Source organism: Phaseolus vulgaris, chromosome 2 (genome assembly GCF_051622355.1).
Source record: "Phaseolus vulgaris cultivar YP4 chromosome 2, ASM5162235v1, whole genome shotgun sequence".
NCBI lineage: Eukaryota > Viridiplantae > Streptophyta > Magnoliopsida > Fabales > Fabaceae > Phaseolus > Phaseolus vulgaris.
The window spans coordinates 38,241,553-38,313,641 of record NC_143499.1 but is presented as its reverse complement, the minus strand read 5'-3'; the positions used below and the strand labels follow the sequence as shown (position 1 = coordinate 38,313,641).

Here is a 72,089-nt window from a genome sequence, read left to right as displayed (position 1 = left end):
CCTAAATTGTTTAAGTTTTAGGACTGGTTGATTTGCTAATGTCAGAGGCGGAATTAATTATTGATTAATGATGTCCATTTGAGAGACTGAATTGATTAGCAGTTATCAATAGTCAGGGATTATATTATTGTTTAACTTTTTGCCAGCCAGTCTTTAAGAAAATGCAGTCAAAATACTCAAATTAAATTGATTCATCTCATTGTTCTCATTGCTTCCAGGATGCTGAAGAAGGCTTTGGTAAGGGAGTAAGTACAGAAAAAGCAATTGATACCCTTGTAAAGTCTTACAGGCTGTCTCAAGTACGAAAACAAGTTAAAAGGGAAATGCAAAAAATAGTTGAATGTGTAAGTTTCATGTTGCATCTACCTACCAAGATTACAAAATAAAAAAGAATATTTTCACAAACCCAAAGACTTACTATACACACGAAATACTTACTTCTGCATGACTTCAGGATTCTTGTGAAAAAAGGAAGAGGATTCATGCTGCATTTCCTACTCAATGCTTTGTTCTTATCAGAAGATCTTCATTGCAGTTCTTTCGTGACATAAGCAATTACTGGCTACGTTTAATTGTCTTTATTGTAATAGCTATAAGCATTGGATCTATCTTCTATAACATAGGCACAGACAATGGATCTATTCAGGTAAGAAGATAATAAGATCAATGCTTAGCTTTAACAAACAAACTTAACAAAGTAATACAATATCCTCATGCTTTTTTCAGGGGAGAGGTTCGCTGCTCATATTTTTTGTTTCAGTTCTGACTTTCATGACCCTTGTTGGTGGATTTTCTCCACTCTTGGAGGAAATGAAGGTAAACTTTCTGTCATTTCTAGAGTAAACAACTTGTTTAAGAAACTAAAGAAGTTATAATTTTGGTTCTTAGACATATGTAAATGTAAGTACTAACACTTTGTCCTTAAACTAGAAATATTGCTCTTTCAAAGACTGAATTTTTTCAATTTCAGAGAATAACTAAAATGGCAATTTAGTGTAATTTGTAATGAAAATGTTTGGTTGTATGATGTCAGGTATTTGAACGAGAGAGATTAAATGGGCACTATGGTATCACAGCATTTCTCATAGGCCACACATTCTCTGCTGTTCCTTACATGGTAATGATCTCTCTTATTCCTGGAGGAATAGCTTATCACCTTTGTGGGTTGCACAAAGGATTAGATCGTTTCTTCTACTTCACTTGTTTGCTATTTGGCATAGTGATGTGGGTTGAGAGCCTTATGTTGGTGATTGGGAGCATCTCCCCGAACTATGTAATAGGCATGTTCCTTGCTGGTGGAGTTGAAGGACTCATGATCGTAACAGGTGGATTCTATAGACTGCCAAATGATCTTCCCAAGCCATTATGGAAGTACCCTTTCTACTATGTTTCCTTCCTCAAGTATGCACTCCAAGGATCCTTCAAGAATGACTTTGATGGACTAACATTTTCAGTAAACCCTGATGGAGGAGGCACTGCAAGCATGAGTGGTAGAGAAGTTCTAGCTCACACATGGCACGTGGAAATGAATCACTCTAAGTGGGTTGATCTTGCAATCATGTTTGGAATGATTGTTCTCTATCGAGTTCTGTTCTTGGTCATCACCAAGTTCAAGGAGAAGTTCAAGCCTTTTCTTGCATCCATTACTCTTCGACCATGAGTTTTCACTACAATCACTTATAGACACTAGATACAATCATGCTCAATATACCTTACTAACTTTGCTACTCTTTCTTTTATATGACTTTTATATGTCTGTCTTTTAAATTTAGGAAAACAATGTTTTCACAATTTGTATACGATGTGTTTAAAAACAAATATATATAATAAAAAATAAAATTTCAATTAAATAATATAAAAATATAAAAATAATAATATTAGAAATTATAATGTGGTTGTGTAAAAAATTGGATTGTAAACCTACCATGAAACTTAAATTTACTGTCTTAGTTTAACTAGATAAATGCATGCTTGTAATTTCAACTTATTAAATATGTTTAATTATTCTCAAATAATTAATTCTAATTTATTCAATTACTTTTATACAAAGATAATCATCCATTTTATTTTACAGTAACAGCTGAGGTTACTGAGTTATAGGTATATTTGTTAATTTTTTTTATGGCTCATACCAAAAGATAATCTGTAAAAATGTGTCTCTAAGTATTGTAATTCTCTTTCCTCTTTATTAATATATTAAAACAAAGATGAAAGAAAAAAAAAAGTAAAATAGTTTTTTATTCTCTTTAGTGCATATCCGTAAGATAATTATGATATTTAAAATATTGTAATTTTAAAATATAATAATATAAATGGTAAAGTTGTTCGTCCTATTTGACCTCATATATATATATATATTTTAATAATATTTTTTTAATGTGATGTCAGATTATTGTTGTTACTTGAGGTATCAGCCTAAGTGAGATGTCAAGTTGTATAGTGATATCTAACATGAAAGCTTTTAATATATATATATATATATATATATAATAATAATATAAATATGAAATATATACACAAAATGAGTAAATACAATTGTATTATTTAAATAAGTTATAACTTAATATTATTTTCATATTAATAATAAAATATTCAGGTTTCATTAAAAAAATATATATACCACTTTTAATTTAAGGTAATTTTCTAGATCCTTACATTTATTAATTTTTCAAAATACATTTTACATTTGATTTACAAAATTTAATTATGATCTTTGCAAAAATATATTTTTTATTTTTTAATTATAATATTTGTATGGATAAATAATATATCCAATCGATGAGGATCGATTTTTTTAAAATTAACCCTTTAATATGACTTTTTTTAGTATTTTTAAGTATTTTTGAGGTATTTTTGGCCTTTAGTGTTCATATGTCTAAAAATTTAATTTTTTTTAAGTGTTTCCTTGTATCAATTAGAGATTTATCAAACCATAATGCATTCCACATTAAATCTAAATTTTTATAATTTAATTTAAAATTACGAATATTGTTTAAAATTTATTTTTTATTATTTATAATTTTCTATACAAATATATAAATATATGTTTCAATCTTTTTATATATATATATATATATATATATCTTTATTTTAGTCGAACTCATTAATAATTTCAAGGCAAATGTATTTTTGTAAATGATTAAATAAAACAATTTTTTTTCAATAAAGTCACATCAATTATATCCTTCTAGAGTCTTTCTACTCAAATTCATTAACTTTCAATTCACTTTTCCTACATCTAAACAATATAATTTTTCACTCACTTTTCCCTCATTCAAACAAAACATTAAGTAGGACAAAGATTAGAAGATTTATTATGTTACTTTTAATTATAATCCACATAGGAAACACTTTTTATGTCATTTAAACTACCAATTGACATAGTACATGTTTATTATCTCACCTATAATAATAACCAACATAGTAAATCTTATCTTATTTACTATATTGTCACTACGAAATTTTTGACAAGTGGATTAGACTCATTACATTAAATTGTCATTAATTTTAATTTTTGTACTATTTTATAAATTGAACCATTTACCAAATTAAAATCATTGAGTCAAAACGCACCATCAGTCGCCAGTCGCAATTGAGAGAATTTCCTTTCTATCCACGACCAATTTTGCATAAAAAACACAAAATTATTTCAATTCTTATGTTGTTCTTGTATTTGTAGATGATCAATTATTTCAATTATTTCAATGTGCGTCTCCTAATTTGTTTCAGATCTGATACAATTGCACCTTCAATCATCTAAAGGAAAAAATGTGCATTGTTTTGGGTCTTTCTAATGACACAACATTAAAGAAAACATCAACTCATAGATCAAGTTCTAATTAATATATTTTAAGTTTCTATTTCTTTTTAATACAATCATTGAATTATACATTAAGTTTAGAGGATCTACAAGAAATTATGATGCTTATAAACCCACCTACTACAACCTCTTCCACAATTTTAACTTCATCACTTTCATCAAAGCAATACTTCACTTCAGATGACTTATCCAACGAGCCACCATAATGAAAAGTTAAAATGGTTACAAACTAACCTGCAAATGTTGAAACCACAGAAAAATGACAATCCAACACAACTGGTCTTTCGATCAACTATTTCACAGGACAATGAATGTAATACAATACATAAAATGTAAACATATCGTGAAAATCAAATTATTAACATATGGTTCAAGTTCAAGTTGTTATCACTTAGTAAAAATCAAAATTAACACTAATGCCAAACTGCTAAAAAAAATCAAACTTCTTACAATATGAAGAATCATGGGTCTATATTAAACCTTTTGTTCAAACTAAAAATTTACTTAGGATATCCCTTGAATAAGTTATCTATAATTTACTAACACAACATATAATATCTATCCTTGATTCAATGTCTATCCATTTTATTTCAATTATATTTATATTCTTTCAATTTAATGTACTTTTTCCATGTACCTTTAACTCTCAAATAACGAAAATTTAATTATTCTTAATTAAATATTAAAATACTTCTTTATTAAATATAATTTCATATATTTAATTATTTTTTTCTCAAATATACTTACATAAATTTATTATTATAAATATATAAAACAAATTCTATGTAAAATAACTATTTCATACCAGTTTATAATTTTCTTATTTTACAAATCTAAAATTCAATTTGCATCTCTATTATTAATCAGTTTTTACTTTTATCACTAAATTTTATAACATAAAATTATTTTCTTAATAATGATTTCAAATTAATTATCACCCTTTTATTTTTAATATTTTTTTCATCAATTTCCCTTTGTTATATTATTTATTTTTTTATTCAAAAAAATTATAATTTAAATTATATTTAAAGTTTCTATTAATATTTGACTATCCACAAATTTATAATTTAAGTTATATTTGAACTTTCTATTAATTATGTTTTTTTCTTCTTTCTAAAAAAATTTTGAGAAAAAAAATGAGAAGACAGATTTCAGTTCCAATCAGTTAGGTTTCAGTTTATTTTAAAGCTAGAAATCAAGTTCCAAGAGTCTGAATGCGCTTCTGTTACTTCCATCAATAAAATGTTACACCATAAATGGGGAATTAAATACGAGCATGGACTTATATTAACTTCAGCTACAGAATTATAGATGGGTATGCACATTCAAATAATAAATATATGTTTTAAAAAATTAAAAATAATATTATTTATTAAAATCTACACATGTATTATAATTTATATATCAAAATATTATTCTAAAAATTAAAAATTAATTAAACTAATGTAACTTGAATTTTAAAACAATATTTATTTTTTATTTTTAAAGTTAAAATTACAATTTTTATTATTTTTCTTCTTTCTAAGACGTACTAAAATTATATGTCAATCCTGTGGAAGTTTATTAGATTGAAGTACCCATATCACAATTCTATATTCGATATTTTTAGAAAAAAAATAGTTTAACACTATATTTTTTTCTTAAATCTATTTAACAACTACATATAATAATAAAATATTAAATTAAGTTATTTTGAAGAGTCTCTCCCGTATTTTTAACATAAGAGTTTTAACCTAAGAAAAGATCGCATTAATGAAGAATGGGAGTTAGTTGTCAGATCTTTGCTCCTTAACATAAGAGAAGACCGCATTAATAATGAATACGAATTAGTTGTCAGATCTGTTCGTTTTATATCATTTAATTATAATTATTTTTTATATATATTTATTTTTAAATCTATCACATCAAAAATTATTCAAAAAAGTTTGTAAAATGTTGTGAAAGTATCATTTGTCTTAAATTCAAGTGCTGTACCACATTAACTATTGCCTAATCCTTTGAAATAGTTAATAAATCCTAATAGAAATGAACATTAAATTTTATAATTAAAAAATATTATTTTAACTGAATTTCAATTGCTTGCTTCTCTATAAATAATCAGCTCCAGATGAGGATGTAATAAAAATTTGTAGAGTGCAGATGGAAGAAGAGAAGGAAATAACTTTGACATGGGAGAATTTGGAGGCTAGTGTTACAGGTGGAAAGAGTAGAAAAATAATTCTGAATGGTCTTACAGGTTATGCCCAACCAGGGAAGCTTTTGGCTATTATCGGTCCTTCAGGCTGTGGCAAATCAACACTTCTTGATGCTTTAGCAGGTAACATATTCTTTGCATGTTATGTTAATTTCCTCAAACCTTTGTAAATTCTATTGTTTCTGTATATAACAGTTGTTGTGGTCATATGATTCAAACAACGATGCAGGAAGACTGGGATCGAACATGAAGCAAACGGGAAAGATTCTAATCAATGGCCACAAACAAGAACTGGCGTACGGAACATCAGTAAGAGCGACTCATCCTGGAAATAACTAGCAACTTTATGGTAGTAGGAAAACAAACAATAATAATGGTGAAAACCGAGTTTTATTAACTTCTTCTCTTACATAATGTGAAATCAGGGCTATGTGACACAAGATGATGCGATGCTGTCATGTTTAACAGCTGGGGAAACTTTGTACTACTCAGCTCAGCTGCAATTTCCAAACACCATGTCTGCAGCTGAGAAGAAGGAACGAGCAGATGCTACGCTCAGAGAAATGGGTCTGCAAGATGCCATCAACACAAGGGTTGGAGGGTGGAGTTGTAAGGGTCTGAGTGGGGGACAGAAGCGGAGACTTAGCATATCTGTTGAGATTCTAACACATCCAAGACTCCTCTTCCTTGATGAACCAACTAGTGGACTTGATAGTGCAGCTTCCTATTATGTTATGAGTGGGATTGCAGGTCTCAATCTAAAGGATGGAATTCAAAGAACTATTGTTGCCTCCATCCACCAGCCAAGCAGTGAGGTTTTCCAACTTTTTCATGATCTTTGTCTTCTGTCTTCAGGAGAGACAGTATATTTTGGATCTGCCTCTGATGCAAATCAGGTTAGAAACTAAAATCCCTTACAGAGACGTATTCACTTGAGGTTTATAGTAACACTTTTCCTTCTATGCAGTTTTTTGCTTCAAATGGTTTTCCCTGCCCACCCCTCTACAATCCTTCCGATCATTACCTAAGGATCATAAACAAAGATTTCAATCAGGTATATGTGTGGCCAAACCTTGAGTCTGTCCCCTAGTTTTTATTTGGATACTTCAGGCACTTAGATATTTATTTATTAAGTGCAGATGAAAGTTTGACTTTCTTGATTTGTTTTCAGTATATTGACGAAGGTATTACCACTGAAGAAGCAACTAATATCCTTGTCAGTTCATATAAATCGTCTGAATATAGAAATCACGTTCAGAATGAAATAGCACAAAGAAGTGAAAAAGTAAGTCACGTTCCTTTCATTTTGAATATATATAGAGAGGATAGATAGAGAATCACATCTAAACATATAACTAAATGAAATATGACAATTTTATTGAAGTTATCAATTATTAATTCATATTATATACGTCAAATATTATTTTGGAAACTCCATAATTAGTGATGTGACTTAGCATTTAGTTAATTTTGCATGCATGCGTCTAGGATTCCGGTGCAGTTGGAAGGAAGAAGATCCACGGTGCATTCCTTACTCAGTGTCTGGTTCTTCTGAAAAGATCTTCGAAGCAAATCTATCGTGATATAAGCAATTACTGGTTACGTCTAATTGTCTTTATCGCAGTATCTGTAAGCATGGGCTCTATCTTCTATCACATTGGCCCAAGTATGAGATCAATTCAGGTAAAACTATAGAGACCAAAATCTTGTTTTCTAACATTATTTATCTAACCCTAAGGTGATTACTTGTTTTTATGAATCAATTTATTTAAGTTTAATATCAACTTCAAAAGAATTTTTAAAGTGATAAAAGATACCATAACATGTAAAACTTTAACTAATAATATCCTTATGCATGGTTCAGGAAAGAGGATCGCTTCTTTGTTTTTTCGTTTCAGTTCTGAGTTTCATGACACTTGTCGGTGGATTCTCTCCATTAATTGAGGAAATGAAGGTTAGTTGATCCATAATTTTGAAATTTTCCTGATCTTGACTTTGTATCCAACACTTTTTCATAGCAAAGATTGTTTCCTTTTACTGTGTCAGGTGTTTAACCGAGAGAGATTGAATGGACATTATGGTATAACAGCTTTTGTGGTAGGGAGCACATTTTCTGCTGTTCCTTACACACTGATGATATCTTTGATTCCTGGAGCTATTGTTACTTATCTTTCTGGACTACACAAAGGAGTAGAAAACTTTCTGTACTTTGCCTCTGTCCTATTTGCTATTGTGATGTGGGTTGAGAGCCTTATGATGGTTGTTGGGAGCATTTTTCCAAATTTTGTGATGGGTGTGATCACTGCTGGTGGGGTTGAAGGACTCATGATTTTGACAAGTGGATTCTATAGACTTCCAAATGATCTTCCCAAACCATTATGGAAATACCCTTTTTACCATGTTTCCTTCCTCACCTATGCTCTCCAAGGATTGTTAAAGAATGAATTTGAAGGCTTGATATTTTCTTCGGATGAGGGTGGAGGTGCCAAAAGTGTTAGTGGTAGAGATATACTGGTTGAGACATGGCATGTGCAAATGGGTCACTCAAAGGGGGTTGATCTTGCTATCATGTTTGGTATGATTGTCCTCTATAGAGTTCTATTCTTGATCATCACTAAATGCAAGGAGAAGTTGAAACATGTTCATGTTGGCACTAATGCTCCTCAAGCAAAAGTTTTCTCAAGAACTCACATCACTGAACGAGATAACCAATTGATATGAAAGTAGTACTAACACATCCTAAATGTTAAGTATAATAATATTGATAGAAATTGTTGTACAAGAGAAATTGTTGTACAAGTATAATAATATTGATAGAGACGGGAAAATGTGAAATCATAAATGTCAATTTAGTATTTGAAAATGATCGGTGTTGAAATATTACATGCATTGTCTGTTAGAATTGTTAAAGCTCTTTTCTTTTAAGAAAAAAAAAAACTTAATGAAATGAAAAACATTAAGGTTGTGTTTGGATTGGGGAGAGGATTTGAGGGAGTGGATTTGTAGTAATTTGAGAGGAAAGTGTAAAGAAAGTGAGGTTGTTTGGATTAGGGTATATTATAGTGGATTTGTGAGGAAAATTTATTGAAGTTTGTGAGTGATATGATGGTTGTAAGAGAATTTTTATTTTTTTAAATGTTTAAAATGTAAGTTTACAAATTTACCATTTTTTTAAAAATATTTAAATAATAAAATATGAGATATTTTTTGTGTTAATTTTAATTAATTAAAATTTTATAAATACATATAAAAATATTTTCATAAAATCAAATCAAATTAAAATTAAAATTAATTTTTATTATTGTTAATATTATTATTTAATAAATTTATTTTAATTATTATTAAGTATTAATTTATATTTATATTTATTATTATTATTTTATTTACTATTATTATTATAATTTTTTATTTTTTATATATTATTTCCATTTTAAATTTTAAAAATTAAGGGTAATTTGGACATTTTCAATGGTGTGATGTATTTTTTTGAATGTTTCGTTGCCTTTCTTCGCTTGACAGAAAAGATGGCTTTTATCTCTCTCCTACAAATCAGCGCCCTTAAATCTGTGCAATTGAATAGAAACAAACAAAATAAATCCGTCTATTTCAATGTTCACTCGGATGCAAACACAGCATTACTATTATTATTTACAATTTTATTATTTTTTTATATATTATTTCTATTTTAAATTTTAAAAATTAAGGGTAATTTGGACTTTTTTAATGGTGTGATGTATTTTTTTTTAATGTTTAGTTACCTTTCTTTGCTTGACAGAGAAGATGGCTTTTATCTCTCTCCCGCAAATCAACACCCTTAAATTTGTGCAATTGAATAGAAGCAAACAAAATAAATTCGTCCATTTCAATCCGAGTGAACACTGTTCACTCGGATGCAAACACAATATAAGAGTTAATTTAGTAATTTTCTTTTAGGATATTCTTTGCGCTTTGAAAATCTTTGAATCTGAAAAATCGACGTCCATCCTATAACTATGATGATCAATGTCAACAAAAGTTACAATTTCCATTTCAAAAATATTTTATTACAAGAAAATCATTAAATAAAAACTAAGTTTAAAAACTAAAAATAATTACTTATTATATTCACTAAATTAGATACAATATTAGAGAATAAAATTCTTTATATCTAAATTAATTTTTGATAAATTATTTTTAAATTAGTATCTAATTAACTACCTAAGTTTTAGCTACCAAAGTTTTAGAGACCAAATTTAAATAATTGGTAACTAAAATTTAGATAATTAATTAGATATCAATTTAGAAACTATTTAATAATAATAGAAAATAATTTATGTACCAATAATTATTTTAGTCTCTACAATAATATCTAATCTAGTTAACATAAGCACTAATATTTTTTGTCTCTATTGGTTTCTATGTAATGATTTTCTAGTTGTGATAATTCTTTATTGATTTTTGTTTTCATCGAGATGAAATCGGTTGAATCCCAAGATGGTCACTTGATCCTATCCCTACAAACTTTGTGAATTGACTCCAAGGGAATGAGAGGGTTTCACCTGCAAAAAATTCCCGAACGCTCAAATTAATAAAAGTATAAAATTTAGTGTGTATAGTGAGATAATGTAAAATATTAGTTGAGTGAGTTGAGTTTACTCCTTGTGAGTGGCAATCTCTTTATAACCCTATGTAGGCCTAAACCATTGATATTAGTATTTTCATCGCTTTTATAAGGTATATTTAGTTTTAATGATTGTACCATGTCACAAAATCCGAAGATAATATAACAAAATTAGAGTATAGTCTAATATAATTAGAATATTATGTAATATAATTTGAGTACTCAGTAATATAATAAAGAATCATTGTATGATAAAATAACGTTGGTATAAAATTAGGATAATGTATCCTAAAATCAAATAATATTATATTATATTATATTAATTGTGCGTTAATAAAATTGATTATAGATAATTACATAAAATTTATTAATACGATTATCATATATCTTATTAACTTATTGGAGATTCCGGTTTAAGAAATAATTACAATTATATCCAGAATTCCATCTTTACTTACTTCATCACAGGTCTTATCATAATTTGGACTGATCCATTTTTTTTTATCAGCAATAAAAAATCAATAAATGGGAACCACTTCAGGGGTGTTCCAACCCTTTTACAAGCTCACATAAAATTTAACTCCTATCTCGACACCCAAAACTGCCGAACAAATGACCAACCAAACCAAGCGCTAACTAGCTTTACCGAATCAGCCGTATACAGGCCAAAGGATCCAGAACCCAACAGGGGTAGGAAAAATAAACTTCGCGGTACTTTGCAGCAATCCAAGACCACACCTTTACTTGCACCGAGGCAAAAACTTCTAACACATTTGTCACTCCTCCATTAAAGATGACCGAGTTCCTATGCTTCCAAATTTCACTTACAATTCCAACCCAAATTGCCCCCCAAACATCATTAACAACAGATGCCTGACTCAACCTGAATTGGATAAAATTTTGCATAGGATCCAAATGGATTACGAACGACACTCCAAGCCACTCAAAGTAAAGACTCCAAACCCTCCAAGCAAAGTCACAAACGGCGAACAAGTGACTCGACGACTCGTCGACCTTCCCACACAAGCAGCATACAGGGTTTTCAACCACCACCCCACGCCTTACCAAATTAACCCTAGTTGCAATCCTATTTTCCAATACCCTCCAGGCCAGGAGTACAGCAGAAGGCAAGGCTTTACACCTCCACAACCTACAGTAAATCGGAGAGGACTTTCCGTCACTAACCCTCCTTACCTTACTATAAGTTGAGTTAACAGTAAAACTTTGAGACCCCTCAGCCTTTCCAGACCCAGCTATCCACCCCTCCCACATCCATCTTCACCCCCTTGCAACAACTGACTCAACTGCTCCTCCAAGAACTTCTCCCAGTCAAAGAGGGATCTACGCCAGCATAGATGCCAAATCCAAACACCATTAGACCAGTTCCCGAACTCGGTCACCTTAGCAGCTTTAGCCGTGCTAAGCGGATATAATCTCGGAAACATTCCCTTCAGAGCACCACAATTCAACCAGTTGTCCTCCCATAATGAAATATTTCCTCCATCACCAACTTTCCACTCAACCCCATCTTCAAAACTTCTGCCCCAGCCCTCTGAAGCCTAAACCTCCTTCAAGTCTCTCCACCAAAGGGAACCCCTGCAGGGTTTACCTTCTGCTCTCAAATTCCTTCATCCACCATATTTAGAGTCAATAATCTCTTTCCACAAACCTCCATTGGCCGAACCCCACCTCCAAATCCACTTGCCTAGCAGGGCCAGGTTAAATGTCCTTAAGTCAATGATTCCAAGACCCCCGTAGTCCCGAGGCTCACAAACCTTATTCCAAGAGGTCCAAGCAATCTTCCTTCTGTCAGAACCCCACCCCCAAAGGAAATTCCTTTGGATCCGAACTAACTTGTCAGCCACCCCAGATGGCAGTTTAAACAGGGACATAAAGAATAACGGAACTGAGGAGAGGACCGAATTAATCAAACAGATCCTCCCAGCCATCGACAAACACCTACCTTTCCACCTTGACAGCTTTCCCTGAACTCTCTCTATCACCACGTTCCAAAAAACACTACGCTTATGGCACCCTCCTACCGGTAACCCTAAATAGACAAAAGGAGTTACCATCACCTTATAGTTAAGAGTAGCTGCAAAACGCTGAAGCGAACATTGATCCAACCCCATCCTGCCAATACTGTTTTTTTAAAAATTCACCTTAAGCCCAGAAGCGAGCTCAAAGCAAAGCAAAATAGCCTTAATATTAAAAACACTTTTGGTATTCGCTTCGCAAAGGAATAAAGTATCGTCAGCATATTGTAACATACTAACCTTCACCTTATCTCTTCCAACCTCCAGACTGTCAATCAAATTCTTCTCTTCAGCCATCCTAGACACCCCAGCCAGCCCTTCTGCAACTATAAGGAAGAAGAACGGAGCAAGCGGGTTATCTTAACGAAGTCCACTCCGAGGAGTAAATTCCCCAATTGGGCTGCCATTCACTAATACAGAGACTGAAGCAGATTCTAAACAACACTTTATTCATCGAATCCATTGAGCGCAAAAACCCAACCTTCCCAACATATAATATAGGAACTCCCAGCTAACCGAGTCATATGCTTTTTCATAGTCAACTTTAAAGAACACACAACTCTTCTTTTTCCTTCTATATTCTTCCAGCACCTCATTTGCTACTAGCACACTGTCCAACAAATCCCTACCTTCAAGAAAAGCAGACTGTCTAACATCAATCACTTTGCTAATCACCTTTTTCAAGTGTAGAGACAACACTTTTGAGATAATTTTATACAAACATCCAACCAAAGAAATAGGCCTAAACTCATCAAGTTGCAAAGGATTTTCAACTTTTGGAACAAGACAAAGGAAATAAGCGTTTGAACCTCTAGGTCAATGGCTCTTTGTCGCAAAATCCTTCACCGCTGACATCACATCCATCCTTAAAATTTCCCAACAAAACTTTATGAAACCAAAATTAAAACCAACAGGGCCAGGGCTCTTAGAACTTTCACAATTCCAAACCGCAGTCCTAATCTCTTCTTCAGAGAACTCCCCTACCAACAACTCGTTGTCTGCTTCCGATATAGAATTGAACCTTACGTTATATAACCTAACCTGACGAACATCGTTCCTGTCGAATCTATCCTTGAAGAAGTCACGGACCTTGTCCATAATTACCCCCTTATCCTCACACCACCTACCTTCAACAAACAACCCGTGCAATTCATTCCTCGACCTTCTCCATTTCACAGATGAGTGAAAAAAATTTGTGTTAAGATCCCCCTGTTTCAACCATTTATGTCTTGCTTTTTGAAATGCAACCGCCTCTTGTTTAAACATGGTTTTGTTCAGATCAGCCAAGAGTGACCTTCTCTCCTCCCTTTCTGACTCTTCTAAACCATTATCATCATCTCGTGCGTCTAACTCATTAATTCTCCTTTGTAACTCCTCACTAGCAAGGTTCACATCTCCAAACACTTCTTTGTTCCAGATTTTCAACTCTGCTTTAAGCTTTTTCAACTTTTCTTTGAAGACGTAAATTCCACTATCCATATATGTTCGATGTGGACCTAGGCTGTAAAATCTCATAAAATGGAAAATATGAAAAAAAAAAGAAAAATTGTTTATAACATAATCAAATCTGTGACATAATTAAATATATTTTTTAATATATAATGTGAGCGTACACAAAAATTTATAATACAATTATTATTATTTAATCTTGTAACTATGAGCTAATAAATGAATTACTTCTCATATGTTTTTGAAAGATCGTATTTCACTTTTGAAGTGTCCTCATCTACTATTTTATTTGCGGGGTAACCCTTCCCTATAGACAAATATTCCTTGAACAGACACCATAAGATTTTCTCGACCATTGATTGATGTAACATCCAAAAAAGTTTCTATGACCTTTTATGAACACAATCAATCCACTTGTTTCCCTCAACAATTTAAAATAAATAGTTGGGCATTTCATCTCTGTGCCAAATTATTCAACAAATAGTTTTCACTCATCAAACTTGGGGACAAAGATTTAATGATTTTTCCTATGCACCAAACTCATCCAATGAAATAGATTTCACTCAAGGAAATTATGCAAAAAAAAAAGAAAACACCTAAAATTTAAGAATTTTTTTCTTACCAAATTCATTTCCATTTAGGGAATTTACATCCTCTCAACGAATTCAAACCCTCTTCTGGTAACTTCAATCTTATAAAATATATAATTCCCTTTTCAGTTACAGTGGTTTGGGATTAAGGGGTGCAATGTTCATGTAGACGGATATCAGACTATATCCCGTGTTTGTTTCAACGAATGTGTGAGGGAGAAGTGGTGCGAAAAAGGAAAGATTATTAAAATTTCAGACTATATAGTGAATGATTAAAAGGTTAAAACTATTAGGATTGAATAAAATATTAAAAACTATGCATAATATAAAGGAAGTGCAAAATAAAATAAAAATTTATTGAATTGTTTGTTATGATTGTCTTGAACGTACTCACTGTATCGCGACTTACAATGTCAGTTGGGTCTGAGTTATCTATTTGAGTATTGTGAGTGTTGAAAGGAGTGTAAAATGTTACACAATCTGAAGCATGACAGGTTGATCAATACAAAATCATATGAAAACAAAGGAGATACATAAAAACAGCTCGTAAACTAGTAAGAGTTTATTTTTATATTAAAAAAAAATAATAAATAACTTCATATCACCTGCAACCCGCGACCACCACAACCATCGCACAAATAGAGAGAGGACTGACAGAGTGTCTTGGGAAGGCAAGGACGGAGAGAGATCAAAATTGAGAGAAGCAAAGACAGAACAAAGAGAGAACTGACATAGTCTCTTGGGGAGGCAAGGACGGAAAGAGAGATCAGAAATTGGAATTGAGAGAAACAAAGACAGAACAGAGAGAGGATTGACAGAGTTCACCCAAATATAACAAAACCAGTTGTAGTGTCTTGATATGGATAAAGAAAAAAATTGAGTTCACCACCCATTCCAGTCTTACTTGCCAAGTTGCATTAGAGTGATTTTTTGTGTCTCTCATTAGTAAAAATAAAGTTCAATGAGAGAAGAAAAAACCACATAAACTCCTAAACACTTACATTTTTATCCTTAATATATAATAAAAAATAAGTAAAATCATTCAAACTTTTTAAATTTTATTTCAAATAAACTGTACATAAAAAAAAGTTTAATATATTTATAATAAAAATAGATAAATAAATATTAAATATATTTCTAATAAAATAAAAATGCCTATAAATATATTTATAATAAAAAAGCCTATATTCATTAATAAAAATAGTATAAACATAATTAATTATATTATAAATTTATATATATAATCCATTACATTTCATATATAATCGATTATGTATATAAATTTTATATCATCATTATTTTATATATATATATATATATATATTTTGACCTAATGTATATAATATTATTTTATAACATAATAATAAAATAAATAATAATAATAATATAAATTATTATTAATACTAATAATATATATATTAAAATAATAATAATATTTAAAATTAATTTATAAAATAATAAAAATTATAAAGAATAATATGAATTAAAATAAAATTTTAAAATAATGATAATAAATGTAAATAAAATAATTTTAATAAATAATAATATTATTGTTAATTATTTTAATTGAATTTAATATTGAATATTAATAATGTTATTAATAATAAATATAAATATAATTATTTATATAAAAATTAATTTATATGTTAATAAATAATATTAATTATATAAAATATTCAATTAATTTTTTTATATATTAAATAAATTTGTAAAAAAAATTCAATCACAATCATCATATTATTTATAATTTTTTTATAAAAAAAAATTATGTTCTAAAATATAAGAGACTTGTATTTTTTATATAAAATTTTAGTTAAATTAAATTTTACAAAATATTTTATATTTTATTATTTAAATATTTTAAAGATAAAGATATATTTGTAAACTTACATTTTACACATCTAAAACAAAAATTTTACACCTATCACATTACTCACAAATATCAATAAACTTTTTTTACACATCTAATCTAACATATTCTAATTTAAACGTCTTTAATTTTCTTCTCAAATGTTCACACTTTCATTCTCTCACACCTTCAATTTTTCACTCTCCAATCTACACAAAGCTCCAAACTACACAAAGCATTAGTGAATTGCCTAACTATGGAATGCAATGTTGAAAAAACTTTATTCTATTTTCTTAATAGTTTGTCTAGTAAATTTTCCTCTATACGTCAATTATCAATAATGCATAACAAATTTATTTAGAAAAAGACTAAAAAACCAAAGAAGATAGTTGAGAGGTTTCCCTATAACTTAAAACCTATTTTTTTTATTCAAATAAATAAATAAAATAAAATATTTTAACCCTTACATAAAATTAGTGTCAAATAAAAAATCACACAAGACTTAAAAGAGACTAAGTAATAATCATTTATTCATAAAATTTGTCATCGAAATAGTCGTTATCTAAGTGTTAATCAACAAACAGATTTAGTCAGTGAAAATGGAAGTAACAAAATGTTGGATCATTCTATTGAATACAATAAATATGATTATTTTCCATTTTTCAGCAACTGATTTTCACTAGATGAAATGGTAAATTAAAATTTCAGCCACCGATTTTAATGGATATTTGGCTAACCAGTATGTTTCGGTCGCTGATGGGTTTTCGATTAGCCACCGAGTTTAATGGATTTTTGGCGAACCAGTATGTTTCGGTCGCTGATGGGTTTTCGATTTTCCCCAAAATGAGATATTTTCACTTTGCCTCTTCCAAATCCTTTAACCTAAATTAGGTCTGAAGAAGTTATACCGCCGGAACCTGTCCCAATTTGAGCCCTGGTCTTTGTGATATAGGAAGCGGCTTTCAATGGGGAAGTGAATATCAGCGTTCATATCTGTTTCCGCGGAGAGGGAGATTTCGAGCTTTAGAAGTTAAAACTCGGTAAGCTTTGATTTCTTGTTGCATTTTCTTTTCAACAAACCAAAAAATCTTTCTGCAACACTGTATTCGTTCATAAATATATCTCTTCTCATAAATGAATGTTTCTCAAGCTCATACTTGTTCTAGACTGCAAATCTGAAACTGGAGTAATCTTTTCTTCAGCGCATCACTCAAAATTCCCTTAATACTGGATAAATTGGTTTACTGCATTGACTTAACTATATGGATAAATCATCGATTATTTTTCTTGTAGTATTTTCCCCCCGTTTAATTTACCTTTAGGAAATTATTTTACACTTCTATTGGTTTATTGTTCTTACTAAGAATTTGATAAAGCTTCTTCTGATTTCACATATATTCAAATCACTTAGGTCGGAGTTCTTTACCATCTTCCCTACAATTTGTGTTATTTTAATGTTTCTATCTAATATATTACTTTCTAGTTCTGTTTTTTTATTTCTAATTTTCAAGCCTTATTGAAGTAACAAAATTCTGTGAATCAAATGAGAAGAGAAACAAAAATTAAAATCCAACCACTTCATCTTCAATCCTCTCTCTAAATTGAAACTCTGATTATGCTCCAAACCATGTAATTGTGTGATCCATGATTCCTTCCATCTCTTTTTTTTAAAAAATTGTTAGCTTTATTTTGGTACTTACCTAATGTAACTGTTATATTTGGTGGAATGCTTTTCTACATAATTTAAAAGATATGGAACCTTATTATATGGAATTTCTTGTAGTAAGTTTGCATTAATGGAAATTCCCAAAGGTAGAGAATGGATGTATCAAAGATTGGATGCTAATAAACATTTGACAGAAGAATTTAGAGAAGGATTGTATGAGTTTTTACAATATGTTATTGGTCAAGAAAAGTTTCAAGAACAAGGTGAAGTATTAAGATGTCCTTGTGTTAAATGTAATTGTAAAGTTTTTAAGTACGTGGATCAAGTTGTGTGGGATCTCTATCAAAAGGGATTCATGCCTAATTATTACTTGTGGACAAATCATGGTGAAGATCAACCTGTTCAATCAACCTTGGACCAATATTGGAGTTCTATAGAATTTCAAAACAAAAGTGTCATTGCCAAGGCAAATCGAGTTATTGATAAGGGAGAATCAGTCTACTGTGTAGGTTCCATATCTACTGCATCTCACTGTGAGAAAATGGTAATATTTTTATGTTTTTATATATTTAATTTAAATACAATATATTAGACTTAGATATTCTATTATATATTTCCATTAAATTTATGTAGAGTAAGGAGTTTGAACGACAACCAACTACTTGGAAAGTTGTAGAGAGAACAAAGAAATTAAGAACTGAACAATGGGTTAATGATAAGACTTCTGAGCTTGCGGTATGTTTAAACTTGAAGTTATACTTTACTATTTATTATATGTTTTCTTTACAATAGTTAATTTGACTTCATTTTTAGGAGAAATATAAGAAATGTCAAGAAGTTGAACAACATCTAATGCTTGAAGGATCATCTTCGCAAAACTCTCCTGTTACTTCCATTGATGACAACGAAACATACTTTAATGTTGTTGAATGTGGAAATAAAAAAAGAAATGTATATGACCTTAATGTATTGAGCAAAAGGTGTAATACTTCCACAAGTGTTCACTCTACTCCAAGTCAAGCTACAATAGTTCATCAAATAGAAGAAATGCGTGAGGCTATTCAAAAGTTAAATGACAACCTTATGGAAAAGAATGCTAAGGAGCGGATACTGGAAGAAAAGATGGAGCAATTAATGAAAGATCAACAAAAACATAGTGAACGCATTCGCCAACAAGGTGAAAACATCCGCCAACAAGGTGAGAAGATGAAACTCATCTTACAATAGATTCAAATGAATATTTTGATAACAGGTCTTTCAGATCCTACTGTGCTAGTGGACAACATAAAAGATACAACATTACAGATGATAGGACATAAGAAGATAAGTTCAATGTTGTATTTTGTAATAGATTTGAGTGTTTTCATTTATTTACAATACTTTGACTTACGTAATATAGTTTACATTTACTTTTTATACTACTTTTCCATAGAACTGATGTAATATATCCCTTATTACACTAGTTATTACATCGGTTCCATTGATTCTTGTCTGTAATCAATGTAATATGTCCCTTATTTCATCGGTTATAATACTAATGTAAAATGTAATGGACTTTCTACACTGTTGGCATCTATATTGGTGATGAAATCAATGTAATAAATTTTCTAAAATAAGTGTAAACTGTATTGTTTGCACTAGTGATTAATGATATATGGACTGGATCCAGATCTTAAGATGATATTTTTGTTGATATGCCTTCATTGGAGAGTGTTCATGAATCAGAAGATTTGCTACAAGAAAATGACCCTTTGCCTATTGCTGACAAATGAGTTCCTTCTAAAATTGACTCTAATGTTGACATTACAAAATTGTTTTGAATCACTTTCAGGTTTGGAAAATGTAGTGGCAGTGATCAATTACACTAGTTGTTGCTACTAGTCCCAAAACATAGGTGTCTTTTGATTTTGTTGTTCTTGTTGTGTCTGATGCAAATGTTGTTCCTCTTCTATTGTGTTTGATGTAGATGTTGCTCTGAAGCTTAATGTTGTCCCCTCTTCAGTTGTTGTTTTGTTCTTGAAAGAATGTAAATTTGTTGCTAAGTATTTGAAGGGTGAGGGTGATACGAGACTATTTCTTAGTGAGAATGAATATGATGTTGTTCAAACTACTAGGAGGCTTGGACGTCCTAGGAAAAGTTATAAGATGTCTGCTAAGAAGAAATGAGAGTCCTTTCTTTCTTTGGGGTTCTTTCTTAAAGGATGAGAATAAATGCCTTGAATTTTTTATTGGGGTTAATTAACTAAGTATTGTTTTTCTTAGGTTGTTTTTTATGGGTTTTTGCTTAGTCTCCTATATTTGTTTGTATTTCCTTTCCTTTTTATTTTTTTAATAATACTATTTTGCATGTGACGACAGATGATTGTTGAAATCTAAGGTGTTATCCTAGTAGAGATGTCAAGTTTCATATTGATATCTAATGTGATAGCTTTTTTTTAAGAAAAAAAATGACTATATATCTGTTTTGTTTTGCTTATTAACCACTAATCAAGTATATTTCACATTATATTGCATGATTTGTTTAAAGTTTGTCATCTCACAACCAAATTCCTCCATCACTTAATATCACTTATTCATTATTATAAATGACTAATCAATTTTATCATCTCTTAATCCACAAACATTCAAACTAATACTTAATTTAACAAGTATTTAGGCTCAACATTGGATAATCATATTAAATATTAATCCCTCTATCATTACACACTCATATCGCCTCAAATGACATTGTCTCACATTAACCAATTATAAAAGTTTTTATTTTCTATCTTTTCTTTTTCTCTCAAATTATGTCATGTGCTTTAAAAGATGCACAAACATAGCATAGAGAATAGGCCGTAAAATCCACTAATTATATATGTTCTACTTAATTTCAATTGAACACTTCATCATCATAGTTCACTAATCAACTTGTTCACGTTCTCATCATATTCTTACTCAATTCTAATCAAACAATCATACTTACATTCATAAATAGTACAATAATTCATTATCATTAAGTAATACCACTTCATATAGTTTTTACTCAAAAATCAAAAGTTTATAACCAATTCATCGAAAATCATCCCATGAAATTTCAATGACTAATGACTCCTAATACAATTTAATATTAATAAAAATAATAATTCTATCATCTTATGATTAATTAAAAATAAATAATTCAAGATATTCATATGCCAATTCGCTCGCACAACTGCAAATCGTTTATGAAAATTTCCAAATGATAAAATGTCCATCTTTAATGAAAAAATATTAAACAAATCAATTATTCATAAATAATTTAAGACAATTCAACAACGTTGATACCGTAAATATGTCTATGTCAATATATTAAAAATAACATGTGATTTTCTAAATGTCATAAGAAGTCTATAAAAAATGGTTTTTTTCATTCTAAATTTTAATTAATCCTACCCTATTAAATTTCAAGAAAAAAATACTAATAAAATTCAATCATACACCATAATTACATACCATTTAGAAAGATTAATACTTTAATTTGGAATCTTGTCATGAAATATTAAAAATCATAATTAATTTTAAAAAGACATTTTCTCACTATTTTTTGTTTTCCTCTTGCTCTTGAAACAATGTTTTTAAAACAATGTACTTGTACCGGTATGGACGAGGTCGACCCTTGGCCTCCTTGTCCGAGACCTGGTCAACCTGACCGAAATCAAAAGAAAGCCGGCCGAGACCTGAGAGGCTTGACCGAGATGACGAGGCCAACCACCTACATGGTCGAAACCTTAGAAAGCCTAGTCAAGATGGCCAAGACCATGAGAACTTGGCCGAGGGCCGACACACATCAGGTTAGCTTGGCCGAGGGTCGACCCCTGACACCGTTAACGCTCAAACCAAGATCAGTAAAGCTAATCCATCATTAAGAATTAGGTAATGCAACCCTAAGCGGTATCCACCTCGATAAACGGATCCAACAAAGTAGGCCCATTAGAATAATATAAATAGCACGTATCCCAAGGAGTAAGGTATGTCATTTATTACTGTTCACCTACCTGAGAGCTGACCACCCGCTTTACTGACTTGAGCGTCGGAGTGTCTTTGCAGGTACCCCCACCATCCGGTGTTCACCCGAGACCGAGTGACGAAGGAGGAGCAGGAGGACGAGAAGAGTCCCAGCTCATCACCCAGTCACCTGACCGACCAAAGGAAGGAGAAGAAGACTTCAATAGTTCTCTAGGTCCCATCTCCCTAGCAAGAACAATACTTTTTTTCGCAAAAAATAATAATGCAACTCCAACAAACACCTAGAAGTTAAGATAATTTTTTTTATTATGGATTAAAATCTAATATAGATTTAATATTGGATCTAAACCTAGTGTAGACTCGATCTTGCCAAACTCAACCTAATTGTTGGGCACACACTCACGAGGAGTTGATATGATGCAATTTGAATCTAATGTTTATAAAGATATTTATTACTTCATCTACTACTAAGTTGCAGTATTCAAGATCATTTATACTTCGTTATGATCTTAGGTATCATTCATTACTTATCATGGTACTTTTGGTGTATTTAATTTATACCTTTTGTCTTATTTTATTAAAAAATATTTTTTATACTTAATAGACTTTTTCAATATTTTATTATGATAGAAAGATGGAAAGTAAAAAATAAAAATAAAAGAAGTTATATAAATAGAAATTAATGAAAAAGTTAAATACATTTATTTATTATTTTCTAATTATTAGTTTATTATAATAAAGTATATAAATATTAATAATATAATTGATTATATTTTAGTACCATGATTGATTATATATAATTTTTTCATTCAAATTTCTAAGTGTTTGTGCGACAAGTATAACATATACGTATTTTTTTATAGTTTTTAATATTCTTAGGCCTTGTTGTTTTTACTCTTGTACTTTCTATAGTTGAAAGTAAATATACTCTAAAAGTAAGTAGTTTATTAAACATTTTTCATTCACCTAAAACTATTATTTTAATTTCAATGTCATTTATATATTTTTGTTATCTTTCTTAATTATATAAGTATTCATATTAGGTAAAAGGTGTTTTCTCTTTATGCCTTTTATAAGAATGACTTTAAGAATTTTAAAAAATGATTTTTTTTTTCATTAAGATTTATGTAAAGTAGAGAATTTTTATTTCAGTATAATTATCAAAGGCAGTCTCTCTATTTTTTTTTCCCAGAAAATAGTATTTTTATTTTTCACTTTTGAGAAGATATTATAATATATTATTGTATGAAGAAGCTTGCGCCGTGCATATATGTTACTGTAGGAAGAAGCTTGTTTGCTCTTCCCACCTACCTTACCCGAATCAAAAGTAGAATAAACATTTTTAGATTTTGTTTTTAATTTTTTTTTCAGAATATAATTTTTTATATTCTGAAATTATTATTTTTTAATTCATTTTTTATTTCATAATTCTATTAAAAAAAATTATTTTCAAAACATAAAAATCTATTCTAGATTTATTTTTCTGGGAAGTAAGGTGCAGGAAGAATTTGCCTACATTAAATATAGTTTTTCATCTTAAAAATAAAATCAATCGACGTAGTTGAAATCCACATAGTTAAAAAAAAATCATTTCATGTACATGCATAAAAATTAGAATGTCGTTTCTGAGAAAATAAGGTAAAAAAAATGCAGGAAACATCATTGATCATATATATAAAGAATCTGAGAGTTTTTAAGATAGAACAAAATGAAACTCTTAAACCGTCACCAGAAATTGCTACAATCACCAAGATCTACTACACGGTTACTTTAGACGATCAGTAGAAACTTGTAGACGGTCTCCACAAACCACTAAACTATGTTTACGAATGACTAAACACCACTAAACAATTGTAGATCACTAAACGTTCTCCATATATTACTAGACGGTCTTCACAAACACATTACTCTCACAACATCAACACATTGAAAGCACCTCTGTTTTTGCGCCTTCTGGTTTGTTCACACATTATATTTTTTACCGTTTTTCAATAGAACCACTCTATTTTTACCAAAACTTTTCACTTAGAGATCAGAAAAGATGGAGTTTTTTTGTAGTTTGAAGTTTAAATTTTTCATCCTGCTAGTTTATTTTTTTATAAAAAAATGGATGTTTAAAAAGTTCGACAATATGTGGAAATTTGTGTTTTACAACCAATTTGTTGGGAACCAGTTGAAATGTACAGGTGCAGTATAATCTACTTAAAAGAAAAAAAATATTTGGCTAACTAGAAAATTCACCTGAAATAATTGTTTTGTTTAGTTTGGATTAAGAGGAAATAAAGAAAAAATAATGAAAAACGGAATTATTTGAATTAAAAAAATTAAAGGAAAATAAGTGAAAATTTAGAAATTATTTTATTAATACAATAAAAAAATTAATCCATATATTTATAAAATAATTAAATTATCTTGTGTTAAAAACGAAATTGGATTGAATATTTAAAAATGTTTTAACATCTACTATTTGTGTTGGGTCAAATTGTTTCTCTTTATTATTTAGAAATATTCATTTATTAAATAATCGTCAATTATTTTATATGTATATATAATAATATAGAAAATAATTTAAAAGAATGTAATTTAAATTTGAAATAAAATTACAACTAACTAAAATGAAAAAAAAAAAATCATCATGAAATGTCAGTAGAAGTAAAAATTATAGCATAGAAGAAAACATTAGAATGTCAGTGGAAGTAAAAGTTATAGCACAGAAGAAGAAATTAAAATAAGTTGTTTTCTTAGTACAGAATCTAAGTTAATTAATTTTATATTTAATTCGTTATGATATAATTGTATTACATGAAATATTAAATTTAAATTGATGTAACTACTGGTTAATTAACTATATAAAAGTAATTTAACATAAATAGAAAATAGTTTATGCACATTATAATTTAACATGTGAAGAGCAAGAAAGAAATGCAATAATGGGGAAAATAAATAAATAGAAGCAATACACTCATCTAAGTAATAGAATAACTAATCGAAAAATTCGAGAAAAACTATTTCAAAACATAAAGAAAAATGATCATTAACCTATTCTTTCCAATAACAATAATGAAAGTATTGATCCAACAGCCATAACGATGTCAAAGCAGACTCATTGTGCACCATAGAAAGCCAAAAAGTACAGAATTCGTTTGAAGTTAAATTGTAATTCAAGGCTACTCTTGTCTTTTGACTTTAACTACGGGATGTATATAGTAATTATGGGATTTCGGCAAGTAAAAACCCTAATATTATGTGTTATTTTAGATAAGACTGTTTCTTCCTGCACCTCCGTATCTTCTTCTGGCACCTCCATACACAACATGAAAATACATTTTTATCCTTCTTATGCCACCCCATAGAATAACTTCCGGATTATGTAATTCGAAAATGCATTTGAAAAAAGACTTCCAGATTACATAATCCGGAAGTTAAAAAAGACTTCTAGATTTGGTAATCCGGAAAATAATCATGCATCTGAAAAAAGACTTCTGGATTATATAATCCGGAAGCTAATTACAAATTTGAAAAATGACTTCCGGATTATATAATCCGGAATATTACAGAGGGACATTTTTGGAAATTCGAAAATCTATGGAGGTGAGAGAAGAAGGTATGGAGGTGCAGGAAGAAGCAGCCTTTAGATAAATGAAATTAGCCCAGTGTAATTTGGGTCAAATTCAGCCAAGAATTGAAATGGCTGCTTCTTCCTGCACCTCCATACCTTCTTCTCTCACCTCCAAATTTTCATATTTCCAAAAATGTCCCTCTGTAATATTCTGGATTACATAATTCGGAAGTTATTTTTCAAATTTGTAATTAGCTTCCGGATTATATAATCCGAAAGTCTTTTTTAACTTCCAGATTATGTAATCCGGAAGTCTTTTTTCAAATGCATTTCTGGATTACATAATCCGAAAGTTATTCTATGGGGGTGGCACAAGAAGGATAAAAATGTATTTTCATGTTGTGTATGGAGGTGCCAGAAGAAGATATGGAGGTGCAGGAAGAAACAGTCAATTGAAATAGGCTCAATTTTTGTTTGAAGATTGGATATTGGAAATCAATTGTCAGGTCTCAAATTCTTCATGCACCTCAATAGATTCTTCTCGCACTCCTATATTTTCAAAAAAGCCAAAATTATCCTTCTGAGTTTTACATTTTGGAATACAAATTTTGTGTTTTTGAATTTTATATTTCGAAATGAAAAATTTTAATTTTAAATTGTACAATCTCTGAAATACTATTTCAAATATAAATTTTGTTTTTCGAATTCTATAATTGGAATACAAATTTGTATTTCAAATTATACAATTTAAAATATAATGTATTCTACATTGTAGAATTTAAAATACATTATTTTGAATTAATACAAATTTTGCATTTTAGGTTCAAAATTTTAGAATATAATTTTATATTATGAATTATACAATATAGAATACAGAATACATGTATTCTTGATTTAAAATTTTGGAATTCATACTACAATTTTTTTAGACTATGAATGTAATGGGACTGTTATGGTAGTGACGCTGGACATGGGAGGTGCTAAGTTGATGTTGGAGACGGGGCTACTGTAGCAGTGGCATTGGAGGTGGGGAGCTACTATAACGGTGGAAGTTGAGGGTAGAGTGCTCAATAAAAAAAGATGACAAAAAAAAAGAGAGTAAAATTGTAATTTAATTATCCTATGAAAGTGAAAAAGAAAGCATAAGTTGCAAGAAGAAATTGACTTGTTGTTGAATAGTTATATATATATATATATATATATATATATATATATATATATATATTTTAAATCACAACAAGAAGTAAGTTAAGTATTATTTTCTGCATCAACTTCATAAATAATTTTACCATAGTTTTATTTTAAAACTATTCCTTACGTTTATTTATTTAGAACTCATAGAGTAAAATCAAAAGAAGTTCATAATTGAGAAACCTGATTTGATTTGTCTCAATTTCATTGGTTCCAACTAGACTTTGAACTCGAATCAACTTGGCTCAACCTAAGTCTGGGTCAACTTAGTTCGATCACTCAGGCTGACTCAACTCGATCTAGGTTTGGACTTACTTGAATTGACCTGACTCTTGCACCAATTCCCGCTAGTACATAATATGTGTAATAGAATATGTAATAATTGTTAATAATAATCTTAAAGATACACATTAGTAATATTGGTAAACAATCACTACAAGAAAGTCATGAAATAGAAACCAATTTCTAGAAACTAAAATAATTAGTTGCAATAGTAATTAAATTAGAGACCATTTTAGAAACTAAAAAGAAATTTTGTTTCTAAATTAGTTTCTATTATTTTCTATCTAAATTGGTATCTAATTAGCAACCAAGATTTTAGAGACCAAATTTAGAAACTAAATAATTGGTATCTAAAACCTTAGTTGCTAATTAGATACCAATTTAGAAACTATTTAACAATAATAAAAAATAATAGAAACTAATTTAAAAATCAATTTTTTTTTTAGTTTCTAAATTGGTCTCTATTTTAGTTTCTATTGTAACTAATTATTTTGGTCTCTAAAATTTGGTTTTTATTTCATGATTTTCTTGTAGTGAATAATTATAAATAATAAAAATTTCAAATAATTATTAAAAATTTATAAATAAAATATTTATCCACGGAGTAAAGTTGGTTGGTAAGTACGGTTTCCATTATCAAGAACACTCTTCGTAGGTAAATTACCGAAGTGAATAATATAGATTTATCTAAAGATTTTGGTCGTTGTAGTTTATATATGATGGTTTACTTTTTCACATACAAAAAGTTACATGTACTTCTATAATTAAATTAGTTATCTTTATTCAAAAGTGAAATCTTTTGCACTTTCTGTAGTCAGAATCTGGTAATATCATCAAAGATACCACGGACTAGATAATTTCGAAACAAGATTATTCTTTTACCTCCGAAACGTGATGTAAAACTCTAATCATAAAATCAAGGTGTATGAATTTAAAGGGTTGCATGTACCCATACAACTAGATGTAGGTGATGAAAGCCAAATCCAAAACATATTTAAAAATGATAACTAATTATAATTACGACATGTTACACCACACACACATGTTTATCTAATTAGTTCATTAGAATCAAAAGTTGTGGGAATAGTAATAACGGTAGAAGGATGAAGAGTAGAATTTAAAAGTAAGCATTGTGTCAACGTGAAGGAGTGGCGTTGGGGTTTGCCATGATTTGTGATGATCTCTTGGAAGATAGTGATAAAACAAAGGTCTTCAACTTCTCTTGAATCTTGATGATAACCAAAAATAAAAGTCGATATAGAACAATCATCCCCAACAAGATTGCAAGATCAACCCACTTTGAGTAACTCATGTCAACTTGCCATATATTTCTCAAAACCTCTTCACCAGTGGTGTAAGTGTGTGAGGCTCCTCCATGGTTGGTAGCAAATCTCAGTCCTTCATACTCGTTCTTGAACATTCCTTGGTTGGCAAAGGTATGAAAAGCAATGTAGTGCAAAGGGTATTTCCAAACTGGTTTGGGAATATCGTTTGGCAATTTAAAGAAGCCACTGAGTAAAAGCATGATTCCTTGAATTCCAGCACCAGTTATGATTCCCATTAGATAGTTGGGAACAATGCTTGCAACTATCATCATAAGGCTCTCCACTAACATCAGACTAGAAAATAAAACACAAATGAAATACACTATGTGCTCGCATCCATTCTGAAGACCCGGAAGGAAGTAAGCTATAACTCCAGGAATTAATGTAACCAATACCAAGAACGGGATAGATGATAACGTGTTCCCAATCACAAATGCACTCACACCATAATGTCCGTTTTCTCTTTCTCGCTGAAATACCTGCAACCAAGTAATAGTAAATAGTAAATGTTAAATTCTTTTTAGACTACTCATACAATTCTTAACCCCAACTAAGATTTTTTACCTTCATGACTTCCACGAAGGAAGGGAATCCACCAATGGTCATGAAAGTGAGGAATCCATTGATGAATGCAATAAGCGAACCTCGATCCTGAAATAATCAAAAGTAGCTGCACGATTAGAGGACGATAGAAAAATTCAAAGCCACTGTGATTTAGTTTTTGTATGTGAGTTATAGCACATTCTGTACCTTAATAGAGTCATAACTTGTGCCCAAATTATAGAAAACAGTTGCTAAACTTATAGCCAATACAACATATATGGCCATGCGTAACCAATAATAGCCGAGATCACGATACATGTTAATGGACGATCTTTGGGTAAGAGAAAAGCACTGATTAAGGAAGCCAGCATGCCTTCTCTTCACATCCAATGAACTTGTAACCTGAAACCAATTATTGTTCGTGTTAACTTAGGTATTTGCAATATGAGCATCTACTAGAGTAGAAGCATTGAGGTGGTTACCTTCTTAGACAGTAGGGCTACTTCACTTTGAACTTCTTGATTCCTTTCAGAGTTTTTGTATGAGCTCACAAGGATGTCAATTACTTCTTCTGTGGGTAAGTTTCTAGATCCAGATATACCCACTTCAATGTCCTAATGAAATCGAAACACCCATTTTAATTGGATTTTTGTTGACTACACTTGTTGTTTATCTTGCACTAAAGAAGAATTGAATCATGGAAACATGGTCATTTTAGTTACCTGATCGAAATCCTTGTTTATAGTTTTCAGTAAATGATCAGACGGATTCATGAGAGAAGGACTAGGAAAGCCATATGAAGCAAAGAACTACATTGAAATAAAAGCATGATGAGAAAGAAAGAAAGAGAACAGTAATTTGAGAATAATGGAGTATAAAAAACGGTAGTTTTTTTTATTACCTCAGTTGCAGCAGAAGCAGGTCCAAAGTAAACTGTTTTACCCGAAGACAAAAGACAAAGGTTATTGAAGAGTTGAAAAACTTCACTACTGGGTTGATGGATTGAAGCAATAACAGTCCTCTTAATGTGGTCATTTTGAGCAAGGGAAGCGATTCTTTTCATAACATAATAGGAAGCTGCACTATCAAGTCCACTAGTTGGTTCATCAAGAAAGAGAAGTTTAGGGCGTGTTAGGATCTCAATGCAGATGCTAACTCTCCTTTTCTGACCCCCACTGATCCCTTTACAACCCCATCCTCCAATTCTTGTGTTAATGGCATCTTGAAGACCCATTTCTCTTATTGTAAAGTCTGCTCTCTCTTTCTTCTCTTGTTTTGACATGGTGTCAGGTAACTGGAGTTGAGCAGAATAGTGCACTGCTTCTCCAACCGTTAAGGTTGTCAACAAGGTATCATCTTGTGTCACATATGCCTGTGTTCACAACATGGATTCAAAGAATGTTTAATTCATCATGTGTATCTTGAAATTAAGTAGTTATTAGTGATCTTGATGATGAAAGTAAGATTTTGTACATACTGAGGTTCCATAAGTCAATATTTGTTTGTGTCCATTGATCAGAATCTCCCCGGTTTGCCTCATCTTTGAACCTAATCTCCCTGAAATAAGAATTTATACCATCATTTAATTTGTTCAAACCTCTATAGTGACAAAGAAGAGTAGGAAAAGTGTTTTATATTCCTTTAATTCTCCCTCTGATCTCCCAATTAATATTGGTTTAATTTTGTAAACAGGAGAATTAAAACTATTTTTTTTATCATGTATGATTTTGAAATAATAAAAAATAATAATAATATATCTAGTCATTATATACTGATTGTAACTATAAATAATAATCTTAGTTATTACATAATACACACATTTTGTATGTAAATTTTTGTATATTAATTATTATTATTATCATCATTATTATTATCACTAATATTGTACTAATATTATTAATGTAGTCTATTTTGGAAAAAGGGATGGCCGAAGACCCTTGATTATTTTCCTCCACAGAACCATTTGTTGGAATATAGAAATTTCTAGTACTTGTATTTTAGTCCTTACTAGTCTATTTTCAAATCTAACGTTTGAAAAGTGCATAATACTTCACACACACACACACACACACATATATATATATATATATATATATATATATATATATATATTATAAAGTATGGAATTCCACCAGTTAAAACTTAATAAATTTATTTCTTTTATGTATGTATTATTAAATATTTTTTCTTCAATAGTTAAAATTCTTTAATTTTCTCTTTAAAGTGAAAAAAACACGTTAAAGGAGGCAAAATAGTATATAATTATGATTTTACTCTTAAGTTTTAAGCGACTATCAATATTTTTACGTTAAGGTTTAAGAGAATCATAACATGGAGCTATGTTTTAAAAATAGAAAAAGTAGTAATTGGTGACTATCCAGACATTGAATTTGTTTTTAATTCAATAAACGTGGTGAGTAAAAAAAAGTTTTACTTTAGAGCATTTAACAAAAGAATTATTCTTGGTATAAATTTTAAAGTAGTTATATTAATATAAGTTAATAAACTTGTCATATAAAAAGGTTGTTATTGGTATATTACTTATGTATTTGGTAAAAGAATCTAGGACATATAGAAAACTTCCAAAAAACTTTAGACAAAGTATTTAGTAAAATATATAAGGGATGAAAAGTGATGGAGATTAATTAGAAGTTTACCTGCTAAAGTATCAAGCAGAGTAGATTTACCACAGCCAGAGGGACCCATTATTGCCAAGAGTTGCCCTGGTTTAGCATAACCAGTGAGACCCTCAAGAATTGATTTGCTTCCATTGTTTCTGTTGGAAGCAGTCACCCACACATCCTTCCATGTCAAGCAGACACCCTCACTTCCACCATTCATCTTTGTTGCTTCCACTTCTAGAGTGGAGGCTTCAATGTTCATCACACGTCTAGCAGCAGGTGAAACAGATTCATCACCAATGCTATCCATTTTAAAATGTCACAGCTGCAATGGAGGGTCTGTGAACTCATATATAGACATAATAAAGATGCATGGATTTACTGTGTGCTAATTTAACACATGTTTCATATTTAAATACGAGTTTCACATTTAAACACTGCTTCATATTGATATTTTTCCTCCAAGATTTTGGAGATTAGGTCAAATAATAAATGAGGGGGAAGAGAGGCTATTTTTGAACCACAAAATATACTTCTACGGTGGAGCCCTTTGATATGATGTCGCACCGAACATATGATGTATCTTGTTGATTTTTCATGATTGATAGACACCTGGACACAAATGTGAACCAAAAAGTCTAGTACATGGTTTTTTTTGTGGCCTTCGAGCGTTTATAATATATATATATATATATATATATATATATATATATATATATAGCTTACTTAAATGAGTCTTTTTTTTGTTGGTTGAATTAATATTTCACTTTATATTAAGGAACTTCTATTATTTTTAACAATAAACACTCATTTCTTTTATATCTTTTATTTATTTATTTTATCGACGAAGAATATAATAAATATAGGATATACACGTAATAAGAGGGTCTGACCTCTATAGAAATAATTTTTTTAAACTTCCTGCCACACACAAAAAGCTAAAACTAACCCTCTACAACATTTACATCAGCTGCATAACTAGATGAATGTTGCATAATTGACTGCAAAAAAAGCACTAGCAAAAACAGAACATAATGAACCTGCAGCTTTAAAAATCTGCATAGGCTCTGGTCAGACTAGCCCTACACCTGCATCAACCTTGACCCCCTTTTCTTGGCTTACATAACCATTATCGTATACCATTGCTTATGAACCACCTAGTACCTCAATACTATGCATCAATTGTACTACAATTATGCAACATCATTATGAAGCTCTGAAGTTTCCACATCATGTGTCGGCATTTTCTGAATCAAAAGCCCTTGCTGCCATGCTTACTCCCTGGCTTGTTCCGCAAGCAATTCCAGAAGCTTAGTTGGTAAAGGGTTTGGTTTCCTTTATGTTCCACAAGTGTCTTTCCATGCACTCACAATCTTGCATAAAACCAAGGAATAGACTGCTCCCTACTGTTTTGAAACACTTTGGATGTGGCATGGTAACATGCCTCAGAACCAGCAAAACCCTCACCATTTACAGCAGATAAAACTGCTAAAAACCAGAAAAAATCTCCATAAAACCTAGTGATCCTGCAATATCATCACAACTGCCCTGATTTAATCAAACTTGGATTCCAGAGTATGGCAAAGCCAAAACCAGATTTGGGTTCCATGGACCAAACCAAAACCAACAGATTGGGTTCTAGATCTGATAGGTCTGAATCACAGGATAAAAACCCCCCACCCGCATCCTTTCCAAACTACTACGAGGATCCTGAAAATGAAACCTTCTTGATCACAAGCTATAATGCATAACTCCAGTTTCGGCAGAGTTATGTTCTGATCATCTTCCTTTGTACGATTCTTCACAGATTTCTGTTCTGCATGGTTAGTCTGATCAAATACAATATGAACAGATTCTTCTACAGTCATAAGTCTCTTATTATCCACACTATATGCATGAATAACCAAGAAAGATTCCCTCGTCTGCTTTTTCATCAAACTTGTCAAGGTTTTCTTTTCCATTGTTCAAAATGTAACACTTGCCGCCAAACACTTTCAAGTGACCAATGTTGGGTTTTCTTCCATTAAACAATTCATAAGTAGTTTTCTTCAAAATAGGTCTAATTAGAACCATATTCATCACATAGCAAGTTGTGCTAATTAGACATCTTTTCTGGCTTGTCACCCAAAACCACGTTCAAATCTTTTTGAACTAGGAAATCCTCAATTTGCATTTTTCAGCAACAACGGAAATCTGTACCATCGAATTTTTCAATTCGAAACCTCTCATCTTTTGCCATCTCAAACGACTAGTCGAGATACTCGGTATAACTAATTTTAGATCTTGGCAATCTTTTTTTTTTGTTTAAATCAAGAACACAAATATTGCACCACCCAAAATCACTCACCAACAGACCTAGTCACATTCCCCACTGCACTGGCGCTCAGCCGCACTGGACCGCAGCTGCCAGGACACGCGACGCGCACCGCCGCTATTCGTGCTTCGCACCGCACTGGCGCGCTCCGCACCACCACCGTTGCTGGTCACCACCGTCGCATTGCACTCTGTGCCGTCTCAGACCAGTACACCTACCGAACGCACACATAACCCTAGCTTCGGGACGCTGTTGTCGTCCCTACGAGACCCTAGCTTTTGGATGTTGTTGCCGCCCCTGCAAAACCCTAGATTTGGGACGCCGCTGCCGCTCCTGCGAAACCCTAGCTTTGGGACGTCGCTGGAGCCGCAATTTTCACGTCTCGTTGATTAAACGAACCAAGCTCTGATGTCACTTGATGGAAAAAAAACGCACGCGGAAGCAACACACATAATCACGAATCAATTGCAGAAAATAAACAACACAAGATTTAACGTTTGGTTCGGTGGCCAACTATTACATTTTCATTTATGTCATGTTGCACACCACCATGGTGTTTAGTTAGCCCAACCCAATTGGTCCTGACTTCATGGATTTCGTTTTCCATAATTATTCAAAGAAGCAACTTGAACTTTCATGTGATTTGATCCACTTGTAGTGGTAGACACTTCATTCATATTAATATTAGATCATCTACTACGACTAAAATACAAGATTAGCATAAATAGTAGTTAAGGCCAAAATAAACTCAATTAGATGAATCTTAATTAAAATTGTGGATTTATTCATTATTGTAGTCCGAAAATCTATTAGTAAAGCTTTAAAGTGTGAACATACCCGTCTATCACTCTTTTCGTTTCCATGCCCTTATTTCTCTACCATGATATTGGGAATCAAGCAGAGTTTAGATGTTTCACATGTTGTATTTTTTTTATTTAAATAATGTGTGGACAAGGTGATTGTATTTATTCCATTTTATAACCATGTAAGTGTGTAGTTGGATTTAATTTTGTTTGTGTGGCTGTTATTATTAGCCAAATTTAAGTAGGTTTACATGTTAGAAAGGTTGATCTGACACGTTCCCACCTTCTGGCACTCGTTATTGGCATTAAATAACATGTCCTCTTCCACACCCATTGCATAGATTTGGCCACTGATCAACATATTATGATTTAACAAGGCACTATCACCCAATGGTATCCTAATCTTGAGTCTCGCATATTCAATATTTTCCCAGGCAAGCGTTGCTTCATCAACACCTATAAGTGTCGCAATGTGATCGACAACCTTGTTGAAGCAAACTTTATTCCATACAGATAGAGGCACCCGAGTGCATCTTACCCATACTTGATGATGTTTTGCCATCTCCTGCTCTGACCATGGCACAATAGATTAAAAGAAAATTCTCAAACCATCCTCTATTAAGTTCAACCACTTCCTCCACACAATGATCACATATTATCTCCTTTTGATTATACTCTTTCCCCCTTTGAAGAACTCTTTCCATGCGTCTCACATAGTTACTTTCCAACCACGGTAGAACTTCCTTCTTAGCTTGTATAGTTGATATTTTTTAAGATATTAAGAGGTGAACTTTAAGCCTAACTCAACTTTACAAAACCAGTTTATAAGGTGAGGTTTGCACCTCACTTATATACAATAAAAAAAATTATCTTTACTCGATGTAGGGTCTACCGCGCCTGCCTCACGTCGAGATCCTCCAACTCGTGTGTGAGATTATATATTTACGAGTGATCTGATAGGGTCTGATAAGTCCAACAAACTCTTGCTAGGATAGACACTAAATGAATCTGATACCAAATTAGGTAGTGAACTTTAAGTCTAACTCAACCTTATAAAATGAACTTATAAGATGAGGTTTGTATTCACTTATGTACTATAAAAAAATCTTTGTCTCTAATCGATGGTCGATGTTGGATCTCCAATACAAGAGTTCAACGTGGAAGAAGATAATGTCACCCTCTTTGATGCTTCAGCATATGTGTGTTTCTTCCTTTCTTCTTTTTTTTCCTTCGAGACGAAATGCATATTTTGTTTTGAATTTGCCGATATCAAACTTTCCTTAGTTTTTTGTTGTTTATAACTGTGGGTAACCCAATTCTGAGATCTTTGGCAATTTTGATTTTCGTACCTTCTATACCTTGGAATATTGACATGCAACTTCAGATTCTCAATTCTAATGTTGTCAAGCTACTTCTCTATTCTTGTAGCATTTCAAATGTCGTAAATCCTTACAAACCCGAACCTCTTACTCCATTTGTTAAGTTTTCAGCTATGCACACACAGACACTAACACGAATACTGGTATCAAATGGACACAAACACTTTGTCAAAAATGTAGGATACAGGAACACGAATCTATATATTATATAATTATAAATTATATAAATTGATAATAAAGATTTATGTGCACAAGTATGTTAAAGTTATTTTTGTGTGATAAAAAGATGCTTCTAAAGGATTTATTTCTTATTTTCATAATTATAATAAAAAATTATACAATAAGTTTGAGTTTTTGGAAAATTAATGTATTTGTTCATTTTAAAATTATGTTGGAATCGTGTTAGAATGGTCAGAAATCCAAAAAATATTTTTGAATTAGACATTTCACCAATACATATCATACGAGTGTTATACGTATGTGTCAATATCTAATCATTTACCTGTCCCCACCTTAGAAAGATTTTTTTGCATATGAAACTCACCATAAATTAGAGAAGGTACTACAGGTCCTACCACCATATGATGCCATACATGATCCGGTTTTAAACCGTGAAGATCGACAATTAATGGACACGAGTACCATATATGTGTCATTATTGTGATATGTGTGGCTTGAGTTCAACCACGCAGAGAAAGCAGAAGCAGTTGCACAACAAACGTTGCTTTGTTTGTTTCCCAAACATTCAGTTGTCAACGAAAACTAGTTTCTATTGACTATTATATATCACAGATTTCATTTAAACGAAGACTCAATAAAAGCTGCTCTACTCTCTCTCGACCTCAAAAAATATGTGAAGAAAATACATTTTAAGAGTTTACATTTTTTAATTTTAAATTCACTAATACGTATTGATTTTAAATTTATATGTATATAGTTTTATTTTATAAAAAATATTAGAGTATTCCAAACATTCTCCTTTAATATAATTTTTATTAATAAATTAAAAAAACATTCTTGCAATTCAACCGACTCTAAAGTTTTCATTAAGTAAATCTTACATTTTTTATTTATTTATTTTTTATCAGCAATGAATGAATGAATAAAAGGGGGCACTTAAGGGGTGTCCCAATCCTTATACAAAACTCAATTGCACAATTACAACCAAAGGAATAAAAACATAGAGAAGGTTTCTATTGCTCAACCAAAGCCATGAGCTTTGTTCCTAACAAAAAACATAACAAACATACACGAAGAGATAACATCCTGCTCTTAATCTACATGATTTTCCAGTGGAGCTTTTCTCCAATTCAATCTTCATAGGAGATGCACCTCCCTATGAAGCATCATAGCATCCCAGCTGTAATATAACCCTGCCTCACAATTTCCTCACGTCAACCAGCACTCCACCATTATCAAATCAAGGCTCCTCAACAACTTTAGAACCCTTAAAGAGACCTCTTCATACCCCAACAACCCCAATCAGCAAAACCAGAACCAACTTCTCTTCTTTCAAGTCCTACGCTGCTAGCCTTTTACTCTTTGTGGTCAAACCAATTTCAACATGCAGCCTGAACTGACTTTTAAGGTGACCCAACCATTTCAACCCACAACCTGCTCCTGTTCCTCAAATGAATCAGTTCCCAAAAACTTGAGTTCATCTAGCATGTAGCATATCACACAGCCCTTCCATCCCCACTATATGAGCATTCTTCCTCGCAGTGTAGCAAGTTCTCTTGACTGACAGACAAAATTATCCCACAGAGGTAATATAGGCCCGTACTACAAAGGCAGTAAACTACGTGGTTAAAAGACCGAAACCCCTTCTCCAGTCCATCAGCACACCTCAGATACTACAGCCACCGTACTCCAGCAGCTCCTTACTACCTTGTACCTTAGGGGGCTTAGCTCTAATTCTACCTGCTCTCTACTCTTGCGAATCCACCATCAGCACCTCCATACCACCGTCCTTCCTACACCCTTTATAATAAATTGCTCTAGGACCAAGTCCTTTGGTACTGCAGTTGATGGGAGGTCGTCCCAATGGACGGTTGGCCTAGAACCCCAAACCAGTAAAAACCAGTTGAATAGGGCTCCCTTAGGCCGTGCCAAAACATGTCTACCACGCAACCATATTGATTTCACCATACCACTTTACACTTTAGGCAATTTGATTCTTGCAGTTGACCATATCTTCTTAGGGTACTGCTTACACCTCCTTAACTCCTTCCACATAACAGACCTTCAGGTGCTCCAGAGCCAGAGCCTTTGCCTTCAACCACTTACACCAACAACTGAGGAACTCCTTGCTCAGGTCCGCCCACTGTAGCTAGTTGCATTGCAACCTTCCATAGGTTAATTAAGTGCACCATCCCGCAAGAATGGCTGTGACAACAGCTTCCAACCAATGAGCTTGGCAGGGGCAGTTCACCACTGATCTGTCTGAGGTGGCCAGTTCAGTCGGTACCTGCAGAACAAAACAAGACCAATGGAAACTAAACCTTTAATCAGCAGCCTCTAAACCCTGCAACCATCACACTACCAATGCCTTATTCCCACTCTAGCAGCATCTCCACCTTTCCTCCACTGAGCATATCACCAAGATCTGGTTATTTGCAGCTTTTTATGCAGCACATTGGATTTAAGATCCAATCCACTAAGGAATAGTTAAAGGAAATTGACCTATGTTTCAGCCATTGCCAAGATTTAATTTGTGCTTGCTGGAAAATTTCTTCTGCATCTACAACGCCTTGTTTGAACACTACCAAGTTCCTCTGATCCCAAATACACCTGACTACCACTACCCACACCCCTTTCCAAACCAGGTTTTGACTATGACTAACCTGAAACAGGTTGAAACTCTCGAAGTGCGTCATTAAATCATTGTGTTGAACGAACAACATACCAATCCAATTGAAGCACATAGACCACACTTGATTAGCATATTTACAATCCAGAAATAGGTGCTGACACGATTCATCTTTCGTCTGGCAAAGAGCACATAAGGTTGTTTCCATCAACACCCCTCTCCTTCTCAAACATATTCTGGTAGGAAGTCTATCCAACATAATTCTCCACGCTACAGTCACCGCACTTGGGAACGCCTTAGCTTCCCACAGCAACTTAAAGACATTAAGTTGAGGCCCTCTTCCTTGTTTAGATAGACACACGTAAGCATTATTGACTGAGAAGCGCCCTTTCTCCTCGTTCCCCCATACCTGGACGTCCTTCTCTTCTTTGAGAATGGTTGTCGTAGTTATGAGCACTTCCAATTCTTGTACTAGGGCGGATTCCCACTCAAATCTTTCCCGTCTCCACCTTAACTGCCAACACCACCCCGACTCTTCCCACACCCCTACCTCTCCCACCTTGTGCCCCTGATTTAAAGACAACGAGAATAATCTGGGGAACAAAGTTTTGAGATTACCGTTACCAATCCACACATCCTCCCAGAACCTAATTTTATCTCCACATCCTAACTTCCATCCAATTTCTTTATGAAACCACCCTTCACCTTCACCCTCCCTACATACTTTGTTTAAGTCTCTCCACCACCATGATTGAAGTTTGACCGGAGTCTGCACTTCCGAGCCATACTTCGAATCTAGTAATTCCTTCCATCTCCCTTTCTCTTCCGAAATGTATCTCCACCTCCATTTAGCCAGAAGAGCTGCATTAAACTTTCGAATCTCTCTCACACCCAGACCACCCTCCTCTCTATTTTTGCACACAACTTCCCACCTTACCCAAGAGATAGACGTCTTCTCCTTCCCCCAACCCCAAAGAAACCTCCTTTGGATTCTGGTGATACTCTTGCAGATCGACGCCGGTGCTTTATACATAGATAAGTAGTAGAGCGGGACAGAGGAGAGAACTGATTTGATTAAGCACACCCTCCCTGCCATGGATAGGAATCTGCCCTTCCACACATTGAGTCGGTCTTTTAACTTGTTTAGCATAGGCTCCCAAAACTTTCTTGTCCTGGGATTCCCTCCTACTTCAAGGCCCAAATACTTGAAAGGTATCCCCATTTGAGCACAGTTGAGGGTCTTAGCATAGCAATCTAAGATGTTTCTTTGGACATTGATGCCTGCTAGTTTTGACTTGTGAAAATTTATCTTCAGACCTGAAGCTAACTCAAAACCCCTGAGTATTGCCTTCAACGTCACCACATTAGAGTAGGAATCCTCACAGAAGAACATGGTGTCATCTGCGAACTGCAAGATACTCACCTCAACCTTCTTCCTCCCAATCTTAAGGCCTGATAGAAGATTCGTCTTAGTAGCTTGTCTCACAAGACCTGCCAAGCCTTCTACTACCAATATGAACAATATAACTATACCTTCCTATATCTTATAAACAAATTCGGACCAAACCATTCCATTTTCAATGTGTTTGGTTAGAAGTTGTGAATAAGTATTCAAAACTTACAAATTATTTTGCAATTAGATTTGTTAATCAATAAATTTATATATAACTTTTTGTGTGTGTATAAATATAAACAACTTAAACAATAACTTAAATTATAAGCTGATAAAAAAAAACTTAAATTATAAAAAAAAAGAAGCTAATGGATAACATGAGGATAATGTTTAGACAAGGAGGTTGAAGCATACAAGGAAAAAAAATAAGAACAAATTTGAAAGAATTATCCAATAAACAATAAATGTGATTAGGGTGAGTTAAAATTTAAGCCATACATTAAGAATATCTAGTCTGATCTGAAGTGTATGGTTGGAAAAGATCATTTATATCAGATCTGCATAGATTCATGAATACACTGTCGGAACAGTGGAAGAAAAAGGTATTGAAAAAACCATTTAGAAAAATTGATATATCAAAATAAATTTTTAAGTATGGAAGTTGATCACTTTCCTTCAAAGACATTATAGCAGCATACCATATATAGCATAAGATGTTTACTTATAATTAATTAAATATATTGTTTATAATTTTAGAATAGTCATTTCACTAAAAAAATTATAGTTATTTACAGTAGAAATCCGTAGTTAATAGAAAAAAAAAATCACACTACGCATTATGGATAAATATGTAGGTATTATGTACGGACGTTAATATTCTATCATTATTCTTATTTCTATTCTTATTAATAATTTCAATATTATTATTATTTTTATCATACTATTAATCTTATCACTATTATTAATAACAATTTGTTGAGAATCGAAACCAAATATCATAAAGACACATAAAATCTTTAATCATTACACTAACTAAATTTTGATCATATAACTATTATTATTTTCATAATAATAATAATAATTTTATTATTATTAATAGAAATGATAATATTACTAATATTATTATGATCAATTATTAATAACAATAATAATATTATTATTATCAATATCAATAATAATAAAATTAATAATATTACTAATACTAAATTTATAATACTAATAATAATATTTATAATGTTAATATAGTTAATAATAATATTGAAAATAATATTAATAATAATAATAATGTAAAAATAGTATTTATAATATTACTAATAATATTTTCAATAATAATATTAATATTTTTAATAAAAATATTAATAATAATTTTAATAATGTTACTAACAATATTATACTAATAATCATAATAATAATATTAGTAATACTAATAATAATTAATAATAATAATAATAATATTATTATTATTGATAATAAGAATAAAAAATATAATAATATTAATATTGGTAGGTAATGTCTATATAATATTTGTCGGTAATAGTTCTAGATAATTCAATTTTATCTACTAATAATAATTTATAGGTAAGATCTATGAATTTTTTATTTATAATAAAGAAATAGTTTGGCCAAAAAATTTATAAGTAAAATCGGTATGTAATTGTCGTGAGTTTTAACAAGAAATTGTTACATATGGAGGTTTTCTATAGATAAAAAAATATTTGTATGTAACCGTTTCCGTCCTAATTTATAAATTCAAATTTGTAAGAAAAATTCATGTGTAAATTCTAAATTATCTATGAATCTAAATTCGTAAGTAATTATGAGTAGGTAATTCATGTTTTATTACTTCCAAATCAAGGGTCACAATACCTCACTATGTATCTTCCTATAACATATATGTATATCATAAAATCATATATAACATGATTTTAATATTCTACTTTAAAAAATATTATACAATGTCATAAAAGATATCTACATACAGATACATAAATATCATTTATAGGCATTTTCATCACAAAAATATTACTTGAACAACTGGTATTGTGTTGAGTGAAACTCATACAAAATAAAAATAATTAATAATTTTAATTTTAGTGACCAAATTGTCACTAGAGTGAAAACTATCCTAAGAAGAGAGACATTGCCTCACTCTAATTTTTACCTCATTTAAAATCCTCCAAAAAAGATAGACTTGTCTAAATCTTACTTTTGTTTTTGCGAAAATCCATCACTTAAGAAAACATACTAAAAATGAATAAAAAACATGCAGAAAACAACATCACTAGAAAATATCATCGATCTAAATAGTTTTCAATGATATCATTATAACACCAATATGATTATATACTTGTTAATAAATTATAATTTATCGACGGATCCAAATTTATCAATAATAAATAATAATATTATTATTAATATTTAAAAAATATTATTTATTATTATTTTATTTATAGTTATTATTAACTATTAAATATTATATTGACATTTTGTCATGGGTTATAAATTCAAATCAACTGACATATGCCTCTAAACCCTAGTTTAAGACTATTTAGTTGTTATATTATAATTTTTGTTATTATAATTATGTTATTAGTATTGTAATTATTATTATTATTATACTAACTAGATTGAAAGATCGTCAACATATTAAAAGTTTAAATTAAATAATATAAATGAATAATAGAATAAGATAGTACAGTATCAAAATTCATTATCCAAAAGTTCAATTCATCCGTCACAAATTGAGAAGTGGAGAAGAAGTTAATTATTAAAAAGATTATTATAAATATTATTATTAATATTGTAAATATTATAAATATCATTGTAATTATTAAAATACTCTTGAAAGGGAAAATCTTTCATTCAATTTCAAAGTAAAGAAAAGATAATGACAGAGAGGATTTTATGAAAGGGTTTCTTGGATAATTTCAAGTTCTTTCTAGTTTGTAAAGGATTCATCTAGCATTAGGTATGTTATAGGGAATGGTTCTAGGCTAACATAGAAAGGTTCTTGGATGGATTGATATGGGTTTTGAGCTGAATCTTAGAGGGATTCTTAAAAGTACTGATGGTATTTTTCGGAAGTTAAAGAAAATTAAAATTGATATTGAAAAACAAATTTTAATATTTGTTAAAGTGGGTAGAGGACACATTATAAAAAATAAATAATTTGTACATGTATTGTATTAGATAGAGTGAAGTGGCATAATGAAACTATATAACTTTTAGATAGACATTTTCTTATACATTTTTTATAATTATGAATATAAATTTTAGAAGCAGAAAGATGAAAAGCACTGGTCATACAAAATGTTACTGATGCGAATATGAAAATTATTTTTGGTCCAACACTTGAACCTGGTTCATTAACTTTAGATAACTTGAACTTCTTGAAGAGGAGTGGCATTGGGATTCTGCATGATAGATACTGTTCGCTTGGGAGAATTTCTTGATGACATGAACGATACAATGATTGGCTTCAGCTTCTCAGTAGTTTTGATGTTAACCAAGAAGAGAACTCTATACAGAATAATCATCCCCACCAAGATTCCAAGATCAACCCACTTTGAGTAACTCATGTTTACTTGCCATGTATTTGTCAGAACTTCTTCACCAGTAACGTAGGAGCCACCTTGGACATTATCTGAAGCGAATCTCAGTCCTATAAACTCGTTTTTGAACAATCCTTGGTACGCATATCTATGGAATGCAAAATAGAACATTGGGTATTTCCAAAATGGCCTTGGAAGATCGCTTGGTAATCTGAAGAACCCACCACCCAAAATCATCATTCCTTGAATTCCAGCTCCAGTTATGATGCCCATTAGAAAGTTGGGGACAATGCTTGCAACTATCATCATAAGGCTCTCTACCAACATCAGACATGAAAAGAGAACACAGATGAAATATACAAAGTGTTCAAAGCCTTTCTGAAGACCTGGAAGGTAATAGGCTATAGATCCAGGAATTACTGAAACCAAAAGCAAGAATGGGATTGATGAAAAGGTGTTCCCAATCACATATGCACTCACACTGTAATGTCCATTTAGTCTCTCACGTTCAAACACCTGGAGGACCAATGACAACAAAAAGTGAATTTGACAGTAAATAACCTAGTTTATAAATTTGAGAAAAACAAAAAATATAATTTTGTTGTCTCATCTAAATGTTTTATGCCAGTTTGTTCCACTAAGTTTAAAAAGCTTCATTTTTTAACATTTTTTTTAAATCAAATTGATCTTTCTGTCAAAATTGCTAATTTGATGAACTTAATATATATGCCAGATTATAAAAGATGCAACACTAGTTATCACGTTAGGCAAAATTATAACATGATTAGTAAGAAAATAGATATATAGAAAGACTACTTTATCTATGAAATGATACTTTAACTCTTTAAGAACTTCTAAAATTAGAAGTAATTAAGATTAATACTTTACTATAATTCACTTTTATCTATTTGAAAAACAACAAGAAAAGGTTGAATCACCTTCATGTCCTCCACAAAGGAAGGGAATCCGCCAATGGTCATGAAAGTTATGAATGAAGATACAAACATAAGGAATGAACCTCTATCCTGAAATAATGAGAAGTGAATTCTGATTTAGAAGATACTAATTAGCTAAATTAAAGCCAAATACTGCATTAGAAGTTATATATATATATATATATATATATATATATATATGAGTGGTATATTATGTGTTACTTTTCCTCTATTACCTGGATTGAGCGTTGACTTGTACCCAGATCATAGAAAATAGTGGCTAAACTTATAGCCAATGCAATATATATGCCAAGGCGTAACCAGTAATAGCCGAGATCACGATACATGTTAATGGATGATCTTTTGGTAAGAGCAAAACACTGACTAAGGAAGCCAGCATGACTTCTCTTCTTGTTTGTTGAACAACTGTCCTGCAAATTAACCCATGAAAATTTAACACTAATATTTTATAAATTATAATTAACTGTTGACCAAATTTAGGTACAAGGTATGAGATCTACTTAGCCATATTAAAGATACCTTTTCAGTTAGTTCTGCTACTTCTTTCTCAACATCTTGGTGCATTTCAGAGGACTTGTACGAATTTACAAGGATTTGAATCACTTCTGTGGTGGGTATTGTTTCATTCCCTCCTAACTCATTGTCCTGATAAATAATTCAACCATACTTGTGTGTTAATTAGTTATTCGTTGACTACAGTAAAAGACACCAATTCTATGGAAGCATGGTCAAGTTAGTTACTTGATCGAAATCCGTGTTTATGGTTTTCAGCATATGATCAGATGGATTCATGAGAGAAGGACAAGGAAAACCATTTGAAGCGAAGAACTACATCGAACAAAAGCAGAATTAGTAGTGAAACTTAAAATTAGAAATGAGCAAAAGAGTGGTATATTAAAAAGGTTAGTTCAGTCCCTAACCTCACTTGCAGCCGAAGCAGGTCCAAAGTAAACAGTTCTACCTGAAGATAGAAGACAAAGGTTGTTGAAGAGTTGAAAAACTTCACTGCTAGGTTGATGTATTGAGGCAATAACAGTTCTGTGAATGTCGTCTCTTTTATCAAGTGTAGCAATTCTTTTCATGACATAATAGGAAGCTGCACTATCAAGTCCACTAGTTGGTTCATCAAGAAAGAGAAGTTTAGGGCGTGTTAGGATCTCAATGCAGATGCTAACTCTCCTTTTCTGACCCCCACTAATCCCTTTACAACCCCATCCTCCAATTCTTGTGTTAATGGCATCTTGAAGACCCATTTCTCTGATTGTGAAGTCTGCTCTCTCTTTCTTCTCTTGTTTTGACATGGTGTCAGGTAACTGGAGTTGAGCAGAATAGTGCACTGCTTCTCCAACCGTTAAGGTTGTCAACAAGGTATCATCTTGTGTCACATATGCCTGTGGTCACAAACATGGATTCAAAGAATGTTTAATTCATCATGTGGCTACTGATCCTAATTAACATTTCAAATTTTTTTTTTTTAATGAACTTTATATTTTGTACGTACTGAGGTTCCATATGCCAGTGCTTGTTTATTCCCATTGACAAGAATCTCCCCAGTTTGCCTTGTGTTGGAACCTAGTCTCCCTGTATAATATGAATTTATATCATCATTTATGTTTTCCAAGACTATAGAAGTTCAAATCTTACTGGTACGAGTTCTCAGATCATGCTTGCATTTAGAACTGATTTGTCTGGTACAGTAAAATTATAACATATCTTTATATTAAAATATAACTTTTACTGGTATATAGAGTATAAAAAGGTGGAGACTGGAGTAATATGTAAGCTTGTTTTAAGTTTTAAAATAATTTTATTACTATTAAAGTGAAACTGTCAAATACTTTAAATATGACGTGACATAACAAAAATTATGAAAATTTAGTTAAGCAGGTAACAACGAGTGGAGTAATAGAACATTCTAAGTTGAAAGAAGTGACACGTGATAGAAAAATAAGTAAATTAAATTAAAATGTAACTAATTTAAAATATAATTGTGAGTCTAAATATGATTAATAAAGTAAAACATTCTATTAGTTATTATGAGAAGTTATCTTTCTTTTCAAAACTAATTGATTTGATTGAAGCTGACACAAGAAAAGAAAGAGTTTTGTCACTTTAATGAAGGATGTTTATCATTAATCATAAAAAAAAGTGTGACAAATATGAAAATTGTAAAGATACAAATTAAAGCAATGAGATTGAAGAATTTATTTATTCATATGGGGTATCTTAAAGATTGAGGCAAGTGTCTCTCTCACTATTATAATGCAAATGAGAATCATAGACTAGAAAATTTTTATGATATGCATGAATATCTAATTGAGATGATAAATCTCTACAAATGACAATGAATGAGAATTTTTTATGCAATTCATTTTGTGTTCAATATCGTTTGAGTATGGTCTTTTTCAAAAGAATTATATCATGAAAGATAAATAGAATGTGTATAAATTACACAGTATGTTAGTTCAAGAGAAAACTAGACTATTAAGAATCAAGAAAATCACTTATGGATGTATTTCTCGTTCTTTGTTTTGTTATATTTGTAAGAAAAAACCTGTTTGGCATTAAATAGAAGTTTTGTAGCAACATTAGACGTCCAAATGAGTGAGGGAAATAAAGATGAGAAAGAGAAGTAGGTAATCAATATGGAGAGAGAAATATATAAAAGATATTATATATTGTTCAAATGTTCTATGACTTACGTATAATGCTTCACAAAAGTCATGTAGCTTTTTTTGACTTTTTGGTTTTCTAATTAGACACTCTATTTTCTTATACAGAACATCTAATTGATTTTCTTTAACCACGATGAATTATTTTATTTGAAAAAACTAAATTTATCACTGGAAAGATTTTATGATACATTTTCTATTTTCAATTTAAGAAAAAGTTTCTTCAGAGATACCAATTCTTAATTAAAAATAAACAAATTTCTAAATAAAATTAAAAAAATAATCTATATATACACATAAAGGTATGAGTTTCTTAATTTTCTTTTGTAACTTTTTGTTATTAGAAGAAAAATGAGTATATATTTCTTAAAAAGGATAAAATATCATGAAAATGAAAATCGCAAAAAGTGATAGAGATAAACAAATAAGAAGTGTTGTTCACTCCATGAATTAGTTTAAGTTGAGTGTCTAAATCAAAAGATAACATGATTCAAAGAGTTTAACGTCAAAATCAAAAGACAGCTTGATTGAGTGGATTAATTTAAGTTTAATTAATGTGATAAGGTTGTTTGAAAGTTAATTTTGAAATTAAAAGAGAAAAAAATGCAATGAAGGTTTTGAGAAGGTTGAATTGGATACATACCAGCTAAGGCATCAAGAAGTGTGGACTTTCCAGAACCAGAAGGACCCATTATGGCCAAGAGCTGCCCTGGCTTGGCATAACCAGTGAGGCCCTGCAGAATTGATTTGCTTCCATTGTTTCCCACAGAAGCTGTCACCCATACATCTTTCCATGTCAAACACATACCTTCCTCTTCTCTCCAACCTGAACTTTCTCCTCTTTTGCTCCCTTTTGCTTTTGGAGCACTGCATGCTTCTTCTATCTCCATTGTAGTAGGGCCTTCAACCCTTGATGAGTTAGGTTTAGTTTCATAATCACTAGGACCAGCTGAATTATATAGAAGAAGAGAACCCATTTAACAACCACACAGATGCAGATCTTGTAGACTGCACTGTCCTTCTCAATAAATGTCTCTGAAATCAAACCAAATATATAGAGAGATTAATTACATTAACCTACATGTCCAAATTTTCTCCTCTCTTTTTGTTTAGTTAAAAAGTACAAAAAAAATTAAATGTCTTTTTTATTTCCGTCTTATAACAAAAAAATTATTTGTGTCCTTAATTTAAATTTTAGGTTGTAATAAAAAATTATTGAAATGAATAAACTAATTTTCAATATAAAATATATTATAATATTTATGTTAATAATAAGTTAACATAAAATATTTAATACTAATTTTACTGAAAATTTGTTTAACAAATAAAAAATCTTATAATAATTTATTCTAATAGTTTCTTTACTATAAATATAAAAAATAAATAAAATATTAATTTATTAAAATATGAAGAGTATGTTTTTCCTCTTCTGTATTAATGTATCATCTCTCTTTTAAGATTTAGACAGTAACGTTCGACAACAAGTTAGTTGAATACGTATGTGAATTATTGTGACATGTGTGGCTTGAGTTCCACGACGTAGAGGAAGCAGGTGGACAACAAACATTGTTTCGTTTGTTTCCCGAACATGCAGTTGTCGAAGAAAACTAGTTTCTACTTACTATGATAGATTTCACTTTCCAAGGAAGACTTAAAAGAAGATAAGAACATTTATATCAGATATGCATAGATTCATGAATACATTGAACACACGGACTATAAATTTAAACTTTAATTCAATTTGTGTGCAACAATTCAGAATGAAAAAGAAAAAGAACCTGGAGGTAACCCTTGTATAATTCATCTCCATTTTTGGTTTCTTCAATCCAAATCATCTCTCATCTTTTTGGCTGCTCTTCATCCTCCTTTTAAACGCACTTTCTTCTGCATAATCTCTTTATATTTCACGTGTTCATTCCATATTATATATAAAACTACATGTTGTTGTTTAATTACGTGTGCTCTTACTTTTTTTCTACAAGGTCCACCTTCTTTTGAAATCTCAACTTTATGCGTCATCTCAAACAAAATCACGTAATTCTTTTTTACTTTAGATAAATTATCTAATCAAATAAATTTTCAGAATTAATTACACTTTTTCTTCTAACATGCTTCACAATCTCACAAATTTTATGTAATGAAACTTTCGTGAATTTTGTCTCCTAATTAGCTTACAAATAATGTTGCGAATTTAATAACTTATTTAAACCACCACAATTAAAGAAAAAAATGTAATAAAATTCTAATTATGACGGTTTAAATAAGTTAATTTGGCTAACTTTTACATTTTTTCAAAGTGTTCGTAAATATGATAAATAATATTAAGATATAATATTATACGCATTGTATATAATGTGGATCTAAAGTAATATTTTCTTTCATATAATTTAACTTTCACAAACATTATAAGCATTCTATGTTTTTATTTTATTATTATTAGGTTTTTCTGGTCTTTGTTTTCCGTGTTTCTCTTCCCTTCTCCAATATATATATATATATATATATATATATATATATATATATATATATATATATATATATATATCAGCCGCCACCCATTTGTTCATATTAAAATTAGCAGCATATTTATACTTTGACATGTCAAATTTATTATTGTAATAAATAAATGACAGTGTATATTATTTAACAATTTATTACTATTTCCTCCTTTATTATATACATCTTAGTGGAAATTTCAAAACCACAGCAAAGAATGCGATTCCAAGGGTATAAAAATATGAATATATAAAGAACACTTTCGTGATCCACAACTTTAGCAACTGTTGTAACAGTACAGAATTGTGATCCATGTTTTTCCTTTTTAATAAATTTGAATTTGTTTGGAGGGTTTTTTATGCTGTTACTATATTTTATCTTCAAAATATACTAATTTTTATATTTTAAATATATTAAAAAAATTATCATATCAAAATCGTATTTTGAAGGTGTTATTAGTTTATTATTTAAATATTAAATATTGAGGTGTACTGTGTATATATATATATATATTTTTATCGCTTTCATTAAAAAAAATCATCAAATGAAAATCAATTTTTAAATATCAAAACAATTAGTTACAATAATAATTACATTAAAAATTATTTTAGAAACTAAAAAAATTGGTTTTTAAAGTAGTTTATATTATTATTAAATAATTTCTAAATTGGTATCTAATTAGCTACCAATATTTTTAACTACCAATTATTTAAATTATAAATTTGGTAGCAATTTAGAAACTATTTAACAACAATTTTATTTAGTTCCTAAAACGGTATCTAATTTAATTACTGTAACAATTAATTATTTTTTTATCTAAAATTAATTTTTATTTAATAATTTTCTTGTACTGTTTATGTTTATATATATATATATATATATATATATATATAAAAGTATTATTCCACTAATTAAAACTGTATATAGGGGAATTTAGTTATCATTATGTAAAAAAAATTAGTATGCAAACACCGAAGAATTATTGTGAGAACTGAAGCTCATATGATAGAATGAAACCGAAATCATTAACAAGATTAAAAATAATAGGTATTGAGAATAAAACATAATTTTAAATGCAGTTTATCTGAATGGTGGGACGACGGAAAAAAGTCGTTATCAATATTTATTAGAAAACAATATTGGGAAAAAAAACATTTAGAAAAATTTACCTATCAAAATATAATTTTATGTTAGGAGATGTGTTAACACGCTACCATATTTATCATAAGATGCTCATTCATAATTAATTAAACATAATATTTATAATTTTAGAATATTTGTCTCAGTCTAAAAACATTAACTTAAACAAAGATTAATACATGTTTTATTATTATTTAAAATTTAAATTAATTATCAATATTATTATTCACATGAGACATTAAAAAATAAGAAAACCATTAAATAAAAATTAATTTTAGAAAAAAAAAATATTTAGTTATTATATTAATTAAATTATTATTATTTTATAAACTAAAAAATTATTAATATTTAAAATAGTTTATATTGTTAATAAAAATTTATAAACTAATTTATAAATTGATATTTAATTAACTACCAAGAATTTAACTACTAATAATTTTAGATTTTTATGTCATAGGAAATCTTGGTACAAAAACCTTTTTCAACTTTTTAGTACTTAATTTCTTAATTTATATGATTAAATTATCAATTATGTCATGGTATCTTCTTTATTAATGAATTTCATGTTTAATACTATACAATATCATATCAGGTATCCTCTCACACACTCATAAGGGTCATAATACTTTATTAGGTATCCTCTTATAACATACACTATGTATCTCATACAATCAAATATAACATGTTCATAATCTTCATCTTTAAAAAATGTATATAATGTCATAAAGATATCTACATACAACACTATTATGGAAACATACAAACATCATTTATACACCACTTGAGCGAATGATATTTGTTCGAGTGAAACTCGTAAAAGAAAGAGAATTATCTTATCGTGATTTTAACTTTAGTGACCAAATTGTCGCGATCCTAAGAAGAGAGACATTGGCTCACTCTGATATTTACTTGAGTGAAAATCCTTTAAAAGAGATACACTTGTCTCACTTTTATTTTTGCTTTTGCAAGAATTCATCACTTGCACAAATATACTAAAAATAAAATAAAAATATGCAAGGCCACAACCAAAAGGAAGGGAGAATTACAATGTGATGTTTTCTCCAGTAATTAAACGCATGTCCATCAGGGTCTTGCTTACTTTTATTGCAAGTCAAGATATGAAGCTTCATAGTTGGATGTTAAGATGGTATTTCTCCATGGCCCCTTGGAGAAAGACATTTTGATGCGACAAAAAGGGATTCAGGATGGTGGGGAAGGATGATTATCTGCATAATCTAAAAAGGTCGTTATACAAACTGAAACAATATCTAAAACAATCATATAAGAGGTTCAATTGGTTCATATCTCAATGGTATAACAAATGTTCTTATGATCCATATGTCTATCATAAGAAAGTGAAAAAAAGGTGAATTCGTCTACTTGTAGTTTTATGTAGATGAATACATGTTGAGACGAAACTAAGATCATAAGATTGAATACTACTAGGTTGTGAGTGTGAGATAAGGAATATAGGCACAACTAAGAAGATTTTGAGAATGAAGATCAAGAAGGATTGTTCCCAAAAGAAGTTATTTTTGTGTTAGAGCCAATACATTAGAAATATGCGAAGACATTTTGGTATCGAACATGTTGAATTCATGGGCATGACTCGAATAGTGTTTATATATTTTTATAAGTTTATTTATATTGAAACTGATGAGGATAAGAAACTTATGTCTCATGTTCCATATGCTAGTGTAGTGTGTTAAGACTCAGACGACAAATACATGTTTACAAACACTTAATCATCTTTTAATAAAAAGTTTTAAAAATTATAAATATAATTAAGTAAACTAAATCAACTACATTTTATGTTATTATAATACATATTTGATATTAAATAGAAATTGGTTTATTAGTTTCTAATTTTGTGAGTTGACATGTGTTATTTACAATTCTATTTTTAGACTTAAATACTCAACGCATAATACATTTATTATTTCACATTTATCTTAATTAACTTAAACATTAGAATATATTCATAAATACATTATACACTCACCCACAAAATAAATAAAAGAATATCTTAAACAAAAGAACTTAAAATAAGAGATACATCTTGATCCTCACAAGACCAAATTTAATTTTATAATTGATTAAACATTAGTATTTTTCATTTAAAACATTATTTTTTTAAGCAATTTTTACACCAAATCAATGTCACATAATTTCATTTGTTTCATTAATAAATTTTGTGAAATTTCAAATTGTTTGACATTAAACCATTTCAATAAACAATTGAAAATAGATTGCGTAAGAGTTATTATAAATCAATTAAATCACAAGAGAATTTATTTTGTTGAAATTCCTGACCTTTACTGAAAAAATTCTGATCCAAGTTATTAAAATTAATTAGTTATATAAAAAATATCACAAAATCACCAATTCTATTCAAGCCCACAATCTACAACCCTAATTAAAACTTCATTTGCTGCTTTAAAATTTGCTAAGAAGTTTTTTTTTATCAACAAAAAATGAATAAATTAAATTGAGATATTTCAGAGATACCTCAACTCTTATACAAAGCTTGTCAGAGTCAATCTTCAAAAAATCTTACATAGACCAGAACACATAAAATTAAGGATCATGGCTGACAAACGTAAACAACCCCACATTTCAACATAAACCCCTATCATTTTCTAACAGATCTCATGCATACTAAAGGTTCAAGATACAAGTCAAAATACAAAAAAAGTTATCCCATAGGTTTTGGAATTCACCCATAAGCATACCTTCACTTGCACCATAGAAAAAATTTCAATGTGATATATCCTGCCGCTTTTAAAAATCTTCTTATTCTTATGTTTTCACAACTCAGCTACCATCGTTACTCACACACAACTCCAAATCTGATTAATGTTTTTGTTCATCCCACTAATCTTAAAACTCAAAAAAGTACATTTTTTATTCACGATGCTCTATCGATGTCACCATCAACCATACATAACATTTTGACCATACTAACCAAATTTGACCATGCTAACTAAGTGACTAAATAGAAAAGAGATAGAACGTAGTTTTCTAAAATGTATGACTATATGCACAAACTTCATACACAAATCATATGTATGCTCATCTTGTTCGACTGTTCATATTATCTACCATGGAGCCACTTATCTCTTTGCCATAAATATCAAAACCTGTTCAAATATGTATTTTACTTTTTTGGGTTAACAAAATCTTTTCCAAACCAATAAATAAGCTACCAACTGAATTTATGGTTCAACCTTACATATTACGTAATCGCTGACGCAAATAACAGTTCACAGAAGATTGTATAAAAAAACGTGTACAACAACTCTTTTTTGGTTTTATTATATCATAGTTTTTAAGCTTTTCTTATATATTTTATTCTAGTGATAAAGTTTCTAGAAGAGTTATATATTTTATTATTTGTACTTTTATATTTAAAAGATTATTTTGATTGCATGATTAATTATTACTTTTATTCATGAAATTGAAGGTTTTAATAAATAAAATTTAATTTATTAATATTAATTATAATACTATTACATATTTACATTATTCAAATAATATAATATAATAAAATTAATTTATTTACTACTTTTTATTTTAATTTCTAATTTAAAAATGAATTTACAAGTTATTTATCTACTATATTAAAAAAACTAAAACTTAAATTGATAATTAAATATTAATTTAAAAACTATTTGTTAATATACACTACAAACAATCATGATATAGAAATTAATTTGTAAAACCAAAATAATTAGTTGCAATAGTAATTAAATTAGAGACCATTTTAGAAACTAAAAAAATATGGTTTTTAAATTAGTTTATATTATTGTTAAATAGTATTTAAATTGGTATCGAATTAGCAATCAAGATTTTTCTATCAAATTTAGAAACTAAATAATTGGTAGTTAAAATCTTAGTTGTTAATTAAATATCAATCTATAAACTATTTAATAATAATAAAAACTAATTTAAAAACCAATTTATTTTTAGTTTCTAAAATGGTCTCTATTCTAGTTACTATTGCAACTAATTATTTTGGTATCTAAAAATTCTTTTTAATTCATGATTTTCATGTAGTGATAAAACTAATTTATATATTAATTTTTATTTTTTTAAAATACTATTTAATTTAGTCAATATAGAAACTAATTATATTTTATCTTTAAAATTAATATTTATTTAATAATTTTTTAATAATGATATTCTATTTTTATATGTTATTTTTCTTGAAATATTAGAAAAAATAAGTTTATTTTAGAAAGTATATTATAAAATTTAAAACATTTTTTTAAAATTATTAATATTCATAAAACAAAAACTTTTCTGGATGTTAAAAATTAAAAAATTTATATTCTATTCAGTACTCCCTAAAATGTAAGAAAAATATATACTTTTATACTGTAAAAGTTACTTTACAGCTTTTTTTAAATATCCCCTCAAACATAAAAAACAAAAGAACGTTTAATAATTTTGTAGCTTATGAGTGCAATAGGAGTGTTTAGAGAAACTAGTTTTTTGAAGAAAAAGAAAAGTAAAAGTAAGTTTTTCGTTTTAAAGTTGTGTATGTAAATAATAGATAAATTTTCCCTTCATCTCCAGCACCCTTATATATAAATTAAAAAAAAGTTAGTTTTAATTTTTTTTAAAATTTTAAATAATCCGAAGCATAACTTTACATTTTTAAATAACACAAACTGCATTTCGCACCTCATACTCATGTCTTTCTTTCAACTGCAACACTTTCATTCTTCTTCAATCCCAGTGTTTGAGAGAGTAGTTTGATCATTTGAACGTGTGTAAGATAATTGACGAGAATATTCATTGTATTCAACATTCTCTAGTGCGAAGATTTTTATTTTTTTTAGTTTTGTACTCCATTTTGCATCTCGTTATTTTTTTTTTTCTGGATTGTGTAGTTTCCCAAGAAATGAAAAACAAATAAGCGAACAAAAACATAGCCACCAAAACACCACAAAATTTATTTCAACCACCACTGTTCACCACCAACCACAACCACAAGTAATCACCATCACTTGAAAATGAAGAAAAAGACATCACACTCTCCACTATACTTAAAGTGTATTGTGGGAATTAGAAAAATATATAAAGGTGCAGAGGAAATGTATGGAGGTGCAGGAAGAATTTGCCAAAATAGTATCATGTGAGTCCTAGCTTAGTGCAAGCTTGCTAACTCCTAGTGGTTTGTTTCTTCCTCCACCTTCATAACTCCTCTTTGCATCCTCGTACGTCAGGCAAAAGACCATTTTGTTCTTAAAAAATACATTTTGGATTCTATAATTTAAAAATGTATTTTTTTTCTTTTTACACTTCCTGGATTGTTTAATCTGAAAGATATTTAAATACCTTCCTTCTGAATTATACAACATAGAATATTTTTTCTTTAAGAAAATACAGTTTGGATTATAGAATTATGAAGGTATTACCGAATCCAGAAATACATTCTGAATATTATAATTTTGAAATACCTTTTGAATTCTATAATTTAAAAATATTTTCTAGATTTTATAATTCAAGTGTATTTTTTTTAAGAAACTCATTTTGGATTATTTGAAAAGTATTTTCCAGATTTTATAATTCAAAGTTTTTCCATATCACTCTATCTAAAATGAAAAAATAATAGAATAAAGGATATTTTTTATACTTTAAGAAATATGAGGTGTCAAAAGAAGCTATGAAGTGGATAAGAAACAAACATTTCAATGACATGCAACCGAGACCAAATTCTAGACTTCTTCAAGCCCAACACCCCAAATCCCAGGTAAAAAAAATTTATTAAAATTTGTTAAGTTGATATAACATAGTAAGATCCACTAAAAAATAAGTAAAATAGCTTAATTTTAATTTAGGGATGCAAATTCTGTAAATACGGGTGTTAAAAATCGATTCAATCTAAATAAATAACTAAACTCGATTAAAAAAACTAATCAAAACATTTTTTTTTAGTTTTTGGATTTTTTTATCATTCGGTTTAAAATTTATATTGAAAATTTAGATTCAAATTGTTTACTATATTTAAATATAATGTTATATTTAGAATTACTTAGAAACTAATAAGTTTTACAGATTGATTGTATACAGTGTAGGTACAATATATTTATATGTATCAAGACATGATAACAAATTTGAATTACATTATTTAATTATAAGATTATGTAATTTATTTATGAACATAAGATAAATTTGAAACTATGAATATGATAATGATTAAATATGGATTTTCGTATTGATTGCAGAGCTTCCAGTCACACACAACCACATAACTAAGAGCATGAGGACCTAAATGTTGTTTATGGATTTATTTGCACATATGGCTCTAATTAGACTTTTATTTATTTTTTTAAGTCCAATCAATAGGACAACTCTAGGGTTAAGGAATGTACAAACATATCTAAGAAAACCTCCAAGTCATCAAAACATAAACTAAAACTTTGGTCAAAAGAACACAAGAAGACTAGGTTTTTTCTAACTAGTCAACATTACTTTTTGGTCAAACTTTAGCTTAAATAAATTGTATAAGTTGTTTAGGATTTAATGGGCCATGTATTGGGCCTATTAGCATAAAATAATGGACCAAATATTTGGGCCAAGTAGCATAGGTTTTTGGGCTTGTATTTAGGCCAATAGTAAAATATGTCTACTTAGGATTAAAAGTGACTAGTTAAGGTAACAACTGAGCTTCTTTGAGCCCAATGTAACCCTGAAACATCTAGGACATATTGGAGGACGAAAATTACCTTGGTAGGAGCACATGGACGCCCACATGGCAACCTAGGAGTGGAGATGATTTAGCATGAAATGTGTGAGTTAAACATGGAAAGCGTGACTCCACGTGGCACTTTCTCATTGAAGAGTTTTATTTTGAATTTTCAAATTTTGGCTCCAAAATGTTCAACCTTCTCTCTCTAAATTGAGGTGCTTGGCTCATGAATTATTAAGAACAAACATATGAGTGAATTGTTGTCAAGTTTGCATGTTTTCTCACTCCTTTGTCTAGACTCTCTAGGATAGACACATTGATCTTCTTCTTCACCTTTTTCAAGTGATATGGCCCAACCAATCACTATCCCTACTTCTCATGCAACTTCAAGGAAACCATAGCTTCATTGGAGTCATCCTTGGTCCATCTCCTTCATCAAGCTTCCTCCAACTCCAACAAAAATTCAAGAAATCAAATCGGTCATGAAGGCAACACCATCAGGTATAGTGAACTCTTTATAGAATCGATCATTTGGTTATAAACCTCTAGGAATATATGGTTTGATTATTTGTGTGGTAGTCCATTTGGTGATCATTAGTAATTATATATGTTTAAATAGTTAATTATGATTTTGTTTGTCATTTCTAATTAAGTTGTAAGAGTTTCATGTTCTTTTTATAAGGGTAAGTTATATGACGAAATAGAAGAAAGATGCAACTTAATAGTTTGGGTTGTTGTAAAGTTTATTGTTTAATACAAACATGATGTATCTTAATAGTCATCACATTATGTGATCCTTGAAAATGTCAAAGAGTATATATGTCAATTGAGAAAGAGTCTTAGATTTTCTTCCAATGACTAGAGACCATATTAATGCATGAGTGTCTGTATTTAGAAAGTCACCTTTTAGTACATTGTTTGATGAAAGGTAATGATCATGGTGGGTATAAAGAAGTACTTATCAAGTAAATGAACATATGGATGGTTTAGAGTACTGTCCTGGACTAGGATATTCATAGGCCAAACTTGGAACCATTTGATACCTTCTCAACATCTCCAGTATTAGGTAGTGAATATATATATATATATATATATATATATATATATCTTTTGTGGACTGGAAAAATAACCGATATTCTTGAGAAAAATAATTATGATTGTACATATTTTTAATGAGAAATACTTAACTACCTAATCACTTTCTAGGTAACTTTTGATGTTCATAGTAAATCATCATAAGTGGAATATGAGTCTATAAGTTTGATGAAGTGAAATTAAGTCTTATAGTTGTTGGTCAAATCCTAGGCTTATATTGTTTGTATTGTATTTCAATTTATTAAGATTAAGATTTAAGACTTAAATAGACTATATTACTTTCCATGTTTTTTTCTCATACGTGCCTAGTAAAGAAAAGAACTAGCTCAATAAGAATTGTTTGAAAAATTTAAAAGATCTTCTCTAGAATATTGACTCGTGAACAACTTAGTTTTAATATCATTGAGAGATATTAAATATATTGATAATTTTTTATTCTTATGTAGAACTCTTATCATTGTACATAACTTATGTATTTTTGTAATATACTATGAATAATTATAAAAATGTAAAATGTTAGTTGTGTTGATTAACTTTTTATAAGAAAATATTCAAACTTTAAAAAAAACACAAAAATTGTAAGTTAATTAACAATTATTTATGATAATGACGTGTATTTATATCATATAATTTCATTATACTTGGTAAATGCAAAACGAGAAACTGTTTGATTAAATTTTTGAAATTCAATCATTATTTTATTATCTTTATGAGAACTACACGTCAGATAATATTATTTTATCTACTTTTTGAAATTTTTAATTGATTGCTTAAACTACTCTTAATTTTTATTTTTCTTTGCATGAATTTTGGTTTAGGGTATTTTGAAGAGCCATTTTTCATGATGGAAAATTTATGAGATATTGAAAATGTTTAATTTTCATACATAATAATAATCAGTGTGATACCGAGTCATTATAAATTTTAAAATAATTATTATAAAATTAATATTCTCATTATTTATTTATGATATTTTATTATTCAACTATATTAAAATCATTTTAATATTATATGCGAAGTATATTTAAATTAAGGATAAAAAATTATTTTGGTCTTGAAAGTGTATTGCCTTATTACGTTAGTTTTAAAATTAACAAAATTTCTAAAATTTCTAAATATAATATAATTTATTAATTGTTTTAATCAAGTTCAAACTGAAATAATAGTAGTAACATATAATTATACATCAAAATTAAAATAAATAATAAAGTTTAGTGGCTTAGCTGAAATTATTACAAATTAAAAGAGTTGTTTAAAAAAAGAAAAATAAAAAAAGAGTTGTTTAAAAATGTATTAAATTTTAGGATTATTATGTCAGAAATTTAGATAGTTGTTTAAAAAAAGAATTTTAAAGAGTATATTATATGTTTGGTGAGAAAAGACCCTTTTACACTTAAATTAAATTGTGAAATGAAATGGTTGTTGCGGTAAAGTATAAGTGAAGGCGGAGAAGGGGAAATTGCAGAAAAACAGAGAGAGCAACATGGAAAACGACGACGTTGAAATGCTCGGTTCAGACAGCAACGAAGCTGTATGCAATGCGTTCATTCCATTTGCTTTTGCGTTTCATCTCTGCATCAATTTCCGTTTCAATCAACATTGCTTCACGCATCAATGCCGATTGCATTGCAGGGCTTGGAGTTGGATGGCATGAAGAAGCGCTTGAAGGAAATGGAAGACGAAGCTTCTGCTTTGCGGGAGATGCAGGCCAAGGTCGAGAAGGAAATGGGATCTGTTCAAGGTACCTTCTTTCGTAAATTATTTGTTTTGCTACTTTTTCAAAAGAAAAATTAAATATTCAACTTTTTTATGTTATTTGTGAAATTATATGTATTTGATATAAGTTGGGTTGAATTGGCTGTGTTCTATGTGAGAATTAGCTCTAGTTTGTTTGTTTTGCATTGTTAACATAGATCATAATTCTTCCAATTAGTTAATTTTTAGTTAATTACCTTAAAAAAAATAGGATTCCGTGTGCTGCATGCTTGGTAATGTATACTGTGTCATGCAATTGATTCCTTTGTCGAAGACCGAAGAGTTCACTTAAGAGGTTAAGAAAGGCTCTTTAACATGGTTGTGAATGGCAAGATGTTTTGTTACACTCGCGATAATTGTGTTATAGACTGATGCTAGCTGAAAATTTGTCAAGTTTTGTTTCCAAATATGGAGTTCTGGGTTAATGCATGGATTATTTGATTTTGGGCGATACTTGGGGATGCTTGAGTGCCGTAGTGCTCAAGGCTTCAGCTTTTCTCGTTAAGAGAATGCATAGCAGGATGCAATGCTTGTTGTGAATGAGAGAGGCCTCATTGACAGCCGATCGTCTCCCCACGTGTCTCTTTTATTTGACTTTTTTTCTTAACCTTAAAAGAAAATTGTGAATGTTATTTCTTTTGTCTTTACCTTTGTCTTTTTCCTTCTGATTTATCTTCTTCTCCTTGCATATGGTGTGACCACTGTATTTTCTTAGTGTGCAAGACATTTCATTACAATCGATTCTTGGACTCTTGTTTCTGTTATTGATTCTTATCTCCAAATAGCTCCTGCTCCTGCTGCTTCGAGTCAGAACAATAAAGAGGAAGTAGATTCTCGATCAGTCTTTGTCGGCAATGTGAGCTGTCTCTTCTTCTGTTTACATTTAAATTTTATATTTTGCTTATTTAATTCTTTAATTGACGTGTTTCCTAATATGGGCCGTGTATGCTACTGAAATTAACTTATATATTTTGTCTGTAGTTATTAATTCATAGCAAGGCAACGTGTCTAAGTGTGTTGGCTGCTTTTGGAACAAAATAGATTGTGATTCCTGGAGTCACATGACTTTATGTTGTGTTTGCATTAATTGTTGAGGATTTGGACTTAATCTCGTTACTCTTAATCCTGAGGCTCTATAAAGTCTAGACTCTAGCATTCCATCATTATACATAATTAGGGAACCAATTGAACCTTAATGTTATGAAAAACATATTTCATGGTTTGATATTACACACATGTGTGTGTCTGCATGTGAACGTGACAATGTAAGAATAATAGAATGTGATAGAATAGAACTCCAACATCCATAAGTGGTCTCTCTTTTTTCTGACAGTGAGAATATATTCCCAGCAGCAAGATGAAAATGTCTTTTATCCGAACAGCCATATTGAACAGCATTTGGCATGTTTCTTGCTGTTGTTTACTGTTTTATTTTTAGGTTTTGCTTTTAGTTCAGCATACTGTTTTTTTTAGTTACTGTTTTTGTTGTTTGTGTGTCTGCATCAGTCATAAATAAGTGATATTGAGGGCACCTTGACATGAGGAAATGAAGCAATGCGATGTAGAGGAGATTTTTACTCAGATAAAGAGAAGGAGGGAAAAATTAAAGCAAGTTGTTGATTAGATATAGATATATGTCCATTAAAAGACGGAAGAATATTTGATTTTACTGTTTGATTATTTTGACAAGAGTTGACTAATTTAAGGCTTCTTTGTTGCAAAGATTTTCTATTCAAATCAATGGTGAATCAGCTGGATGCTTACCATGAAGTATCCATGTTAGTTTAATAACTTTAATCCAGATTGCAGATCTAGGATAACAAGATTATGTAGGATGAGTAGACTATTGATGGCATAAAGCTTCTCTGTAGTCTGTATAGAAATTATGATTTTGGAACCTTACAAATTTGATTCTTACGCTAATGCATTTTCTTTTGTTGTATCGTATCATGATTTAGATCCTATGTTTTATCTGGCTTATGTTCAACCTCAACCTTAATCACAACTTTTACTGAATACAGCTCCTTTTAAATCTAATATTTTGGTTTTCCCTTGTATCTCTTATTCGAAGCTCTTGAAGGGCATGGAACAAACCCTAGCAACATGTCTTCTCTTTCACCCGTTATGCTACGATATGTTACCTATAGCCTTTTACTCAAATCCACACCTGCCCGACCAACCTTGATTTGTTACCTATAGCCTCTTACTCAAATCCATACCTGCCCTACCCACCTGACCTTTTTCAATTGGCTTGTCTTTCCATCACTGTTGCTAAGCAACTTGAAGCCCCAAATTTCTCACCTTTATTTAGAACGTGCTTCTTTCAAAATCCTAAGCTGTTCATATTAACCTGTACTGTTGGAGGAATAAATTTTCATCCCATTTTACTGTGCGTGCAACCTTATTTGAAATTAACCTCGGGAAGTCTATTTTTTTTATACACCGATAAAATGATATTGATAGCTTTTCTCAGTCCACTCATAGTTGTTCATCTGGGTCATACAATGGTTTCCTCTTGAACTTTGACTTTCATACTCAGTTCAGATGTTTGTTTTACTCCATGTGATCAAATGTACATGGCCATTTATTGGTCCTTTATGCGTTTTTCTGTGTATGTCTAACTCCAGTTAGTATTGGCTTTAGCTGACTTTTTTTCTCTCTTAATGTATCTTAGCCAAAGTTGTTCATGTTCGTTGCTCGTGTATAATGCGAATGCCTCACTGCTAATTGAAAGATTAATGCATTAGTCTTCACCTACTTAAATCTTGGAAATTTTGAATTTTTAAGTTGCTACTAATTTAAACTTTTAGATGGTGAGAAATTTCTTTTTTTGGTGTTGAATGTGTTTTTGATATTTCAAAGTTTGATTGTGTTTTCAAGTGGTGGTGTCCTAATTGACATATGCCCGACTCCAATCGCAGGTTATGCATTCATCTACAGGTTTCTGGTTTAGTAGTGCTGCAGTTGGAAGTATGTGATAAAAAGATATAATATTTAGCTGGAGAGAAAATTTTGTGAGAAGTTTACAAACTTAAGATTTGAAAACAAATTATGCAACAAAAAAAAAGGGAAGGATTGACAAAATTTAAGAAGCTAAAGCATTAATTGTTTTGGAAGGTGATATTCATGGAGTTGTAGTATGGTGGGCTACCGATTTGGCTCCTCTAAAATGAGGATATGCACTTTAGATGATAAATTGAACTTGTAATTGTTGATTAAAAAAACCAGTGGTCGATAATCGTGATAAAATTAAATACATGTTTAAAAAAATCTAGCTTAATTATGATCTCAATCTGTGATTTCTTTTAATTACTGGTTATTATTATACTTTATCTTCTATATCGCGTTCCCCTCACTTTGGAGGAGTCAAATCCAAAACATCATATTTTGATAGTGAAGAGGAAGGTAGGAAAAAGAAAAAAAAAATACATGTAAAACTAACTACAATTTAGGGTGAAAATACAGGCCCATAGCATAGAAACTTTCAAAGTTTTTGTGGTGGGATGAACAGAAGAATGGATTAGATTGCAGATCGAGAACGTGGATTCCTACTGGTGGGAAGAGGATTTTGTAGCTAAAGGACAGTTCGTGGTATCTCCCATTTTGATAGCAAAGCCAACGGATGCTTTTGGCGGTGCCTAGTGCTCAAAAGTATAATAGGTATTTTTTCTCATGGTGAGGGGTCCTTGACATTTCTATGTTTACTTCCTTGGAATCAAGAGGGAATTTTGAATCAATTTTATTTTTTACTGATATTTTAACTAATTCACCACAAAATCTGAAAGAAAAAGAGGGTTGAGAAGCCAAAAACGGTACGTGAAGTTCCTTTTAGTTCCGTGATAAATTGGTTTCCTTCATATATCTTATTGAGTTAAAATTGATGTTTTGTAGTTTGTAAATTGCATAGTATCCTGGGATATTATGAAGAGAAGAGTGGAGTGGATGACTGACATCAAAATTACAAACCATTTAAATAGGCAATGGGTGTATTATATTGCATGGTTGTTTGTTATAATTATTGATTAGAAATTTGCTTACTAATTTCTAGAACTCTCGATATTATCATAATGCTCTAGTTGCAATGCACAACAGTTTCCATGGACAACCAATAGCAAATTGATTGGCTTTCCGTGTGGCTTTGTCATCAATTAATCTCTTAGGATTGATATTTTCCACAGGTGGACTATTCATGTACTCCAGAAGAAGTGCAGCAGCATTTCCAGTCATGTGGAACCGTAAACCGAGTCACCATCCGAACTGATAAGTTTGGCCAACCAAAGGGCTATGCTTACATAGAGTTTCTTGAAGTGCAGGCTGTTCAAGAAGCTCTGTTGCTGAATGAATCTGAACTACACGGGCGTCAATTGAAGGTTAGAACAAGAGGGTCTTGTTTAAAAAATATCTGCATTTTCGTTTTTAACCTTCCATTCTGTCATGGACGTTTTGCAGGTTACTGCTAAGAGGACCAACATACCAGGGATGAAGCAATATCGTCCTCGCCGGCCTAATCCTTACCAGGGGTTTCGAGGCAGAGCCCCGTATGCACCTCCTTTTGCTTATGCTCCTTTTGGATATGGGTATGTTATTTTCATTTGTTTCCTTTCCATGGGCATTTCATCTTGGACCACAAAAACATCAACCCACGCCAGAAATGAAGGGCGGAGTGGATTGATTTATTTGGGGTGCAGGAAGCTGGTACCCCATTCTAAGTTTTCTATTTTTGCTGTAAATAGTGGACATGTAACACTCATCATCTTTTTATTGCAGAAAAGTTCCAAGGTTTAGAATGGGGATGCGCTATAGCCCCTACTATTGAATGTCTAATTATGCAGAATTAGAAGTATTGTTTAATGGATGGAAGGACATAACCTACTCCTTGTTCTAGTGTCATGGTTGATGTAGGCCATTCAGTATGAGGGAATGGTCCGGCCACCGATTAAGCAGCAAACCTTGTAAGCTTACGATGTATTCCTCTGCATTTTTTTTTATATCTGATATATATTCAAATTTTCTTTGTAAAAGTATCCTTGTTAAAAAAAATGTTAATCTGTGGGGTTTTAAGTTGGGTTTTTTCTTCTCTCAAATTTGTAATGTGTAGGTGCATCTCTCCATTGTTAGTGTAGGCCTCATTTTTCTTTACGAAAATCCAAGCAATAGTTGTTCCTAGTTCTTATTGTTGTCCTAGACTAGCTGTGTCGTGATTGTCAAAAGTCAAAACCTATGATAATTAATAGTCGGCTATGGGAAAACGTTGTCCCGAAGGTCACACTACTTGCATTTTTGTGTACAAGATCATTTCAATTAATTCGTTTTTCATTAAATTGGTTAATTTATTTAGTGACATTAAATTTATTAATAACATATTTTGAGAGAAATAGCTATGTAATCTATTTTAGTACTTTGTGGCTAATTATTTTTTCCAATATCTTCTCATGAAAGGAAGTCTCTATCTTAAGAACTTCAAATTTTTTATTGATTATGGATTAAAAGTTATAAAATTATTAAAGGCAGTTTGGTAAAAAAAAAATACTGGAAATCATTTTGAAAAGATTTCAGTAAAAAGTTCGAGTCATTCTTCACGCAAGTGAAAGGCTAATATGTCCATGCAATTTCTCTTGAGTAACCTTATACTGTGACCCTCTGCACTGAGTATCAGAAGAACTTGCGTGGTTTACACTTCAGATTGCTGTAAATGCCTTCTTAAAGACAGTCAACTAACAATTTGAGTCATACCATGCCTATTTAGCTATTCATTCAAATATTTCCTTGACATGTACGTATAAAACTGCAGTGGCAAACTGTGACGAAAAAGCACTGAAAAATGTGGAAGAACTGAGTCGAGAATACGATGCGTAGAGGCATAGTCCAGTTCAGCTTATGACAGTTATTTTATAGCAGAGGGTAAAATCAAATAACCACGTATCTGTATAAAAGTGTAAATTTTATTATTCAAATTTGTGGCATGAATAAACTAACACACCCATCAGTTCTTATTTAAAGCTGACTTTTGTTGAATGAGAAACTGGTTGGGAAACAGAAAGGGACATAGCGTGTAACTCCACCCATCAGAGTGTTCTGCCCAAGGCCATGCCATTATCAAATTCCTACTTATTTCAAAGGAAGACCATCAATCTTTCACCCTACCTCACCCCAATCTTCACGTTGAGAAGGGTAGAAGCCAATACTTATCAGAAACATAATTGCAAAGAAAAAGGACCCACCAAAACTATCTAAAACAATGACACCCCTGTAGCCTTTTACACACTTTGTGAGATTCACTTCACCCTACCAACATCATCATGACCGATACCTCGCCATAATGGTCTCCCAGGCCCCCAACACCACCACCTTTATTCTCATTTACCCATAAACAAACAAAAACACCAACCCTCTTCTTCCACCGCTTCATTCCTCAACCACCTTATCTTACTTTACCCAAACATATCAATAATTCATAAAAAAAAAAAATCCACTCTCCATCCCTTTTCTTAAAATTACACAAAACAAACTCATCAACCTAACTTCACACACATATAAAATATATCTATATCACATTAATCATATCCCCTTTTTTAATCTTATTCTTCCTTATTCATAATTTACTATTTATACAACATTCCACTTCCTCTATAGTCTTTTAGTAGCACAATTTACACGTAACACTAAACGACAAAAGCAGGCTTAGGCTTAGAATTTAGAAACACACTTCCTCCGATCCTACTCCGTTATCCATTATCCATTATCCATTCTCCATCCCCTGCTTCCGCTCCCATCGACCAATATCAACATCATCCCACGCCACGTCGCACGCTCACACGAGGGTCTTGCATGTCAAACTCTGCGGGTCCCACATCGCTGGCACGAGGTACCTCCTCCCATTCACACCATGCGCATTGTAGCTCGCCCCGGTTACCTTATCCACCAGGACCCGACCCGGATATCCAGGATACGACCCGCTTCCAAAAACCCCCGGGCAAGCCGAAACAGCCTCCAATGGCGCCGTCGGGGGGCCCTGGAAGTAACCGTTATTGAAAGGGTTCGTGACAGTCCCAGCAAGAAGGGTGGCCAAATTAATTATCATTCCGTCAACGCCAACGTCGCCGTTAGGCGCTACTAATGGCGGCGTTTGGGGTCCGTAAATCGGCTGGTGGAAGGGCCACGCGCATTGCCCGGGGCACTGTGTTTCGGAGTTTCCGACCCATATATAAGCGGTGCGGGTAGCGTTTTGGACGCCGCGGGTAGAGCCGTGGGTCCCACAGCGGCTCATGCAGAAACCCTTGACGGCGACGTCTTTACCCGTTAAGACGACCGTTATCGAGTTGAGTTGATTGAACTTGGAGGCGAGCGCGAGCAGGTGTTTTCCCTCGAGGCTTTTCCCGAGCGTGTAAGCCGGGTGCAGAATCTGGCTCCCTACGACCAGCGCAGAGGATCCCCCCTTGTAGTTCTCCGTGGTTTTCCACCACGTGGCAGTGGAGGGAAGCGCCGCGTTAGGCGCTTTGCTTAGCGAGTTTATGAAGTCGACGATTACGGAACGTTGGATCGGGGTGAAGCTGCCGTACCAGATGAGATTGACGGTGATGCGGCCCTTGAGGAGCTGGCCGTTGTGGTACTTGAGCACAAGTGGCTGCTCCTGTACAAGCTCCCCTACAGTTAGTAAGGGGAAGAGGAGCAGCGTGAGCACTGCAGAGAAGGCGATGGCAGCGTTGTAATTAGAAGGCATGTTGTGGATTAGAAGGAAAGTGTGAAGAGAGAGTGTTTGAAATGAATTGACGATGGACACGAGTAAGATAGTGAGACCTATTTATATACCTGATGAGCGGAGACAGCTGTGACCACTGAGGTGTCAACATCCTCATCCTCCACGTGTCCCTTTTTCATTCGCTACTTCTTTCACAGCCTGTCCAAATTTCAACTTCATTATGTTTCTTACCATTTTCCAACCATTTCACACTTCTACTCATCTAAATATTACTTTTCTTTTATTTTTAAATATTGCATCATATCATTTTAATTTTTTATTTTTATTTCGCAATCCCTAGAATGCTTTAGCATGCGTTTCAGCACAATTTAAACCTGGCTAGTTGGGCCCCACCTGCAATTGGAGTGGGGATATGGGCCGTAGGATTTTATTCGACGGTGAGATTGGAGCCATATAATTGGAAGGGTTAGCGTGTGATTCAGTCTGCATCGACTTTGATGAGATTGACGTCAGATGCAGAGTTCCAGGAAGAAAGAGTGTTTCAGTATATTTAATTTATCCGCGCATGCAACTCTTTTCTCTATTCTTCAAATATTTTATTACACAAATCGATGTATGTAAACTAACATTTAATATAGAGTCTTTAAACCTCCAATAAATTATACCTATAAAGAGAAATAAAATTTGTTAATAATATATATCATCGTAAAGAAATTAAATAATTTTAAAATTATATTACCTCATATAACAATTCTAAACTGATATATTTTATTATATATAGCTGCTAAAGTAGCAAATTTTTTTTTCTAATTGTAATGAATTGTTACTCTATTATTACTCTAATAATATTTCTCCTAAAATATCTTAATTCTAATTCATGTCTAACGTTTAGTTACACATACTATCACAATATATATTTGAAGAATAATTTTCAAATATTAGTAATAACCAATGTAATAAATTAATTTTTAAGTTAAATTTGTTTTTTGATATACTTTCATGTAAAATTGATTTTTATTTTTAGTCTAAATTTTAATTTTATTAAATATTTATAATAAGAAAATTATTGAAATAACTTATTTTCAAATTTTTTACATGACAAACTAAATATTTCATGGTTTTGAATATTATAATATTATAATTTAGTTTACCCTGAAAATTAATTTTTTACATAAAAAACAATGATAAATATTCATTTTAATAATTTTTTATTACAAATATTCCATAAGTCTAGGAACTAAAGAAAAAAAATCAATCTACCGTTATAATACATGTATATTGTTTTATACATTAATTCAATTTCAACGGCTTTTTTTTTGGTTTTACAACAATGAAGATGTTATCTCAATCTTTCCTTTACTAGAATGATAGAAAGAATATGTAATTCTTCTAGTTTAAATTATGTTTATGATGATAAACTTTCCTTTTAACTTCAGAGGGTAGTGTGTGAGCAATGGCTAATTAATATTTATACTGCCTAAATTAAAATTAATCTAAAAATAAGCTAATTTAAAATTCATGAAATGACTCGTTTTAATTTTGTTAGATCTACTTACTCAATGGGAAAATAACTGAATTAATTAGATAAATTTTATTTCCGATTATAATAAATCAAATAAAAAATATACTGACTTTTTTCTATTAAACACTTTCATTCGTCCATCTTGATCTATTTGATAAAAATAAAATTTAAATCATCCATTCACATTTTTTATAATACATTACAAAAATTATTAAATAAAAATTAATTATAAATATAAAAATAATAATTAATTATTATATTAAATAAAATAAATATTATTTTAAGGACTAAAAAGTTATTAGTATTTAAATTAATTTCTATTATTGATAAATAGTTTATAAATTAGTATCTAAATAACTACTAATCTTTTAAAAATTATTTATTAATAATAGAAACTAATTTATATACCAATAATTTTTTTAGTCACTATAATAGTATCTAATTTAGTTATTATAACAATTAATTACTTTTTGTCTTTAAAATTGGTTTCTATTTGATGACTTATAAGGATATATTTTGAAAAAATAAATGTTAAAATAGTTTTCAAAAGATAAATTATCTATAAAAAATTCAAAAGTATATTTCTAAATCATTAAAAATATATAAATTTAAGAAATATTTAATTATAAAAAAATTATTCAAATTAATTTTAATACCTTAAAAATTGATAGAAAAATGTATTGGATTTAATTTAATTTATTTTTTATATTTTTTGTAATGGATGAATTATTTATAGATTGACCACATAATGATTGATAAATAGATAGGGTGGCAAGCCATACTTTCTCAAGTAATGATAGAGATTGTCATGTTTCCTCTTTGAGTATTACGTTTGCAAGTGGTTCATCATTTTTTAGGTCTTCCATTCAGAAAAATATTGTAATTTTAAACTAATTTATCTCTAAAAATATTTGAAAAATGTATTTTTGTAATAAAATTTATTCAACAACTTAATAAAATAATAAAAAAATTAAGCAATTTTTTTTTAATGTTATAAAGAAGTTTGAAAAAATCAATTTAACAATTTAAATTTTTCTTTTTATTTCTAAAAAGTTTGTTGTATAAAACTACCAAACAATTTGTTTTTTTTTTCTGAGTTTTTTCAAACTACTCTTGTCTTTATATAGTTTGTTTTTATTTAGAAATATACGTAATTTTACATAAATATAACCTTATTATATATATAGCCTTGAAGATCATCTCACATTACTACTTGTCTCCTTTCTCTTTCTTTCTTTCTTAACCTAAGCAATAATGAACAAAGATGCAAGGTTGAGATAATAATAGGTTGTGAAGGTGAGTGATGTTGAGTTTGAAAAATGGGTATGGGTGTACCTAAGAGCTTTGGAATTTAGGGTTAGGAAGCTCATTAGAAGATACTAAATAGGTCATCTTCTTCAATGATAGTCATGTTTGCCAGCTTTTAGCTCCACACCAACACCATACAAATATGCATGTAGGAGTATCTTTCACGTTATAGACTCAGAATTTTCAAGTTGAGACTTCCACACTCAAACTTAAGAATAAAAAAATTATTTAGTTATATTAATTTATTTTTTTAATTCAGTTTTAAGTCCCTCAAATTTTGATATTTTTAATTGAGTTTTAATTCAAAATTTCGTTCTATTTTTAGTGTTCAAACTTTTTAATCAAGCTTCTACTGTTTAATTTTGTTATCTATTGTCAGTGTTTACTTGTTTTTACTTGAAAAATAAAAAAATAATAATTAAGTTTTAAGTTTTTCATAAATTTTTTTATTCCTACCAAATTTTATTTTATTGGATTTTTAAAATCTTTAAATTTTTCAATTGATTATTTTATTAAGATGATATGATGGTTTGATTTTACAGTTTCAAACATAACATAATAAATTTAGACAAGGCAATACAAAAAACAAGTTGTAGAACCTTAATTATTTTTATCAAACAATATTATTTTGTGTCTCCACATTATTTTAGTTTGATTTTTATTGTAGTTATTAATTTAAAAAATGAAACGCAATATCATAAATATATATATATATATATATATATATAAAGTTCATGTTTGAAACTACAAAATTAAAAAATTATGACACTTCATTTAATAATAAAATT

General features: G+C 30.5%; 8 protein-coding genes across 12 annotated transcripts in view; 4 read left to right on the top strand and 4 right to left on the bottom strand.

Annotated features, from left to right (window-relative positions):
- Positions 1 to 1,733, top strand: part of LOC150029154 (ABC transporter G family member 1-like) — a 5,321-nt gene extending 3,588 nt beyond the window's left edge. For 2 of the 3 annotated variants that reach the window (XM_090298747.1, XM_090298746.1), the window contains exons 6-9: positions 219 to 344; positions 455 to 646; positions 727 to 816; positions 1,034 to 1,733. In XM_090298747.1, coding sequence (XP_090154873.1) covers positions 219 to 344; positions 455 to 646; positions 727 to 816; positions 1,034 to 1,660 — 1,035 coding nt within the window. In that variant the 3' untranslated portion in view covers positions 1,661 to 1,733. The remainder of the gene's footprint in view (positions 1 to 218; positions 345 to 454; positions 647 to 726; positions 817 to 1,033) is intronic. The other variant, XM_090298748.1, reaches the window with a different exon arrangement.
- A 4,114-nt stretch (positions 1,734 to 5,847) lies between these two features.
- Positions 5,848 to 9,101, top strand: LOC137809451 (ABC transporter G family member 1). Its single transcript, XM_068610559.2, has 8 exons — positions 5,848 to 6,137; positions 6,244 to 6,323; positions 6,440 to 6,910; positions 6,982 to 7,068; positions 7,186 to 7,299; positions 7,503 to 7,697; positions 7,879 to 7,968; positions 8,061 to 9,101. The coding sequence occupies exons 1-8, from the start codon at positions 5,960 to 5,962 to the stop codon at positions 8,733 to 8,735; spliced, it is 1,890 nt and encodes a 629-aa protein (XP_068466660.2). The 5' UTR covers positions 5,848 to 5,959; the 3' UTR covers positions 8,736 to 9,101.
- Positions 9,102 to 13,466: 4,365 nt separating this feature from the next.
- On the bottom strand, positions 13,467 to 14,129 carry LOC137809449 (uncharacterized). The gene has a single exon (XM_068610558.1). It carries the CDS (start codon positions 14,127 to 14,129, stop codon positions 13,467 to 13,469), a length of 663 nt encoding a protein of 220 aa, XP_068466659.1.
- A 3,049-nt stretch (positions 14,130 to 17,178) lies between these two features.
- On the top strand, positions 17,179 to 19,767 carry LOC137811869 (uncharacterized). Of its 2 annotated transcripts, none has more exons than XR_016518704.1 (4): positions 17,179 to 17,578; positions 18,597 to 18,748; positions 18,838 to 18,939; positions 19,018 to 19,767. XR_016518704.1 is itself a non-coding variant. In XM_068613726.2 (4 exons), exons 2-4 carry the CDS (start codon positions 18,335 to 18,337, stop codon positions 19,429 to 19,431), a joined length of 930 nt encoding a protein of 309 aa, XP_068469827.1. In that variant the 5' UTR covers positions 17,276 to 17,578; positions 18,322 to 18,334; the 3' UTR covers positions 19,432 to 19,767. The 2 variants fall into 2 exon arrangements, 1 of the variants encoding a protein (XP_068469827.1); XM_068613726.2 differs by having other exon boundaries at positions 17,276 to 17,578; positions 18,322 to 18,748.
- Positions 19,768 to 28,214: 8,447 nt separating this feature from the next.
- LOC137811868 (ABC transporter G family member 1) lies at positions 28,215 to 32,175 on the bottom strand. The gene is made up of 8 exons (XM_068613725.1): positions 31,749 to 32,175; positions 30,569 to 30,648; positions 29,993 to 30,463; positions 29,814 to 29,900; positions 29,574 to 29,705; positions 29,299 to 29,493; positions 29,113 to 29,199; positions 28,215 to 29,027 (listed from the first exon to the last, which is right to left on the bottom strand). The coding sequence occupies exons 1-8, from the start codon at positions 32,020 to 32,022 to the stop codon at positions 28,359 to 28,361; spliced, it is 1,995 nt and encodes a 664-aa protein (XP_068469826.1). The 5' UTR covers positions 32,023 to 32,175; the 3' UTR covers positions 28,215 to 28,358.
- Positions 32,176 to 43,566: 11,391 nt separating this feature from the next.
- Positions 43,567 to 49,513, bottom strand: LOC137811862 (ABC transporter G family member 1). The gene is made up of 9 exons (XM_068613717.2): positions 49,368 to 49,513; positions 48,233 to 48,624; positions 46,419 to 46,498; positions 45,838 to 46,308; positions 45,659 to 45,745; positions 45,437 to 45,562; positions 45,133 to 45,327; positions 44,900 to 44,986; positions 43,567 to 44,477 (listed from the first exon to the last, which is right to left on the bottom strand). Exons 2-9 carry the CDS (start codon positions 48,564 to 48,566, stop codon positions 43,782 to 43,784), a joined length of 2,076 nt encoding a protein of 691 aa, XP_068469818.1. The 5' UTR covers positions 48,567 to 48,624; positions 49,368 to 49,513; the 3' UTR covers positions 43,567 to 43,781.
- A 10,874-nt stretch (positions 49,514 to 60,387) lies between these two features.
- On the top strand, positions 60,388 to 66,769 carry LOC137811867 (polyadenylate-binding protein 2). Of its 2 annotated transcripts, XR_011081185.2 has the most exons (7): positions 60,388 to 60,548; positions 60,650 to 60,758; positions 61,558 to 61,628; positions 64,951 to 65,142; positions 65,222 to 65,349; positions 65,540 to 65,724; positions 66,564 to 66,769. XR_011081185.2 is itself a non-coding variant. In XM_068613723.2 (6 exons), exons 1-6 carry the CDS (start codon positions 60,501 to 60,503, stop codon positions 65,586 to 65,588), a joined length of 597 nt encoding a protein of 198 aa, XP_068469824.1. In that variant the 5' UTR covers positions 60,388 to 60,500; the 3' UTR covers positions 65,589 to 65,831. The 2 variants fall into 2 exon arrangements, 1 of the variants encoding a protein (XP_068469824.1); XM_068613723.2 differs by lacking the exon at positions 66,564 to 66,769 and having other exon boundaries at positions 65,540 to 65,831.
- LOC137811866 (protein EXORDIUM-like 2) lies at positions 66,697 to 68,808 on the bottom strand. Its single transcript, XM_068613722.1, has one exon. It carries the CDS (start codon positions 68,490 to 68,492, stop codon positions 67,584 to 67,586), a length of 909 nt encoding a protein of 302 aa, XP_068469823.1. The 5' UTR covers positions 68,493 to 68,808; the 3' UTR covers positions 66,697 to 67,583.
- Between the last annotated feature and the right edge of the window lie 3,281 nt (positions 68,809 to 72,089).

Coding starts and splice junctions, on each gene's coding strand:
- LOC137811868 (XM_068613725.1), bottom strand. CDS start 32,022: ATGGATAGCATTGGTGATGAATCTGTTTCACCTGCTGCTAGACGTGTG. Junction 29,706..29,813: donor TAAACAAGGATTTCGATCAG/GTAACTAAAATG, acceptor CGATTTCATTAG/GACATTGAAGTGGGTATATC. Junction 29,200..29,298: donor CAAGTTATGACTCTATTAAG/GTACAGAATGTG, acceptor TGATTATTTCAG/GATCGAGGTTCGCTTATTGC.
- LOC137809451 (XM_068610559.2), top strand. CDS start 5,960: ATGGAAGAAGAGAAGGAAATAACTTTGACATGGGAGAATTTGGAGGCT. Junction 6,138..6,243: donor ACTTCTTGATGCTTTAGCAG/GTAACATATTCT, acceptor ACAACGATGCAG/GAAGACTGGGATCGAACATG. Junction 7,969..8,060: donor CATTAATTGAGGAAATGAAG/GTTAGTTGATCC, acceptor TTACTGTGTCAG/GTGTTTAACCGAGAGAGATT.
- LOC137811867 (XM_068613723.2), top strand. CDS start 60,501: ATGGAAAACGACGACGTTGAAATGCTCGGTTCAGACAGCAACGAAGCT. Junction 60,759..61,557: donor GGAAATGGGATCTGTTCAAG/GTACCTTCTTTC, acceptor ATCTCCAAATAG/CTCCTGCTCCTGCTGCTTCG. Junction 65,143..65,221: donor TACACGGGCGTCAATTGAAG/GTTAGAACAAGA, acceptor GACGTTTTGCAG/GTTACTGCTAAGAGGACCAA.
- LOC137811866 (XM_068613722.1), bottom strand. CDS start 68,492: ATGCCTTCTAATTACAACGCTGCCATCGCCTTCTCTGCAGTGCTCACG.
- LOC137809449 (XM_068610558.1), bottom strand. CDS start 14,129: ATGGATAGTGGAATTTACGTCTTCAAAGAAAAGTTGAAAAAGCTTAAA.
- LOC137811869 (XM_068613726.2), top strand. CDS start 18,335: ATGGAAATTCCCAAAGGTAGAGAATGGATGTATCAAAGATTGGATGCT. Junction 18,749..18,837: donor CATCTCACTGTGAGAAAATG/GTAATATTTTTA, acceptor AAATTTATGTAG/AGTAAGGAGTTTGAACGACA. Junction 18,940..19,017: donor ATAAGACTTCTGAGCTTGCG/GTATGTTTAAAC, acceptor CTTCATTTTTAG/GAGAAATATAAGAAATGTCA.
- LOC137811862 (XM_068613717.2), bottom strand. CDS start 48,566: ATGGGTTCTCTTCTTCTATATAATTCAGCTGGTCCTAGTGATTATGAA. Junction 46,499..48,232: donor ACTTCTTGATGCCTTAGCTG/GTATGTATCCAA, acceptor CATATTATACAG/GGAGACTAGGTTCCAACACA. Junction 45,563..45,658: donor TAAACACGGATTTCGATCAA/GTAACTAACTTG, acceptor ATTATTTATCAG/GACAATGAGTTAGGAGGGAA.